The sequence below is a fragment of the Babylonia areolata genome, chromosome 9, assembly GCF_041734735.1.
Source record: "Babylonia areolata isolate BAREFJ2019XMU chromosome 9, ASM4173473v1, whole genome shotgun sequence".
In the NCBI taxonomy this organism is placed as follows: domain Eukaryota; kingdom Metazoa; phylum Mollusca; class Gastropoda; order Neogastropoda; family Buccinidae; genus Babylonia; species Babylonia areolata.
The window spans coordinates 41,667,717-41,731,453 of NC_134884.1; the positions used below are offsets into that span (position 1 = coordinate 41,667,717).

Genomic DNA, 63,737 nt, shown 5'->3' on the forward strand with positions numbered 1-63,737 from the left:
TGCCTCATGTCACTCTGGGCTCCCCATTCTACTTTCGGTTTTTTGTGGGAGGCTTTTAGAATCACTCAGAATTATGACATCTTTATATGAAGGCACACATGTGGCTGTCTAGTACGAATGTAAATGGACAGCGTGTGTCACTGCTTCAACTTCCATTGTCAGACTGGACGTTGTGACTTTGTACACGGCATTCTCTTCCCCCGTTTGTAGTCCTTGCATGGTGACTGAGCCATATGTACGTAAGATAACATCCACTTCCTTGCTGCTTTCATCATTATGTAGCTTCATCTCTGCCCTCAGGCCATTTCCAATAATACCTCGATCCCAGAGCGTGTGAAATGACTGTGCTGAAGAGGTGTTTGAGGTGTGCTGGGTGTTCTTCCCTTTCTCTGTTTCTTTCAGTTGAGGTCTCGTAGCTATCAAATATGTCGAATGTGTCTTTGCTTGTCCCATCCATGATCGTCCGTGTTCTAAACGGCTACCTATTGATTCCTTCACTGCATCGTGCAGTGGATTTTCAAGTGCCCTGAAAAAAGCCTTCACCTGTTCTAACTTGTGTCTGTCCTGCACTAAAGGAAGGTCAAGGAATGGTCTCAGGAGTATATTTCGTTATTCCCAGGATCAGTCTCATCGCTTCATTTTTGAATTCTTTCTAGCTTCAGGAGGCTGCTTTGAGAAAGTGTTTTTAGCCCTAGTCCACCGAAAACGAGTGATTGATAGAGATGGAAGAAGTAGAGTTGCACAATGCCTTTGGCTGCCAACACATTGCCTTTGACACTAAAGTATCCTTTTGTTTTCATTTCAGAACAGCGCTTTCTACGTGCTTCTGGGGTTCAGCATCCGTCAGATTGTATTTCTAAGTAGCGTACTGTAGACTCTCAGTTTTTTCAGTCTGTGTCCCATTGAATGAGACAGCTGGTAATGACTTGCTCGCAGTTTTGTTGTTGACAGCGCTTAGCAAAGTTTGCACTTTCTCTGGATTGATGGAAGATTCTGTGTCCTAGTACCATTAGGCGCCATTGGGCGATATTGTTCATTTGTTTATGGACAGCTGCAGCTCTTTTTCAATCACAGGACTGTCGCTTTGGAAAGTTGACCTCAAAGGTTTGTTGAATTCAGCTCTATTTCTGTATTGTCCCCATCCCCGCCTGTTCGAATGCTGGGGGCTCTCTCAGTAAAAACTGTATCCCCTCCGAAAGTCTCTGCAGGAAATTTCATCTTCGCTCTTTCTTTCTGGCCTTTCCCTTTTCTTTCGGTCATCTCGTCCATAGTTTCATGCTGGCTGGTCCTGTCACCTTTATTTGTCTGGAAAGCCTTTTTTCCCCATTATGATTACGCTCGTTGGCACTTTTTTGTTCAAGTTGTTGTTATGTATGCCAGTTATATGATGATGTGTGTTGTGTACATTGTCACGTTTTTGTCCAGTTTTTTTTTTTAATCCTTTGTCGAAACCATTGCCAGAATTGTCAACCTCAGAAGCATGTCCTAGGTTTATGTACATGTATAGTATTGTGCCTGTGCCTAATTTTGGGGCTGGGGGTAGGGAGGTGTGTGTGTGTGGGGGGGGGGGGGTCCTTATATAGGATCGCTGTTTACAATTTACAGTCCTGATATGTCCCTGCTTGGTCGGTTTGGCTGTAATAAGCATCAAAGATACAGTACTCGTGCCGATATATATTTCTTCTTTAGGTCTGACCAGCGTGGTTGGCTGATGACAAGGGCAGGCATTTGCTCATCCGCTGGCCGTGATCTGCGCCCCCCTCCCCCTTTTTTTTCTCCAAAAGCAGATGTGGTATAGCATATATGATAATATGGATCAATCTGCACATTTTGACATTACCTTGAAATCGAAACTGCTTTCTTGAACCTTGTTGTGTGTGTGTGTGTGTGTGTGTGTGTGTGTGTGTGCAGGCCGCTTCCTGGCTTCGTACACATTTGACTCCATGGTGATGTGCTGTCAGTACGTGGCTCACAACGACACCATCCTGGTGGGTCTGGCCTCGTGCCGCTACTATGTGGTCCTCAGCCTTTTCCACCACCAGTCTTCGAGCGTGGAGACCACCACCTCGACAACCATCCGCACACGCAAGTCCAGCGAGCAGCAGCCTCTGTGGCGACTTGCTCAGACTCATGTGAATGCCGAGTGAGGCCTTCTCCACGTTCTGCGTTTCACATGGCCCGAGAAACTGAAGTGAATGTTCACTGCCTCACCGAGATGGAAGTGCTAGAAAGAGAGGTGAGGGCAGTACCATGGTTGTGTTCAGTCACACCGCGTGTGTGTGGGCTTCTTCCCCTGGTGTGATTTTGATTCAGAAGCCAGTGATCATGCCTCTCTGAAACAGAACAAGAGATATGCACCCATGATTCTGGAGGGAAGCCGTGATGATATTTGTGCCAGCCATCACTACCTTACCAACTGTATAAGTAGCAGCGGAATGCTGGCAATGGCTGTGATGAATCAAGTTTCCACTCTTGTGCCAATGTGTTTAGTGTCTCTCTGATGTGCACGGACAGAAGGGGGCTACGGACGGCAGCAACAGTGGACGTGGTGTGCAGCACGTTTTACAGAGCAGTTGCATGTGCCAGTGTTCATGCTTCACTGATAATGACAAAAGAATATGCCAACAGCAGTGGTGATGTTCCACAAGCTGTACAATGTGAGCGTCTAGTCATTCATGAGCCGATAAACCTAGGTCCCGTGTGCAGCATGCACGCACTTGGCAAACTGAAAAAGAACCCATAGCAACAAAAGTGTTGTCCTCTGGCAAAATCCTTTTGAAGAAATCCACTGTGATCGGTACACAAATATGTATGTACGCACGTAATAATGTGTGACTAGTGTGGTTACACTGCTGTTAAGCATCTGCCAAGCAGATGTTATGAGGGATCTGTGGATTTGTCTGAACGCTGCGACGCCTCCTTGAGAAACTGAAAATGAAAACTGAAGCCATAGCAAGCGAGTTACTGATGCTGTTTCAACACCTGTTGCTCTCTTTCATCATGTTTTATTTATTTTATTATTAATCTATTACTATTCAAGATGCAGATAGGTCGTCTCTTGGTGGAAGTGTGAACATTCTTTGGTCAATTGTAAAACGATGTTGCTATGCTGACCTACAAAACAAACACAAAGAAAGATAGTGAGGAAAGATACCGGACATTGTGTGTAAGGGGTAAATGCATAGTGTACATCCACTTCTGCAGAAGTAATGTGCATGGCCATAGAATCTGCCCACATGGAGGAAAGGCTGTGCGTTTATGTATTGTTGTGACCATGCTGGCGGTTTCTCCTGACCTAATTGTGGAGTAGTCTCATCAAGAATTTCGGGATATGACGGTCAGGATTCTTTTGGCTGCAGGAAGTTCGACTTCATACAGTACCGTAGTTTTTATGTTGAACTTTTTTTTTTCTTTCTCTCTCTCTCTCTCCCCCCCCCCCCCCCCCCCCCCTTTCTTTTTTCTTTTATTATTGTTTCCTGGTTTGGGCCTCGCCACTTACGAGTGTGAAACTGAAATGGGACAAACTTGTAGATTTTTTTTTTTTTTTTTTAAGGGGAGGGGCTCCGTTGAACAAATATTTCTGTCTTCCAGCTTGTTAAAATTGCTTGAACTTGAAGCCACATTTAGACCATATTTTTGGTTTCCCTTTTTTTTTCTTCTTTTTTTGTAAAACAAGTCGATCAAAATAAAAGGAAGGTCGTGTGGATGCAGTGGCCACAAGAACAAAAGACGCCGTTTGCACTGTGTGGAAAGAACACCATCCTTTTGTTCAGAATGTAAGAAATTCATTTGAACAAAGGTGATGGAAGTCCTGTGCATCATAAAGACTGAACAGTTTGTTGCAGATAAGTTGTGAACTACGGTGTGATAAGATGTGGTTAATTTTAGATAATGACTACCAGACTCCCATGACTGGACGAGTTAGGTTTGTTGAAATAACTTTTCTTGCATTCAGTTTTCATGTTGTTACCATTCATTTCCTTCTTTTTTTTCCCATCTTTTAACTATTCTAGTATGTTTGTGCCGTTATGAAACATAAGATGATAGTTTTTGTGTTCCTTTGTCACCAACTATTCTAGTATGTTTGTGCCATTATGAAACATAAGATGATAGTTTTTGTGTTCCTTTGTCACCAAAGAGTTTGATGGGTGCTCAGAGAATGCGGTGTGGTGGTCTCACTGAGTGTGATTTCAGTCCGTTTCTCCAGTTAAACATCAGACTTCTGTGTGAACTCATCACTTTGAACTGTCAGGAGTCAGAGGCATGACTGTCCTTCCAGCAGTCAACACAAGCTAACTGTTCCAAGAGCCAGCTATCCACACGGAACGCCCTTATGGGGGCTACAGAGGGATGCTGGTGGTCTGGACGCTAGTCATTTGGATGAGATTATAAACCGAGGTCCCGTGTGCAGCGTGCACTTAGCGCAGGTAAAAGAACCCACGAACCAGATTTCAGACTCCAGCGTCTGCCCATGCAGAGTCTCCCCTAGGTCATTCAGAGGTCGGTGTGAGAACGAGTACTGCAAATAACCAAAGGTGTGAACTGTTGCACTACTGTGCAGAAGATGAAATTCTAATTTTTCGTTACTCTGTGAAATCTTCCAATGGTCTTTCCTGTGTTTTTATCACAGGTTTCAGTCTTGTAATTAGAGAATTTTACAATTTCATGTCTCCAAAACTTTAGTTTTGCACAAATTTAGGAGGATCTGGGGAGAGGTTACTAAAAAGAGCTAAGTTTTGTCCTAGTGCTTGGCCAGTATGCTTCAAATTACAAAATGACCATGATAGTTTTTGTTTCAGGAACATTCATCATAATGCAGCTCCTTCGAATGCTATAGTAACAGCCCTCCTGGTTTGCAGCAGTAGGCTTTTAGAAACAACCAATAAGATGCCACACTGTTGAAATGGATACTTTTATATTTGTATTTTTATTTCTTTTTATCACATATTTATCTGTGTGAAATTCAGGCTGCTCTCCCCAGGGAGAGCATGTTGTTACACTACAGCGCCATCCATATTTTTTTTGAATTTTGCCAGGAAGACCCCTTTTGTTACATGGGTTCTTTTACCTGCGCTAAGTGCATGCCGCACACGGGACCTCGGTTTATCATCTCATCCGAACGACTAGCGTCCAGACCACCACTCAGTGTCTAGTGGAGGGGGAGAAAATATCAGTGGCCGAGCCGTGATCAAACCAGCACGCCGATTCTCTTGCTTCCTACACGGATGCATTACCTCAAGGCCATCACTCCACTATCCCTGATCAGAGACCAAGGTCTGAGCACTTTACAAACGGGGGTTCATTAGCACAACAGGCTGCCTACCTGGGTACAGCAGACTGATGGCTGCCACTGGACACTCATCATTCTTTTCCTACGTCATTCAAATTTCAGGCACGCATACATCCACACTCCTTCACGAGTATAACCCTTTTGTTTATTTGCCACGCCTTGTAGGCAGCCATACGTTTTCAGGGGGTGTGCATGCTGGGTGTTCTTGTTTTCATAGCCGACTGAATGTCGGCAGGGATTACAGGATCTTTAATGAGCATATTTTATCTTCTGTGTGCGTATACACACTTTGGGTTCAGGCACAAGCAGGTCAGCACAGCACATATGTTGACCTGGGAAAATCTCCACCCTATACCCACCAGACACTGTCACTGAGATTGGAACCCTCAGACAAACCATTCGGCTATTGTGCCCGTCACACCCCCCCCCCTATATCCCCTCCATCCTTGGCTTTCTCAGAATCACACAAACCCAATTTTTCTTTTGGTGATTTTATTAACACAAAGTAGATACCATCATCATGATCCATACAGACTGAGACTGCATGTTTGCCATCATATTTGATCACAATGCATTTGCTCTGCTGTCTATTGGAGCTACCATAAACACCATTTCTAAAATTCTGCCCCATGCTATCCAAAGGCAGAAAACCTTGCAGAAATGGGTGGGTTTTTTTCTGTTTGCACTTAATGTTACAGAACCTTTGAAACCAATGGTGAAGGTGAGGTTAAGTCACTGGAATAACCCATATCCTGGTTAAATTTTCATTTTTTGTTCTTGTTGGAAAGATCTTGGCGGTGAACTGGTGGTGTCCATGGACTGGACTGCAAAACATCACACTGCCCTGTATCAAATGCTGGAAAATACCCACATAGGAAATAAAGCAAACCTACAATTCCTGCAATTTTTCTTCCCTCCCAACCTAAAGTCACACTATAAAACTGGAATAAGAAAACAATGCCCTAAAATGCCGACATTCGTCACTGTCAGCAGCTAACTAAACACAGCAGAACCATAATGGTTTAATTTCAATACCCCCATTACCTACCGCAAACATGACAGGTAGGGAAAGGATTTTATCATTTCAGAAACGGGAAGAACACATACAGGAGGAATACAAATTGGTGGTCCCCAAGACATTTTAGGGCCTGCGTTCTGTATGTTCCCAGAACTTATTTGAGAGTTACTATCCACAACCACCAAGAAGGAAAAAAGTCATTAAAAAAAAGCCAAAATAAAACAAACAACAAAAACTCCCCAACAAATTAACCTTACAACCAGGCTCTACCACCTGTGAACAGAATTTCCGAGTTCATGTTTAAATCCTTTCACATACATCATTGGTTCTTTAACTGTTATCAAAAAAAAAAAAAAAAGTACCCGTCATGTCTAACAGTTTGGCGCATGACTACCCGTCATGTGTTAAATATGTCAAATGGCTTCCACCAGCAAAAGCATAATCATTATTTACACAGTACCAAATAAATGATCATGCAATGCAGCCCCTAGCCTGCTGGTGATGTACAAGAGGTGTGATCAAATACAAACAAAGCAGCTTGGCTCACTGTGTGGTCCCGTATAATTGTTCCCAACTAAATGCCCAAGACCAAAAGAAAATCAGCATATTGTTGCAATATGAGAAGCATATAGGGTTATATTAAAGATACTTCACCTTTTCAACAAACCAATAACCACACAGGACAGTTTCACCAATCTTTGCAAGATTCTTAAGACTGCATTAACAAAAAGCATTGATATTTTAAATGAATAAAATAAAACAACATTGGGCAGGTCTTCACATAAACAACTCTAACTCATTAAAAAGCCTTGTCATACCCATTATACTGATGAGTAAAAGTGAGAAGCAATCCAAACTTGACAGTTCCAAAAATGTTCAGTATATGGAAAAGCATAAGCTAAATCCATTCATGCAATACCTGTGTGTGGACAGGAATACTGGACTGAACTTGTGAATCATAACATTTTTCTCCTGTGGGGGGAAAAAAAAAAAAAAAAAGCTCTTGAAAGCTTCAGCAATGACCCAGCTGACTGCAAGGGCACATCTTACAATTTCTGTTTTCTATCCCTAAAACAAAAAATGCCCCAACAGTCAACATCCTGAGGATTTCCCCTGCTTTACTGGCTCTGTCATTGTGTGGTGGTGGGGAGAAAGATGAAGAGGTGGTTATAAATAAATCGCTCTGCTTAAATGCCCCCGTTTTGGCCTCAAAAGAAAATCATTTATCCCTTTTTTTTTTTCAAGCAAAATCATGGAATAACATTAATACTGATGATCACATCCTTCAAACGACAACAGTGTGAACACCTGAAGAACAGGGAAGGGGAAGATCCATGCACACAAATACAAACTGAAACCCGTTATCAAGATTTCCAGAAAGCACAGCACTTCCACAGCTGAAAAGGCACTTTGCACAAGAACAATACATTTATTCAAATTTTATCACATCTGTTGGGGTGACAACTTTGTTCTGCAGATAATTTTGCCTTCTTGAGCAGAGTTCTCACTGGTATTGACCCTGTGTAAAATGCCCCATTAAAGACTTGGTGACAGGTCTACCAGATTTCCAAAATGTACGAGGTACACACAAAAATGGAAACGAAGGTCAAATGGATATATCATCTTTGCGGTCCAAAGCTGATTTTTTTTTTTTTTTTTTTCTAATCAAGATAAAGTTATGTCCAAAACAAATACACCAAAGAAAGGAAATAAAAATACAGGCATCCTGAAATCTGATCAGGTGCAAGCTGGAACAGACACTTGATAAACTGACCCTGAAATATGTGTACATTAACTGCCAATCTTGTACTCTTTTTAGCATATACCTCGGGACAAAAATGTACCATGCTAGTAAATTGTTACCCACACAAGCTGACAACCTTCTCAACTGAACTGATTCCCACCACTGACTGCACCACTTGTTGACAGCATTACCAGGTCAACTTACTGTCAATGTCTAACACTGGTGATCACCCCCCCCCCCCCACCCCCCCTAAAACTTTCAACCCAGCAGCTGTGTTCTGATCAGAGCAACTCACAGCAAATCAACTAGCCAGACACTGTGACTAACATTGGTGGTATATTGCATATACAGTCAACAACAAAGGGAGTATCACAGTTGATCTGAGGCCTGCCGAGATGAACTCAAGTGCTGCTATGTACACAGATGCCTCGAACCAGCGACGCCTGCAAACCAGGTCCCTATAAATAATTTTGTACATTATTTTTACACATCACCTTGGTTCATCACCTTTCTACAGTAAAACAGGACTTGGACATGGGGTGGGGCAACCAATCTGGTTAATTTTTTTAAGCGAATATAAACGAGCACAGCAATAATTCAGCTGAATTAACATGACACACCACAATGATAGGAAGACAAAAGTGGGGCAAGACGGCAGCAGCTTCAGAACCAACTGGTCCAACCACAGCAAGGGATCAGCCAGCCCCTCTGGTGACAGCATGTCACACCACACATCAATTACCCAATAAATGTGCTATTATATTCATTTTGTGTGAAAGAATGAGTACAATTACAAAGAGGGCACGGTGTTAGGTGGTTTAAAATGCAACATTCGCAGGTGAGAATACATGTTATGAAATTACGGGTGGCTAAATCAATTCTTAATTGAATATGGGGATTACAAAAATTTAACCTGATTTTGGATAATTGGAGAGCACTGATGCGCAACTGACATGACAACCCACCTACTTTGTTTTGAAAACCTGAACAATCATCTTTTTCAGGCAAACTAATTATGATCAACTGACATTTTCGTATGGGTGCACTTTGAAACTGTGAGAATTACCCCAGGTTTCAAAACGCTGACCCAAGAAAGAGGACTGAGTAGATCACAAAACAAAAGGAGACAAGGTGTTCCATGAGTTGATGTACAATGTGTAATTAAATGAAAATTTCAAACTCCCAAACGGTGCGCACAATAAACCAACCAGTGCATTCGGCAAACGAAAAGCTCAAAAGAATTTAATCCCTTTACTACACAAAAAGCTCCAAGAATCAAATCCCTTACGTTTCTTAAGAAAAAGCTCAAGGAAATAAACCCTTTCAAATACTGAACTCTTTTCCAACAAAATTAAAAACCAAGCAATACCCACTGTTCAGAACAATTTTAATGAACTGAAAAATAATAATTTTGCTGAATTCAGAACATTTTTGTGAATCGGAAAGAACATAATTTCAGGAAAAAATGGGCACTTATTAAATACCAGATTTTCCTTTTCCTAGGCTGCTCAGGGAATTGGCTGGTTGTAACTTATCAGTGCATCACTGGGAAATTTTGCCATTTGTTTTTAATCCAGCAGGATGTTTTTCAGTGGTGCCAATGCGTGATGGGATGCAGGCAGTGCTGTCACACTGCATCAACTTGACTTCATAAAGGAAATTTTCAATGTCCAGCACTACAGTCCCCCTTGCTTCTTTTGGAACAAGCTCCTAAAGCTGTGGGCTCTTGCAGAATGTATGTGGGGAGAAGGGGCACAACAAAACTTATCCAGCCTGGAAAGGGTTCCACAAACTTGAAACAACCCGACAGAATTGGCCAAAGGAATTATCTGTCAGCACTGAAGGGAAAGCAAGGAGACGCGCTGACTGGCCCAGCAGACAAATGTTCAGAGAAACGTCTTCATCCTGTGTTGGTTGTGTCTTAGTACAATGTTTGCTGTGAAATTTGGCCAACAGAACAAGTCCATAGGCCTAGTTTGCATCACTAATCCCGACATGGAACAGTATAACTGACACCTCACAGTACATTATTCAGCCAAGACAGGACACTCAACCCTAAGCTCTAACACAGCTCATGAACCAGTTGACAAACTACACACAGGAAATATCTTCCATGCAGCAGGCAACTGCAGGCAGCAAGAGGCCTAAAGACCAGCTAGCTGTTATGGATATTGATGGTCACCACCTTTGCCAACCCAGCTCTCCATTAACAGGGTCAGCAACTCCAGTTACCTGACGACAGCAGGTTCATTTCTTCTTCAGTCTGAATACAATTGTGACAAAATTACTTACTTTATCTAAATGTATTTGTGAATGACTGTCAAGTATGTCAAGAAGTGTTTACAGGTTGTTTTTTTCCCCCAATACATACAATAAGAAAAAAGAAGCTATTTTGTGTGTGTGACTGCATGTAGGTTTTGTGAGAAATACACAGCATGAACAAATGCCTTTTGTGTACACATATGCCGGACAGAAAAAACAAAAACAGAAGGCCTAGACACGCATAACAGAAATTTATATTCAACTACAAAAGCCATCAGAACAATAAACAGAAAAACAAAAGACAAGAGAAGTATCAGGGAACCACAACGGACATGTGGGGGTCGCAGAAAAATGGCACAGGGGGAAGTGAAGATGGTCAGAACATCAGAATTTCAGCTGTCCTCCCGATCTTTTGACTTATCAGATACACTAATGCAACTGGTATCGTTTTTACATCCGTCACTCCTCCCCTTCCCTGTGATTTGTCACCATCCGATTACGGTTTAGCCACAAACACGAGTGCATGGGTGATAATGCAATGCATTATCAGGATAGCATTTCAGCACTTGTTCCAAATGGTGCTAGCACACATTCAGAATGGAAGCAAAAGTGCATTCTGCAACCCCCCACCCCACCCTCCCTCCAAATTTGTGTATGCACAGCAGTAATATTGCCAATTCTCGATGGATGCACCCCACCCTGTCTGTATTCATCCTACTCAACAGTGATGCAGTGAAGAACTACCTCAACACCTGAACAACTAGCAAATTAAAGCTTCAAGCCTCACACAACCTGGCAGCAGCTAAGACACATGCACGCACACCATGCGTATCATCACAGCAGCTCTTTAATCGGACAGCAATACAGAAAAAGGTAAAATATCAAGTGACATCAGTACACAGAAGAAATGCAAAGCAAAGTAATTCATTGTTTTGTGGATAACAGAAAGGCAGATATCCCCTTCAAAAAACATTGCATAGTTGTATGCACTGGGCTGCACGCTGCCAACAAGCGACGTGTGCTCCAACAGGGTGCTTCTATCACATACAGGTGAAAGTTGTACACATGGCAAACATCATGCAATATGCTGATTATATTTCATCCAACTTAAACTGTTCCTAGATAAAATGTGATGCATCATAAACACAGACTAGTCTATTCCATAGAACATAGAATACAGATTCCCTCTTGAAAGCAGTTGTTATTATCAAGCAATATTCAACATTTTAGGTTGAATGATATATATTTGTAATTTTCCTCACTCCAATCAGTGAAGGGCTGACCAGTTCATGGTTAAGGACCACAGAGGAGAAGATGAAAAGACCAGGTTTTCTTAGCTGGCAAAGCTTTCAACCCATGTTACTAACAGTCCCCAAAATTAGAAACAAAATCCATCACTAGAACATTCCACGAAGTAAATGAACATATGCTGAACTAAGGTAATAAATGATGAAACAGGGACTGACCAACAAAGGAAACATAAACTGAACTGTTTGCTGGGAAAAAAACGGTTGTAAAAAAACCTGCTTTAACTGTGTATGTTATTAAATCCTGTTTCCCTTTTCCTGAAAACATAACCAAATCATCAACTTTACAAACACTGCAAGAATTTCTCTCGATATAAAAAAACTCAACATAAAATAGTGCATTTCCTGCTTTATTTCTACTTTTTTTTCTATCAGAACCTTACACTTATTTGTACCAACTACAATGACTGAATTTAGAAAGCCGCACAGCAACATTCAGTTCATAGAAAACCATCAACAATGTCAAACACTGACAATGTCAATGCACAAATCTATGAAAAATAAATCCACCATGAAACAATGGACACGGACGTTTCCATAACAAAGCATATATGTCTCTCTCATATCACATGTGAATGACCAGTAACTTTCACACACACACGACACAGCCAACAGATGTAAAAACTGCCGCATTATCGCACAGGTCTTGTGGATTTGTTTACTTTGCAATCGAACATCTGTCCAGCAATGCTGTACTGCTCAGCTATACAGGCACCTGCTGGAAAGAAACAGAAAATGATCTGTAACAATCACGTATCAACTTGTGAAAGTCAACACAGACAAGGAACTGTATGTATTGTATTACCACACACCATCTAAATAGATAAGGTACAAGGTATTTGGTTGTCTTTGACAAAGTATTAACCACTTGATACAGATTCTTTCTGTAATACTCAATATGCTCACAGATGTGCACCACACAATTAGGGAGAATGGACAAGTCATAAGTACTTTCCTCATAAAACAACAAAAAAACAAAAAAAAACAGTCACTGAAAAACCATCACATTCTTCCAACATATCGATGCTGTAACAGTTCTCAACAACCAAGAAGCAGTTAGAAAGGAAATTTTCTTCCTAAAATTACGTTTAAATAACATACTTAACATGACCCACTAGTGCAGACTCTAGCAGGAGTCTGACATTCCTGTCCTGTGCAAACTAATACCTGCCTATGCATGGAAAACGGAAGTAGCTTGGGCTGATAACCTCCCAGAAGTAGGTAACCTCCCCTTTTTTAAACTCCCAAATCAATCTATTCAGGTACTGTGACCAGCACAACAGCTGAGGAGTCATGGGTTTGAATCCCAGTTGTAGCATCTGAAACATTAAGGGTGGAGAGATTTTTCCAACTCCCAGGGTCCACTGATGTACAGACCTACTACTGCTTGAACTCCATGTGGAAACACATGGGGAAGATCAAATATGCATGATCATGATCCCATAATTCAGGTCAGTATTTGGTGGGTTATGGAAACACAAACATACCCAGCATATACAATCAATTAAAACTGAATTTTGCAGCCTATCTGGTGAGGTAAAATTGGTCACTCATTTCAGTCCACTGGCAGATATAAGTGAAGGTGGGAGAAGTAGCCTGCAAAAAAAGCAGGAGGAAGAGAAAGTGGCTACTGACTGTGTCGTAAGCGTGAGGGATGCCGGTGCAGATATCTGTGTCTGGCTGCTGACTGGAGAAGAAACGCACATCACGGTCCTTGTCTGTCTGCAGGGCCTGCAGCACACTGACCAGCTCCTCATGACACGGGTTTTGGGAAGATGTGAAGTAGTCTGTCCAAAAAAGCACCACTGAAAATCAAATTCTATCAAACCATGTTGCTAATACCCCAGATTACTCCCAAGGACAACACACCAGACTTCAACCTACAGAAGAACAAATCCTATCCAGTTTTGTTGCTTATAACCCAGATGAATGCAAAGGAATCACAAAGTCATGGCACATCTCCTTCAACGCATTAGATTAAAAATCTCTCTTACATGTCATTCACTGACATAAAGGATACTGTGGAAATCATACATAAGAGCGAATGCTGTCCAAGAACTACCCCATGCAGTGAGGGACTTCAATAAGTTTTTCTTCTAAATTTAGGGTCAGGCACAAAGAAAATTTTCTTCTAAAAATTACGCTTATGTAACATATTTACCGTGACCCACTAATGCAGACTCTGGCAGGAGTCTGATTCCTGTCCTGTGCAAACTACTACCCACCTATGCAGAGAAAACAATAACCTCCCGAAGTAGGTTACCTCCCCTTTGCATCCTTGAATTGCGTTGATTTATATCAGACTCAATCTCCTGTAAAATTCCATTCCCTTGAAAAGAGTGTATCCATATGGATAACCACCAGCTTCATGTCCCCAACAATGTCCCTAATGTCAACTAACAAGGACAGGTGAGCAAGGCTAAAGCTGTAAGGATACAATACCAGACAGCAATACAGTGTTGAGCAATACAATACCACCACCCTTCACGATTTACACCAATGTTTTTCGAATATCAAATAACATTAAAAAAGGGAGAAAAACACTACTATGGGAGAAAAACAACAACAAAATAAAGCCAAACTGACCAAACGGTATGATGCACTGTGCCAAGACCCTAGCCACAGCCAGGCGGACGTTAGGAATGCTGTCACGCCCCAGAGCCAGCACACTGGGCAGAAGGAGCTCTGCGAACACTGGGGGTGGTAAAGCGTTCTCCCTCAGCACCCCGTGACACAGCTGACAGAATCTGAAACACAGCAATCACTCTTTTCTGCCTGATATGGATAACTGATAAATAAGACCCCTGCCGGAGTCTGCACTAATGGGTCACGGTCAAGTACGTTTAATTAATAACGCTTAAAATCTGAGGCCTTTACAAACGTGGAACCATTTCCACAACAGCCAGGCTTCAGTCACACACGTGCACATTTGCAGTGACATTATACCAGGGACAAATCTTGAGTTCTTTTACGTGCATGAAAAGCATGCTACACATGGGACTTCAGTTCATCCACTCATCTGACAAGGTCACTAACTTCAACTTCTACCATTCTGCTCTGTATGCACCACACTGTTCACTGACAACCATCAATCGTCATCAGTGTTGCTTGTAGCCCAACCCACCACATAGGCCCAAAACTGGGATGAAAAGGTTTCAGTCAGAAATCAACCAATCAATTCAATGGGAAACACATCACTTAAATAAATGCATGCAAATTTTCAAACAGAATGATGTTTGATGGCAACACAAATAGCCAGTTTTTACAACTTGCGTTTCATTGTTAGGAAGGTAAACTGACAAAATTACTTTCAACAGCTAAGTTAGACTTGTGCTAGAGATACCCACTTCCGAACAATGTTAAGGACTTCATTCTGCTATCACCGCTTTCAAACACTGGAGTGATGAAATCAAAGTGACCATCAGAAAGTAACTGAACAGTGCAGCTGAACTGTACGTTAAAAATGATGAATTAAATAAGTAAGCCCACACTAAACTTCATGGTCATTAGCCCTGTTTTCATGCACTACGGGTAACTACCCCTGCCTTCCCACCCCTAACACACTTCTGCCTTCCCTGTGTTGCCACACTCACATCTGTCGGCCTGACCACTTGGCGCTCAGGGCAAACTGGTCAATCAGGTCACAGCAGATCATCTGCAGCAGCTTGTCTTCATTGTCATCATTCACCCTCCTCAGTACAGCACTCATCTGAACACAGACACAAACAGGGGAGTGAGCGAGTGAACAAGTGCGTGCGTGCATACGCACACGTGTTTGTGTATCTTCATCACTTGTAAGCATGTATCAAGGTGACCATACTAAAAACAGCATAAAACCAACATACAACAGTCATGACTTTCTATTTATGTCACTGGCACAGGAATTCTGACACATCCACATTACTTTCTATTTTTGGAACTGGCTCAAGAATTTGGACACACCAACATTTACAATTATGACTCCCCTTTAATTTTTCACCTGTTAGAATCAATGCTCAGATTTTAGATACTGCATTTGACAAAATGATAGAATAAGGTCACTGGGGCCAGTTTCTGTTTTGATACAATTCATTAGAAACTGAACTGATTTAACTTCACACAGTGCATTATTTATGGCCAACTGTCAAACGATGTTTTCAAACAATAAAAGCTTCTGCTGCAACTTTCACTAAGATTTGTGACATTTACTCATGTCTCCATGATGGCAGTAGCTAGACATCCAGGATGGATATTATTGTTATCAACATCTACCACACCACCTGACTTGGTTTCTCTTCCAGTTTTGCTTACCGAGAAAATGCCAGTGTGTAAGTTTACATGCATATGCAGACTAAAACAAATACATTTACATAGAAGTCAAGCAAGGGTTGCAAATGTTAAAGACTTCTTTTCCTTTTCCATCCAAATGTATACAATTCGGCTGTCCTCAGAAACAAAGTGGTGATGTCTGTCTCTCTTCATTGGAGGAGTCAGAGTGGTGCATGACAGTGTTTCATCACTGGACATGGTACTTTACACACCTCCCACTGTATATTCTTACATACATAATAAACTGGAATCATACCCATGCTAGTCTGCTGCACCTGTGGGTCAAGGTATAGTATGTGTAACTCTTTTGTGCGTGCGTGCGTGTGCGTGTGTGCTGCTTTTGGTTCTTTCCGTCTGAAACATTATCACTGTGATCCCAGTTGTCATATAAAAAAAATAAATAAATAAATAAAAATAAGTGCCTTAGATTTCAAGACACGTTCAAATTCTGACAAACTCCAAACTTTTACACACCGTGAACATTACATGGCTAGAAACATGATATGCCAAGCTAAGAAGAACCAATCAGAATCCTGTTGGCAAAGAGTCTAAGGAAATGGACTGGACTCCCATGCCCTTGGTAATCCTCCAAGGCAAACCCTTCAATGGAAACAAAAATGTTGACTGATCAAAGCAGACGAGGAGGTGGTGCAGAACACAATGGAAGTCAGCTGGATGGACATCAACCCAAATGGAGAGGACAGTCCAGAACAATCCAATGGGGATGTTTCGTTATGGCCCTACGCTCTTCAGACAGCGCACAGAACCAAGTGAAGCAAACCACAACACTTTCCAGTCAAAATGTACACAACTTGACTGTCCTCAGAAACATAAAGTGGTGATGTCTGTCTCTCCTCAGTGAAGGAGTCAGAGTGGTGCATGACAGTGTCTCATCATCGGACATAGTGCTTTATGTACCTCTCCCACCAACTAAGCTTGCTTCAAAACCACTCATACATATAGAGATTACATCTAGGTATTTGTTATTTCAGTTCTTTTATTTTCATAACCTATGCATTACCAAATATGCAATCACCGTGCCCACCATCATATGTAATTCTAAGAAAGTGTCAGACAAAAAAAAGAGCCAACATGGCATTTATGCGAACAAAGAACAAACTTACATCAAAGCAAACACATGGGTGGGACTGACTTATACTGATAGTTTCTGGCCAAGACTGAAGGGCAACTTCACTGAAGCGTATGTCTTAATACCAGAACAATGGTAAAATGACCATTCAGGAATCTGTGGAATACAAAATTATTTCCACTCACACACCAGCTAAATTGTAGAAGAATAAAAAATATACATAAAAACTCACCAAGACATAGGATTCCGTTCTGACTTCAGACACCTTGTCCATAGCCAGAGCCACAGCCAGTGGACATATGTGATGTATGATGGAATGTGCATCAAACAGTTCACACAGCAGGGTCAGTTGCCTGCAACACCAAACAGTCATCTGGTAAAGCCTGTTGCTCTCTGTGGACACCTGGAGGTGCATATTCAGTTGAATGCCTTAACCATTATACACCGAACCCACCCAATAGCGGCTTGCAGTGTAACACCCGAACCTGACCGGTACTGCCGGCTAAATACATGCTTACTAGGGGTGCAGCCATTGTTGTTTACATAAACAAGACTCTCGCGAGATTCACTGCACTTTTTCGGCACTTCCTGCCGTGCATTTTGCACTTTTCAGAGTCCTATTTGCTTGAATTTTGACAAAGCTGCGAATTTTTAAAGTTGCAAGACGAGTTCAATGATTGCCGAGAGCTTCTGTGTAATCTGAATGATGATTCTGAAGATGACTTTGAACCGTTTTAATGATTTTTGCATGAGAATCTTGTAAAAATCGATTGAACTCAGTGACCTAGATACTGACCGACCGAGGTTTGCTGACAATGAGAGTGAATTATTTTTAGCCCGATCACCAAATTGAGCTATATAATTATGTGACCTGGTTGAAGACATAATTTGACAAAAAAACAAGAACGCCAGAGAATCAACAGACAGAAAGAAAATACAAAAAAACTTAGCCGTATGAAGCTCAGGAACAGGAGTCAAGATGGCTGCCGGGAAAAAGAGGGTGCCAGTCAGGGGGGCAAAGGGGAGGTTACCTACTTCCAGGAGGTTATCAGCCGTAGCTACTTTCGTTTTCTCCGCATAAGTGGATAGTAGTTTACACCATTTATACTTCCAGTTTGTAGAAAAACAGACTCAAAATGGACCAATAACTACTTTGTGCTTTAGGGCAGGGACTTTGTGCAAATTGTCTAAACAAACATCTTACAATGGCAATGCATTGGCAGCAACAGCGGCAGTTTGACATGGTACAGAATAGATGCAATCTAATCCAAACAAGAGAATGGTACTTACTCTGCCAGTTCCTTCCTGAATCGCCAGTTGCGGTGATTGTCAGTCTTCATGAAGTCGCTCAGTTTGCCAAGGTACTGCTGTCTCACTCCCGGGCGAAGCAACTGTTAGTACATCCGTGAAAACATAAGAGATATATATAGAGAAAATGAGACATATAGGTTTGTATATGATCATATAAATGTACCACAACAGGACATGACAGATTCCAAGACAGAGGAACAATCAGTCACTCCAACACTATCGTCCACAACACATCTTATCATGGGTGATCACAGCCTGGCATCCAGAGGTAGTTGGATCAAAATTAGAGAATTAAATCCCAACACTGTGTTGAACAACCCCTCTTATCCATAACCTCCAAAAACTGGAGGAAAAAATACTAAAAAACAAATAAAAAAAACTATTTCACAATACTGTGTTACTATTATAGATCATTAAGTTTCAATGTAGAAAAACAAAATAGTGTGGAAATATACGCATAAATTTCTTTAAAATAAATTAACTTACACTATATCAAAAACAAATAAAACAACAAAATAGGTCAATCAAGGTCTTACCCTAAGAAAATCTGCTAGATGTTTCAAGACTCCGATCCGAACTTCATCCAGGTCTTTGATAAAGCCGTCGAAGACTGGCAGGAGGTCACGATGCGTTATCTCCTCTCCCTCAATCAGCGCCATTTCATGGATGGAGAAAGCCAGCGTCCGTCGTACTTTCCACTGGGCAAAATCACAAGTAACAAGGAGCAAATCTTTCCACACTGATACCTTCCTATTCAATGTGGTACATTACTTTTCTGCACTTTGGTAGAAATTTAAATAATACAATTGGATTCTGGTTTGATCAAATTATGTATTTAACTTTGTGCAATCCTATTTGCTTAAAAACCTAACCAGGGTATTACCTATCCTGTTCTTAAGACTCAAAACCAATGTACTTTCAGCTTACATCTGTCAGCCCTTTAATAATTATGGGTATAAAGCAGCAGTGTGTGAAAATGGAATGGCTGCCGGAAAAAGAGGGCGCTAGTCAGGGGTGGCAAAGGGGAGGTTACCTACTTCTGGGAGGTTATCGGCCGTAGCTACTTTCATTTTCTCCACATATGCGGATAGTAGTTTGCGCAGGACAGGAATGTCAGACCCCTGCCGGAGTCTGCACTAGTGGGTCACGGTTAAGTATGTGTGATTAAATGGATGTAAAGAATGGTAATTTTATTACTCAATGTTTGCAGTAACAATGATCTGTTATCAATAACACGTTAAAGCAGTCAGAGAAATACGAAAAAAAACTTAGCCGTATGAAGGGCACAGGATCAGGAGTCAAGATGGTTACTGGAAAAAGAGGAAGCTAGTCAGGGATACAAAGGGGAGGTAACCTACTTCCAGAAGGTTATCGACCATAGCTACTTTCGTTTTCTCCGCATAGGCGGATAGTAGTTTGCACAGGACAGGAATCGGACTCCCTGCCGGAGTCTGCACTAGTGGGTCATGGTAAAGTATGTGTAGTTAAAAACATGTTAAAGCAGAGTGGTAAATTGTACTCCAATATTACAGTAACAATGTTAATAACGTTAAACAACTGAACATTCATCTCAGGGTTCTGGGTTCCATCCCAGTCAAGACTCTTGATGGGTTTAGGGAATGGATATATCCAGTCTCCCAGGTCAGCATTTATGCAGACCTGTGAGTGCCTGAACCTCTTTCATGTGTATATCCATGCAGAATTCCTAATTATGGGTCCCATGGATTATAGAAACAAAAACAAACCCAGCAAGCACACCCCACAAAAAGCAAATTGAACACAACATGGCTGGGTTAAAAACTGTCATCCACGTAAAAGCTGACTTGTACATGTGAGAGTTGCAGCCCATATACACAAAACACATACACCACACACACAGCCAGGCCCCTGCAGCAGTGGCACATTCACTGATGACTGCAGTCCAACAGTTGAAAAAACAAAACAAAAAAAGCTTAGGACAGAATGAGAAAGAATGAACTTTCCACAAAAGCATCCAATCTATCATGTCTCAAGACAGAGAGAGAGAGAGAGAGAGAGAGGATTTTCAGTCCAAAAAGCATCCAATCTGTCATGATAGTCTCACCTGCATGGCCTGGGATAGGGTTTCGTACAGGTGCTTGATGCAGTGCCAGTTCTGCCGGCCCAGGGTGTAGGCCACAGCTGGCAGGTTGTAGGCACAGTGGCGGGTGATCTCTGTGTCCACAGTCTGGGCACGCGATGGCTCCACCATGCCCAGGTAGTTCTCCAGCAACGACTGTGGTATAATGTCCTGAGAACACAAAGACTTGGGGAATAATGGCCTGGCAACACAGCGACTGTGGTATAATGTGCTGACAACACAACTTGGGAATAATGGCCTGGCAACACAACTGGTATGATGTCCTGACAACACAACGACTGAGGAATAATGTCCTGACAACACAGCAACAACTAAGAGATAATATCCTAACACAGCAACAACTAAGGGATAATGACCTGACAACTCGGCAACAACTGTGGGATAATGTCCTGACATCACAGCAATGACTAGGGGGTAATGTCCTGACAACAATGACTGGAGGATAATGTCCTGACACCACAATAGGTCCAATCACACCCATGGCATTCACAGAATGTTTTCTAAGCTCATCTTAGTAAAGTAGTTCCCGTTAAAAAGCACAAGATTATTTGCAAATTTTTGTTCTTTCTCACAATCCATACTTAAAGAATGAAAAGAAGAAAAGTTGAAAAGAATACCCCTCCCAACCATGCGCCATAATTTTAGATCGATTGGCGAAATGAGCTAAGTGAGTTTGTGACCTGATACAAGTCTTCGTCAGATACAAAACATGCGTCAAAGAATCAATAGACAGAAATACATATGAGGAGCACAGGACCAGGAGTCAAGATGGCTGCTGGAAAAAGAGGAAGCCAGACAGGGATACAGAGGGGAGGTTACCTACTTCCAGGAGGTTACTGGCCGTAGCTACTTTCATTTTCTCCGCATAGGCGGATAGTAGTTTGCAAAGGACAGGAATCGGACTCACTGCTGGAGTCTGCACTAGTGGGTCATGGTAGAGTATGCGTAGTGAAAACTGACATGTAGGTTTTTCTTTTCTTTCTCAAAATACATGTTCAGATGAACGACTTCAAAGCATGAAAAGATTAACTGGCGGCATCCAATGTTTTGATCTAAACTTAGCTCCAACCAACACCACATAATACTCCATACTGTTAACGAAAGCACTTAACTCATGACCCCTGAACCTGCCTCTCGCCAACATCCCATTTCTTGTCAGGTATGAAACTCACCTGCTGCTGAGCCAGAACAGAATCATCCACATGGTGTGGAGCATCCATGTAGCCCATGCTGCTGTTTCCACTCAGGTCTGTAATACCACTCTTTTTGTTAATATATAAAAAAAATATATACATGTATAAAAACAAATTTTTAAGACAATATAGTCAAACAACTTCTACCAAAGCACACCAACCCAATCAAATCATGTTACAGCACACCTAAACCGAGAGTCCAGACAAACTGCAGAAACACTGACAGAAAAACATCAGAAATGAGTAACATCAGAAACCTGGGAAGACAAACATCAGAAACAAGCAAATAAACTTAACACTGGCAACCCTCAGAAACATTGACAGATAAGCGTTGGAAACATTGGCAGACAATCTTCAGAAACATGGACAAACAAAATATCAGAAACCATCAGTAGACCCTTCAGAAACACTGGCACACATGAGAAACAGGTAGACTGAACATTGGCAGACAACACTGGCACACAAATATTGGCATACAAACATGAGAAGCACTGGCACACAAACATTGGCATACAAACATGAGAAACACTGGCACACAAACATGAGAAACACTGGCAGACTAACATCAGAACCCTGGGAAGACAACCTTCAGAAAGATGGATTTACATGAGAACCCTGGGAAGACAACCTTCAGAAAGATGGACTAACATCAGAAACCTGGGCAGAAAAGCTTTGCAAACATGGGCAGACTGACATCAAAAACATGGGTAGACGAACATCAGAAAAAAGGGCAGACAACCCACCTTTGACAACCCCGTCCACCACAGCCAGCGTGCACTCCCCCATGCTGTCACCCAGAATGTTCGTACTGCCAATGTTGCGCACAGTTTCATCCGTGTCACTCACTGTGCTGACGCTGGCCGTATGAATCCGCACACCGTGCAAATCCATGTCTCGTCGAAGAGCACCCTCCGAAATCTGCGTAAACGATGAGGCACTAGCATCTTCGCTGTCTGATGACATCACCACATCCACATGTGTGGAGTACACCTTGTGTTTTTCCTCATCTTTCACCTGCACAAGCCATGCAACATAAATTCCATAAACTACAAGCGATATGAATGACATGTACATGATTCTTGCAAGCGATAAACAAACTAAGCGATATATGAATAACATGCAAGCATTTCTTTCAAGTGATATGAATGGCAAACATTCTCAGGAACTTCACACACATGACACTGCAGACTGGGAATCCTGTGAATTCCAGAATTTGAAATATCAAGGAAAACATTTCAGAACTTAGAATTTCAAAATTCAAAAGGAGTGTTATTTTCTTCAGATCCACTCTGTTCTCGTTAGCATTCTGTAGTCTTCAGTGACACTGAGAATCAAGATATATGCATAAAACATGGGTGTGGTTTTTGTTTTTTTTTAAATATAAAACACTGTTCTCTCTGAACTGCTGGATGAACATGCACCCCCCACTACCCGCATGCTGCCTGACAGGCCTTCTGCCCTATGGAACACACAAGACAATTGACTTGCAAAACGCAAACGTTGCCAGTTGGAAAGGTGATAGCAACAAAACTGATAGTCCACAATCAGATCTGAAAACAAAGTCAAACATATGATCTCATCAGCGAAGACAAACTTTTCTTCTTCTAAAGTTCTCGATGCCACATCCACCATATCGCTTTATTCCATGTCAAATCTCCTTGGTACTGCAAAAAAGACTCCTCTTCCTTCTGCCTACACTTTATCGGAACTCCACAATGTCTTCTCTTCCTTTTTCGACAAAGTCCAAAATATTTGTACGAGTTTGGACCAGATGCCTTTACAACCTGCTTATTCTGATCCTCAATTCAACGGCACTCCTCTCCATTCCTTCAGTCACTTGACTGAAACAGAAGTGAATGAAATCATGAAAGAAATGACAATAAAATCCTGTGAACTTGATCCTATACCTGCCTTTGTCTTTTCAAAGTGTGCATCACAGCTTCTCCCCAAAATCACCAATATTGTCAACTCATCCCTTCTTACTGGAACGTTTCCATCCTCTTTCAAAATTGCAATCGTCTGGCCTCTTCTGAAGAAACCCAACCCTGATGCAAATATTTTGAAAAATTATCAACCAGTTCCTTTCCTGTCCAAATTCCTTGAAAAATCTGTCCTGAAGCAGCTCAACAACCACCTTTGGTTCAACCATCTCCTTCACCCTTTTCAGTCTGCATATCATGCTGACCACAGCACCAAAACCACTCTCCTTCACATCCTGAACAATCTATTCTTAGCATCTGACTCAACTTTTCCTTCTCACTCTTCGACTTGTCAGCCACCTTTGACATGATAGACCATTCAATCCTCCTTTTCTGTCTTCGTTTTACATTTGGGATCAACAGCACTGTTCTGAACTGGTTCAAATCTTATCTCACTGAACTATTCCAGTCTGTCATCGTCGATAATTTCCAGTCTGAACCTGTTAAAATCAAACACAGAGTCCCACAGGAATCTGTTTTAGGCCCAGTTCTCTTCACAATGTACACTGCACCTCTCGCTGAAATTATCAACCACCACAATGTCAGTCATCATTCCTATGCTGATGACACTCACTTCAGAAGTGATACCCCTGAAAAATGGTCCTCGCTCTTGCAAGAAACATCTGAATGCTTCTTGGACATTCAAAACTGGATGACTCTAAATAAGTTACAAGTGAATGCAGACAAAATCGAAGCAATGATCATAGGAAGTAAACAAAAACTCTTCCATCACAGCTGACAAAATTGAACTTGGCAGTACATCCATCCCTCTTTCCAGCTCAGTCAGGAACCTTGGCATTGTCCTTGACAACACACTGTCCATGCAAAAATTTACCAGTCAGACATGTCAATCCTGCTACTGTCAACTGCGGCACATCAGTTCCATTCGGAAATATCTGTCCACCAACGCAACATCTTGACTTGTCATTTCTCTCATTCTCTCTCGTCTTGACTTCTTAACTCCATATCGTCTGGTTTGCCTGCTTCATCCATTCAGTCCCTTCAGTGCATACAAAACTCTGCTGTCTGACTTGTCCTCGGAAAGAAAAGATCTGAACACGTAACTCCTATTTTGCAACATCTCCACTGGCTCCCTGTCACACAGAATAAAGTATAAGATCAGCACTCTATGTAACAAATGTATTCACAAATCTGCCCCTTCCTATCTTTGTGGCTGCCTTCACCTCTACACTCCATCTCGCTCTCTATGATTGGCTTCGGATCCATTCTGTTTACGCATACCCAGATTCCAACTCCACTATTGGACGCCATTCTTTCTCTGTCTCTGGGCCTTGTAATTGGAATGAACTTCCTCTTTCACTTCGTCAGGTCTCCTCACTCATCTCTTTCAAGTCTGGCCTTAAAACCCACCTCTTCACAAGATAGCCTCCCTCCCCTACCTCTTCCTTGTCTTCAGTTTTAGAGTTATGCATGCATGTGAATGACTGGTGTGAAAGCGCTTAGATTTGTCTCTGCACAAGATTCAGTGCTATATAAATACGATCATTATTATTATTATTATAAAAAAATGAAATAAAATAATAAAAATAATTCACTGTCACAACTTCACATCCACCCTCCTACTCCCATGCACTCTTGATGATCCAAATGAATTCTCCAACTCTATGCAACTCCCATGCTAGTACTATATGATCTAAATGAATTCAACACTGGACTGGTACTGACCAGCCTAACAGGAACAAGACTGAAACCAGAGTGAAGTATTCTGCAAACTGAAACCTGAACCATCAGTGGTGAATTTTTTTTCCATTCTTCCTTCTCTCTCCCACCTGATCCAATTTCAATGCCTGTCGGCACTGTGGATAAGCGGGCTTCCCTGTCCGAATCAGTCACCACCGGATGAGAGACGGTTGAGGACATGCCACATGACGGAGCCGCCATCTGTGGCCGCGGACGTCATGTAACGTAGACAGTATGAGATGCTGTCAGTTGGGGCTTGTGTCTGAGCCACCACTGGTTGGGTAACAGCAGAGTGTAGTGGTGTGGCAGAGAGAACTGCCACCGCCAAGGTTGGAGGGACTGTGCATGCACCTGTGGTGTGGTCAAGGGGCAATGCCGGTGCAAGGGAGTAACCGCGGTGCTCACTGGCGGGGGTGCCGAAATGGTGGTTGCCTCCCTTCAATTTGAAATTCAGAGGGGAGGGTGCGCGCGCATGCATGTCCCCTAGTGGATTACCTTCACTTCCTACCTAGAGGGAGGGCTTCCCTACCCGAAACGATCGCTGTTGGATGGTAGGCCACGGCCTTCCTCAAGGACGTATGAGAAAAAGAAGCAGACCGAGTGTGCAAAGTAGAGGACGTTAAGTCTGTGTTGGATTCCCTGAGAAGGAGCACACTCGGAGCGCTCGTTCCTTGAAATTGTGGGCATGGGGAAAGAGACAGAGGAGGGTGACTCGCGCACTGCTGACTGGCAGGGCCGAGAAAACGCAGAGCGCGTTGAGACCGACAGCGGATCGATTGAATGAAGAGAAACACCACCAATGACCTGAATTTGATGAAACAAACCATGAGAAGCCGCCGGAGGAGGTGGTGGTGGAGGTATGGAGTCGACCGGAGGCACTGGAGGAGGTGGAGGGATAGCGTTATCTATTTGAAAGTAAGTGCCAACACGATTTATCTAAGTAATCACTGTGTCCACCAGTCGATTGTGATCGCACCTTAATGAGTTCGATCATCCAATCTGGCCAAGTAGTTTTGCGACCTGCTTTGATTCATCATCAGATATAAAACGAGAGCGCCAAAGAATCGATGGACAGAAAATATGAAAAGCCATATGCAGAACACAGGAGCAGTAATCAAGATGGCTGCCGGAAAAAGAGGGCGCCAGTCAGGGAAGCAAAGGAGAGGTAACCTACTTCGGGAGGTTATCGGCTGTACGATTACAAATATAATCACCTTTTGTTGCACATATTTATTTTTCCTGCATTCTACACATAATCAAGTTGCGAAAGAATTTTTGTTTCCAGGCTCGTTGCTTTGTATTTACACACACAAAAAATAAGTGTCAAATCTGATGGTCAACCTTGAAAATTTTCTTTTAATTACAGTATGATTTTCTTTGGAGTAAGTTTGATCTGCGGTGTCTTCTAACACATTTTTTTAAAATTTTTAAAAAAAATTCTAACACATTTTTTTAAATATTCTTTTCCTTGCTCAACTTGAATTGCAACAATGAACATGCTGATTTTTATGTTTTTTTCCATTTTGAGGGATGATGTGCAATCAACAACTGACAATCGATTCTGACGGTCTGGCAATCGATTCACAATACCAGACATCTGACAATTTCTCTAGTCGATTCGCAATTTTGGACATCCGGCGATCAATTCACACTCAAGTACTGACAACACTCAATATCAGTGAAACTCAGTCAGTGGATGTCTAGGTCACACTGTGTGATCGACATTTAAATTCTCACGCATAAATCATCTTCAGAATAGTCGTTTGGATTACACTACCACTCTCGACAGTCAAACTCATCCTGCAACTCTGAAACTTCAAAACTTTGGCAAAACTTCAGTAATATATTCCATTGAACTAGCACAATCAGGAAAACTGTGCAGAATACCAATAAATATCAGCGAAATCAAGACTGACTCAGTGACAGTATCGATTTCAGCAGTCCAGCGTTTGATTCACAATTTCAGAGGTCCAGCGATCAATTCACATTCAAGTTCCAACTTCACTCTCATTGTCAGCAAAACTCGGTCAATCAGTTCAATTTTTACAAGATTGTCACGCAAAAAGGATTCAAACGGTTCACAATCATCTTCAGAATTGTTCAGATAACGCTAAAGCTCTCGGCAATCACAAACTCGTCTTGCAACTTTAAAAATTGACAACTTTTTCATAATTCGAGCAAATCAAGACTCCGAAGAAGGCAAAATGCCTGACAGGAAGTGCTGAAAACGTGTCTGTGAATCTCGCGCGAGTTGTTTATGTAAACAATGGCTGCGCCCCTAGAAAGCACCTGTTAAGCTAGCGGTACTGGACACATTCGTGTATTATACTACAAGCCGCTAATGGATGTAAATGTTGAAAGAGGGTTAACATCCAAGCCTTACCTTGGCAACAACATGAATGTTGGCTGGAGCTCCGTTGATGACGTCAAAGTCAATATCGACTTCAGGCAGAGGGGATCGCCAGAACTGGAATGTGTTGAAGTTGGAATTGTCCAAATGCACATGCACTCGGTCACCCATATTGCCAGAGGCCGTGGTACTAACAGAGGAAGCATCACTATCACAGATTTGAGAAGGCACTGATGAACTCTGGGTCTGTGAGGAAGCAAGGGAAGCAACTGAGGCATTGTCAAGGTCACTGAGCATGGATTCAGGCTGGTCGCTATCTGTACATTTATCACATTTATCATCACTGGCTGCTGGTTCTGCTTTTGATTCTCCTTTAACCCATTCCTCCAACTCCCCTTCAGTCCTTGAGGGGTCACTTTCTGACTTAGCTGGATCATCTTTATCTTCCACAGACAGACTAGTCATTTGGTTTTCTAAACTCTCTCCTGATGGCCCCCCAGAAGGTTGGTCAGACTGTTCTGTGGGGCTAGACTCTAGTTTCCTATCCCCCCCTGCACACTGGTCCTGTATATGTCCTGCCCTTCGCTCCTCCACCGACAGGTCATCGTGGCCAGCCCCCATCACCAGCTTCCCTTCACTCAGCCCTTCCCCTGCAGCATCCTCTTCACAGTCCAGGACCACGTCCATCTCCTCACTCAGCAAGCTCTCTGTGACTGGTGATCCTCTCTCCTCAAACACTCTGTCATCCACCCCATCACCACCACCACTCAATGCTATGGACTCTCTGCAACACAGGGACATATCTCCACTTACACTAAAACCATTTATATACTAAAATCCGCAGCTGTGTCTACAGTTTATACATGTACACGTGTTTATCAGTGTGCATGCACTAGTGTCTGTGTACTGGAATGCACATGCCTGCATATTACCATACATTTCGTCTTTTCTTAAATTGTGACTCAAGCATGTATGACTTCAAGCTTGTATACCTATTATTATATATATATATATTCATATGTATACATACCAGACCTGCCTAGGCCCCCAAATACCTCTCAGTAGCAGAACCCCAGTTTTCAGTAGTTTTATGGTAGTTTTCAGTAGTGTGGACATGACGGCATTTCCACTTTAATACACTCTTCATGTCATCTTCCTTGTACTAACCAAGACAAGATTTAGGGTTAATTGTTAAACACAAGTGAAGTTTTCAGTAATCATATACACAGTCTGATACCAGTCTCCAATGACAAAAAAGGAGCACGCGACAAAATCACCAACACAAAATGGCTGACTTACAGTAACCGTCATTTATTTTATTCATGACACAGCTTTCCCTTCCTCTCTTAGTTTTTATCTGTTTGCAGAGATAAGATTCCAAAATTGTGAAATTTACCAAAACAGGCGAGGGAATCTTGGGGACTGCATTTGGAGAGGCAAAGCTTGTAATGTGTTGTATCCATAAACACAGAGACAGAGAGAGGGGGGGGGGGGGGGAGAGAGAGAGAGAGAGAGCATCTCTAAGCGCACACACACACACGTGCGTGCGTGTGTTCAATTCAAACCTTGTGTGTGTGTGGTGAAGAGGGGCGAGGATAGGGAGAAAGTGTGTGTGTGTGTGTGTGTGCCTGAGAGAGACAGAGAGAGCATATGCTTTGTATTTTGTTTTCAATGCAGGTCTGTGTGTGTGTGTGTGTGAGAGTGAGTGAGTGAGTGAGTGAGTGAGTGTGTGTGTGTGTGTGTGTGTGTCCGAGAGAGAGAGAGAGAGAGAGAGAGAGAGAGAGAGAGAGAGAGAGAGAGTGTGTGTGTGTGTGTATGCGTGTTTTCAATTCAGCTATGTGTGTGTGTGTGTTTGAGAGAGAGAGATAGTGTATAAGTGTATGCGCACGTGTATGTGTATATGCGCGCGCATGTGTGTGTGTATGAGAGAGAGAGTGTATGTGTGTGTTTTCAATTCAACTCTGTGTGTGTGTGTGTGTGTGTGTGTGTGTGCACAGCGCGCATGTGAGTATTACACATAATGTGTAAGTGCATGTGTAAATGCAATGTATTTTTTTCAATACAACTCTGTGTCAATGAGTGTGTGTGCGCATGTATGTGTGTGTGTGTGTATGTGTGCACGCATGCATGCGTGTGTGTGTACATGTGTGAGAGAGAGTGTGCATGTGTGTGTGTTTATGTGTCTGCACGCACATGTTCATGTGTTTTCAATTCAACTCCACGAAGACAACGAGTGAAATGTACCGGGCCAACCATATATAGATAGGCAGAGGTCGCAGGTGCATTTGAAGCCAACCATATTTCATGCATGTAATGGGGAAATGAATATCTAGATCCAGATCTAAATACTACTGCCGCCATGTCAGTGCACTGATTAAGTCTGGCTTAACACTGTTTGCAACAAAGTTTTTGTTCTGTGGCACTATGGTGCTTCAAAGTAATGACAGGGATGGAGATCCAGCACACAGTACTGTGGTAAATGTAGGCCGGTGGGTGGGTGGGTGTGGGTGTGGGTGTGTGTGTGGGTGTGTGGGTGTGTGTGCGCGCGCGCGTCTGTGTGTGTGCACGCGCATCTGTGTAGTGTATGTGAGCATGGAATATTGTGTTTGCACATTTCCCAGTGTGCGTTTGTCTGTGTGTCGATCTGTGTATCCGTGGTGTGTGTGTGTGTAGGCGCGTTTGAGTGTGTGTGTGCACACTCGCGTATTTGTATGTGCGCGCGCGTCTGTGTTGTATGTAAGCATGGTCAAATGTGTTTGTTCAGTATGCATTTGTGTGTCAATCTTTATATGTGGTTGGTGTGTGTGTGTATTCACGCGCGTGTGCGTAGGCGCGTTTTGTGTATGTGCGCACACGTCTGTGTTGTGTATGCAAGCATGGTAAAATGTGTCTGCACATCTGGCAGTGTGTGTCGACCTCTGTGTGTGTGTGTGTGTGTGTGCACGCGTGCGTGTGCGTAGGCACGTTTATGTGTGTGTGTGTGTGTGTGTGTGTATGTATGTGAACATGGTAAAATGTGTTTGCACATCTGCCAGTGTGCATTTGTGTATTGATCTTTGTATTCATGATATGTGTGTGTGTGTGTGCCAGCGCGCGCGTGATAAAAAAACACACAAAAAAACGGTGATTGTGAAATGTACCGACGTCCAATTGACAGGCCACACGCGCGTTTGGTAAAGAGGATCGACATATCTCAAACAAAGTGAGCCACACGAACGGCTGACGTAATCTCAGCAATACTGGATGGTGGTGGGGGAGGGGTAAGGGGGGAAGCTTTGACGTCAAATCAGTGCTCTGAAGGTTCGTTTTCAGTGACGAATTCTTCAGAGACGAATGTGTGCGGCGCTTCTTAGCATTTGCTGTGCGTGTGTGTTTCAGGTTTCGCGGTCGGCAAAAAAGGAAATTTTCTATCTAAAATTACGTTTAAATAACATACTTACCGTGACCCAGCTTGTGCAGACTCTGGCAGGGGTCTGACATTCCCGTCCTGTGCAAACTACTATCCGCCTATGCGGAGAAAACGAAACTACGGCTGATAACCTCCCGGAAGTAGATAACCTCCCGGAAGTAGGTAACCTCCCCTTTGTCCCGCTGGCTAGCGCCCTCTTTTTCCGGCAGCCATCATGACTCCTGTTCCTGTGCTCTTCATACGGCTAAGTTTTTTTCGTATTTTCTGCCTGTCTGTCGAAATAGGAGTAGAGGGCCCAGAGTGTCGGCGAATCGATTGCGATCGCGCCTTAATTTTAGCACGATTCCCCAATCGAGCTACATAATTATGTGACCTGGTTGGAGACATAATTTGACCACAAACAAGAACGCCAGAGAATCGACAGACAGACAGAAAATACGAAAAAAACAGCCGTATGAATTAAATCATAGTTTTTCTTTACTCTGCCATAGTGCCATAGTCAGGGGGTTTGAATAGTAGAAACTACGGATGAATCGTAGTACCAGGCAGGTCTGACATATCCACTTCTCTCTAAATATATAACACATATATATCATAATAATGCCAATACAGTGATCTGTATAATGCAGTGCCGGAGTCTGCACTAGTGGGTCACGGTTATGTGTAATTAAAACAGAAGGTCACGGTTAAGTATGTGTAATTAAAAGGAAATACTCTACCCACCCACCAAAATGAAAAAAAGGCATCTGCACCAGTGACCCTGCCCCCACCTACCCGGTGTCTTGCAGCACCACAGAGCCATCCTCGGCCACGTACAGCCCCGTCAAACGAGGGTCAGCAAAGGTGGAGATGAAGGGGCCAAGCTGCTGGAAGGCCGACATGCGCACCCAGCGGGACTGGTCCGCCAGCAGGTCCACAAACAGGTTGGCCAGGTACTGGCGCCGCGTCTCCAGGGAACAGGCGCACGAAATGGTCATGAAGCATTCGGCACACGCCTTGCGCACACCCCACACCCCGTCCCCACACAGGTTGTAGAACTTGGGCAGCTGCGATAACAATGGCAGTAAACATGGTCATCACAACTACAAATTGTAACATGGGCAACATTCAAATGTTCTCCCCACCCCCCACCTCTTTTCTTTTTTTTATAATAACTTCTTTTAATCATAACATCTTTTTTTAACGATTGCAGGGTGACGAAAGATTCGGTTGTCTTTTTTTTTTTAATTCAAGAATATATTTGGCTCAACACTCTTATCCTAATCATGTTGTCCATATAAAGCATTCACACACACAGAAACCACAATCTGTCTTGAACGACTGATCAGTTCACTATCTCTGGTTATAAAACTCCTGTGGAAATGAACAAAAACCTAACAGACAATAGTTTATATACAGGTGTGATGACTGGTTCTTTTCCAATCTTCACAACACATTTCTACATGATGTATAACTGCTCACATAAAACTGTGCACACAAGTCACATATGGGAAATCACACTGTAATTAAATCCCTTATAATTACAATAATCGAAAGTTTACTGTATTTTTACACAGATCTACCAGTCATAAAATCAAACCTGGTGATTATTCAATACTGTACATGAGAAAACCATAGGAGACGAAGAAACCAATCCTCACCAAAACTTCCTCACTGTTCTGCACACCCACAACACTGCATACTTCTCCAAAATTGGAAGCACAAACCTGTAAATAATATAGGAATATTACCAAAAAGAAACTGAAAAAAGGAAATTTTCTATCTAAAATTACGTTTAAATAACATACTTACTGTGACCCAACTAGTGCAGACTCCGGCAGGGGTCTGACATTCCTGTCCTGTGCAAACTACTATCCGCCTATGTGGAGAAAACAAAAGCAACTACGCCCGATAACCTCCTGGAAGTAGGTAACCTCCCCTTTGTCCCGCTAGCTAGCGCCCTCTTTTTCCGGCAGCCATCATGACTCCTGTTCCAAAAATAACTTCTTTTTTTTTAAAAAGGCACTCAAAAAATACTGGAGATTTGAACACAGCACCTCTGCCAAAAGCAAACTCAACCATACAAATGCGTTACACTGTTAAGCTTTAGGTTCACTGAATGAAGAAATCTCAACTCAGCCTTATTTTATATAAGATTTTGTATCAACCATACACGTGCACAGCACTGACAGCTCAAAATGGTTTCCTGTGTGTAAGTACCTCATGCTCCTGTTACCCGCATACGCGGGTAGTAGTTTGCACAGGACAGGAATCAGACCCCTGCCGGAGTCTGCACTAGTGGGTCACAGTTAAGTATGTGTAATTAAATCTCAATTAAATCTGCACCTTGAATTTGTCAGCACATTAAGTCACCTGGTCCATGTAAAAAGATTCAAAAATACCCCCACCCCTACCCCAACAACTATGCAAAATGGCTACCCATTAAACTGTATAAAGTGTCTCACCTTGCGCACATGGAACAAAGGGTCGGTCAGCATTTCACAGAAGCGAGGGAGAAACAGCCGCTCTGTGATGTCACGACCCAACAGAGGTGCCATCTTACTCATCAACTGCACAGTAGAAATGATCAATATGATCCTCACATGATCACACTGATGTTGGAAGAGAAAGGCAACAATTTAAAAAGAGTCCACATTTGTCAGTATATAATCCAAAGAACAACATATAAGAAAATCAGTCAACCCTCAGCACAATACAACAAAAACAGGGCAGAGGGGTCAAAATCCTCTGGAACTGGCAAACTTAAGGAATAAAGAAAAAGATAAATAACTCAAATTTTCCTAAAGGCATCCATCCACATTTAGCTTTCATCTCTACATCTGCCATTTATGACTCGGCTTCAAATTAACTTTCAAGTTAAACTGAAGACGGACAATCCACCTCTGAAAATATGTACAATGCCTGATCCTCCAAACCACACTCCCACACCATTCATGGTTTACTGCTTGTAGATTGTTATGACCGAAGTTCAGCTTGCAGCACTGAAAATGTTCGGTTGTGTGTTGTCTCTGCCTCTTGGCCAAGCTCACCAAAGCTGCTGTGATATGATCAAAACAACACATCCCAACAGTTTCGACGACTCAGTCCAGGGCATTTTCCACAGGAACAGACAGAATGAAGCCAATACACATCCTATTTGCAGTTCACAGCCACAAATTCACAAAGCATCAAAACTGCAGCTTCGAAACAAACACAAGGAAACTGTGTCAAAGGGAAGCAAAATGAACCCTATACACATCCACTTCAGAAACATGCAAGGGAAACTGAGTCAAAGGGAAGCAGAAAACGTAGCCATCCTGAAGCTCAGATGACAACGCTGGCTCATCCAAGCAGGCTGTGATATGTAGGTAATCACCACATCACAGTCACCTGGATGCACCAGCATTCCACACTTCTGTCTCTTTGGTAATATAGATCAATCCACAACAACTCAGAATAGCCAGAAACACATCTCACTACAGATGAATCTATATGCAAGTAGAGACACACAAACATCAGGGGAGACAGAACAGAACCCAGTCCATTTCTATGTTCAAATCCAAATTGAGGGAGCAGAAGTCAAGACAACAGGCTCACCAAAGCAGGCTGTGATTTGAGTTACTCCATAACAAAGTCACAACCACTTCAGCGCGTCTGTCCACCTTGTAATCAAGCCGATTTACAAGCCATGTGTACCTTTGGCGCTTACAGCTCACTGGTATCAACCTCCCAACTAACAATTCACCATGTAACCAACGTATCTCATACACTGCTACAAAAAATGCCCAGTTCTCCAGAGTGCGCTGCTGCAGGCATCATTCTCATCTCTTTTATTGATCCTCAGAAAAAAACTTTCTATGGCTTGGCTGAGGACGGTGCCCAGACATGTTGTATCTGACGACCAAGAACTCACCAAAGCAGGCTGTGATTTGAGCTTGAATGAACCAGATCACAGCCACTTTGGCTGGTCCCAAATCATCATTGTCACCAATCACCACTTCTGAACGTAAATGACTAATTTCAAAATATAACATACATGACTACTACTTTCAAAATATCTCTGTACTAACAAGTAAACTATAAGAAGTAGCCCTGACTGATGAGATCCATGGTTATTTTTATCACGATAAGGACAGAGATATGGATAAAATCCTATGCAAGCTTTTTTCAGAAATTTTCACTTCTCATGGCAATGTGCTGCATATTACCACTGGCATGTACTATATAAATCCTCTGAACATTCTTTAACAACAGTGAAAATCCCTCTAAATAAAACACATTCCCACCCACCCATCTTTCAAAAAACAACTAAAATATAATCTAATTCAATGAAGTACAGAATAAAAAATAAAAAATTTTTTTTTAAAACATGATTACAAAATACACAGAGTACTCCTGAGTTTAATAACACTGGGGAATGAAGCCGACAATGGGGTGGATAGAAAAAAAAAAAGGGGGCGGAAAGATATGATCCTTCAAAAATAATAAAATCCAATACAAAACTGTGTAGCACTATGACTGTGCATTAAGACACAACTTGAGCTGTATAAAATGAAGCAGCCACAAGACAAATGGAAGCAGCCCAGAAGCTTAGGACAGGAAGTGCAAGGAAGGTACCAACCCAATCCAGTCTGAACTGTCACACACACACACACACTCACTCTCACAAGCCCCACACAACTTTTACACTTAAAGGGTGCAGCATTGAAGAGATGGTGACATCAGAAGCAATATGCTGTTCATGAAATGACCGATGAGGATGGAAAGTCCAGCTGGCAGAAAACTCACCAAAGGAGGCTGTGATATGAGCCTGACCACATTTCACATGCCCCTTGATGACCTTTCTATCCACCGTGTTCTGTCCTCAGCATGCAGTCAACAGTGGTCAATACTTCACCACCCATCGCTAACTACTGAAGTTTTCCAGTCACTTTCCAGTCAAACATATCCATGTCATTTTGCCTCAAAAGTTTCTGATCCAGATGTCTGCCACATTGTCATGATTGGAATATAACAATCACTGACTGCTGCGTTTTGGAAAAAAATTTTCCGCTCCAAATCATGCAGTCCTGAGCAAGTCCATGTCAACGATACATGTGTTCCTGTGAAGCTGATGCATGGTGTAAATGGGAAGCAGAGAATGTAACACTGCAACAGAAAGCTCACCAAAAGGCTGTGATATGATCACAAACTCCACTTCACAAGCCCTTTGATGTGCTTTCTCTTCAGTGATGAGCGATGAAGATGACAGCAGTGATAAATAGGGTACCAAGAAAACATGGAAGTGCTTATGCCACTGGGTTACACCGTGAAAGCAGTAATGTTTACACAATACACATGTACATGGAACTGGTGAACGCAAGTTAAGCAAGGAAACCTTCAACTCCCATTTCACACAGACAAGCACCATCCCCAGGATAGTCTCATTTTTCTTTCCAGATTACGGTGAACACAAGCAAAATTCAACATAAAAAGTGAAGGAACAAATTCCATTCCTGGGTGAAAAAAACAACAACACATTACACTGAGTAATTTCAGATAAGTATAGACAAATCACAAAAGCTCATACCAAAAACAAAAAATTACCAAATACTGATTATACACAAAAACCTGACCCATGTCTAAATTGCATACATTCATCAACTTAGTGAATTAATGTGGTCTTTTTCAAGCATGTAGTTTCCTTTCCTTCACTTAACCATGCCTTCTCTCCTTGACATCACTTGATGGAAGCCCCAAGATGGGTCCGGGATCCAACTTGATATTGAAAGGCATCTACCGTAAAATTCAGTCGATAAGCCGCAACTTTTTCTCCCAGCTCCAACCTCTGTGGCTTATTTGAGGATTTTAACATGTCGAGTGGGAAACCTGGATGACAAGTGGTGAAAAGTCCTTCACCAAAACTGGCCGTTTACGACGACTGGATCCTGACAGCATGGGGAAAAGTAAAGCAGTCCACCATCATCAATGGATTTCGTAAGGCTGGACTGTGCTGCAGCAGACGACAATGCAAGCAACGAACCAGCAGCGACCTCCACCTTACGTTTATGTTCATCAAGTGAAAGTGAGGCTGAAGTCAGTGACAAGATGGCAGAGAAGCTGTGCTGGTTCTCTTCAACTCGGACACTGAAGACAAACATTTCAGTGGATTCAGTGAGCAGGACAACATTGAATGAGTACTGGTAATAAGTGCAGCCTATAAGCCAGTGCAACTTGTGTGTATGAAGTTCAATTTTCTTTAAAATTTAGTCGCAGCGGCTTATATACCAGTGCACTCTGAAGACCAAACTTTACAGTACTTCTGTAGAGAATGTTTCATAATCAGCATAGCCACAATGTCATCTCCCGACTTTGCAGTTCACAGCTACAAAGTAAAAAGCAAAGCATCAAAACTGCACACACAATAAAAGACAAAACTAGTCCAAACCCACAGTATGCGAAATAAGAATTCTGAGCCAGAAGCTTGGCAAAAGCAACCGCAATTCCAGACTGCAAGCTTCAAGTGGTGCTAGAGCTATAGAGAAAAGCTCATCAAAGCTGGCTGTGATATGAAACTGATCGACACATCCCAGCCACTTTGAGCGCTTCTCTCACACAGCTTTCATCTTCCTGAAGACACAGAAGGGACTGATCAGCCTCCAAAACCACCACTGATGCCATGCCAACTGCCATACATACAGGTCATCTATCTCCATACCATTCCACAAATACAGTTCTCACATTTTTTTCTTCCAGCAAGTAATAATCTTCCAATGACACTGTACAATCCCAAGTAAATAAGTTCACAAACACTGCCTGTTATCACATGCAGCCCACATGGTAATACCGTTGATGTGTGTGCAGAGGGCTCACCAAAGCTGGCTGTGATATGACCCTATGACCGCACACATCACACCACCTTTAATGAACTCTCCAACACGCTGGATACAGCCATCCAGACACCTGTCACATCTGTGTATTTGCCCAACTACTTCAGGTCAATGTTAACACATAAGATAAACTGCCCAATCAACCACAACAGGAACAGTATCTTACTATACTGTCCAAGTGAACATTCAACATATGAAACAGCAAAGCTATCTGCATGGAAAGAAAAATAAAATTGGGAGGAAATGGTATGAAGATACTCCTTTCCATTCAGAATGATGCCACCAGAAACAATACTGAACAACATGTAAATTCTGGATGAACGCAAAAGATTTTTTTTTTTTCAATCATGCTGTCTGGCAACCAATCAAAATTCGCACTGCAGCCCCTTGATGACCACAATGACAACCTTTCAGCAAAAATCCCACTGCAGCCCACAATGACAAAACCTTTTTATACTTGTACTAGTTTGCAGAAGGCAAAACGAAAAAACTGAAGTAGCAGAAGGCCAGTGTTGTCAATTCTGACGATTCTGAGACAGCTCAGTAATGATCCAAGCAGGCTGTGATATGATCAATCCCACACACATCACGGCCACTTGGTCACAACCAAACTCCTCCGATCATTGTGACGTACAAAATTAGCAACAGAAAAAAAAAACAACTATCGACACGCAACTGTTACCAATAAGCAGCACCTGATAGTACTTGTCAACCTGGGACTCAGCTGGTCATCATATCAATGAAATTACTACCAATTCAAAAAGGCATACACAAAGACTTGTCCCTGACCAGATCCCGAAGCATTCACTGGTGTAATGAAGTTTCGACTGAGGGGAATATTTCCCTCAGCAGCCTGAATAATGGAGCACAAAACATTCTCAAGATACAAATAGCACATTGTGTACCATTTTCTCTAACAAGCAGCCTGGCAGCACTTTTCAAAATTTACCATGCAATTTTAGTAACCTGAAAGCACCGACCAATAATATATATATATATATATATAAAAAGGAGCAGTAGTGACTTAAACCTAGCCAACATCACAGCATTAACATGCAGTCAATATGAACCAAGCCGGGGAAACCACTTCAGCAATGCAGACAAGAGCATGGAAATAACAGCTGTTCAGTCCAAACGACAAAACGCTGACAGCATCCCCCCCAAGGCGTTCAAGACAAAGCTCACCTCACCACATTTCAACATAGCCACAGCAGCAGACCACCCACCACAGCAGTCAGGGCTCAGACGTAGGTTCCTCACCAAGTAATGCAAAAGACAGAATAGTAAGATGGAATGGCCAACAACACATCTCACTACCCATGTCTTTCACACCAACAGGTGACCGCCGCCTTTGCAATCTACAACTGCCACCTACATCCACACCCACCAGTAAGTAAAGCCTGTTATATCCGAACCACCACATATCTCCAGTCATACCAATGGACTACATACATACCTTCCCCATCACCCCACCCCCCAAAATAGAAAAAAATATAAGATTTAAAAATTATGGGGTGGGAGCAATCCCACAGTTTATTTGGGAGGAAAAATATATACTGACTATTTTCCTTTATATGTAACCCAGCCTTTAAACCTTTGCTATAATGAAATCATTTTTCACTCCCTGTACTGAACCACTACCATTCACGCAAATACAGATAAACAGGCTACTGTACTGTATAGCCTGACACATACTGATACACGCACTATTCTCTGGTGTACAAGTCCAGCCCAAGCAGAAGCAGAGTACAAGCAGAGGAACAGTCAAATTACTTACTGCCACAGCCTCTGTGCGGTAGTCGTCATGGCTGCTGGGACTGGCCAACTCCAAAATGACACTGACCACTTGATGTTCAATGTCCTCTGCACAACAGTTACCATACCATACCGTATTAATTACCATAGTCAACAAGACAAATTATGTAAAGGTGTTGAGTTAGGTCATCTCGCAATAAATGCTCCAGAAAGGAAATTTAATCACTCTCCCAGGTTTCAAGTTCCACAAAAAAAATGTTACTGTACTATGAAAACAAATGATCCTTTGCCATCATCAGCTGCAGAAGCAGCTGTTCAATTGCTTGGACCTTTCTTCTGAAACAAGTTCTGTAAAGGATCAACCTTCCAGCACCCTAACTCCTCTTTCAAAACAATGTAGCATCTTCCTTATATTTCAACACAGTAGCTGCAGCCTCATATACCCAATATCAATTTCATTTAACTGGTTTCTAACAATAAAGAATATTTCCTTCACCTATCAAACTGCACCAGAATGTGGACAAAACATAACGCCATTCCTTCAATAATTTTCTTGTTCCTTTCAGTCTCCTCACCTTTCTCAACAAGTCCTTGTTCCAGCAGCACCAGTAAGGCAGCTTGACTTGTTTTACGAACCTGCCAATAGCAAAACACAGCACAGTGTTAACACAAGCTCAAGATGAGAGTCCAGTTCAATTTGAATACCGTACACTTTGTTGATATACCTTACACAAGTCAGAACCTATGAAGTGAAATGCAATTCTCTTCATTCTCCTCACAATTTTATCTTTTATATTATAAATCCAAGGTGGGGTTTACGAGATTTCAAACTAAACATTTATAACTTGAAAAGGGAAAAAAAATAGAGAGTGAGCATTTTATTTTTCGGTATTCAAAATTTTGCAGTTGTTCCTATACTTGGTCAGGGCCTTTCAAAGAATCAGTTTTCCAGACTCTGAAAAGTAGTTTGAAAGTCATCTGATTCTGGCAACATTGTGCAAAAGGTCCCAAACATCATTCCCAGACAGTGAAAACAACATATCTGTAAAACAATTTTAATCACCTGATTGTTAGCATCATTCAGGTAGCGCACCACCATGGGCAGTATATAGGTGGGCATGGCATCAGTGAAGAAGCTTTTGTTCTCCTGACAATAGACTGCTATATGAGGCACTTGTTCCATCAGCTCGGATCGTACAGATGGCTCTGAAAAACATAAAAATATATTCCACCATATATTTGATGTCCTTATCAAGGCCTCATAATCATGATAAATTGCGAGTAGATATCAAATGTCAGAAACACTCCCCCCCCCCAGCCCGCCCCATCTTGATGACCCCTTTTTTAACAGCTGCATTCCTGTTAAAACTCCCCTGAAAAGTATGGTGGTTCACTAAAACTGCGAAACTCTATGGAGAATCGATTTTAACAATCAAACATAGCTTCCTTCCTTTTGACATTTCCAGAATCCATAAACAGTTCAGTTTAGAACGCCAACCGTATCAAGCAAGATTAAACAAAATAAGTGATCTGGTACGAGAATACTCATCCCTGGTCCACAGGGGAAGTAATCATGGAACAAGTTTTTTTGGTTTTTTTTTGGGGGGGGGCTGTTTTTTTTTTCATCATGAAACAAGTTAGCTCGTAACTGGAGTGAATAAGTTATAAGAAAGCTCTGTTACTATACACAATCTAGTAATCAAAATGGTAACTGTGCACACCTGTATCGTGGGAGAGGCGAGCCATGCAGTCCAGCACAGCCCCGCATGTCTCCTGGTCGTCCCCAGAGGCACGCAACGTGTCCAGCATGGTACGTGCCACCATTTGTCTGTCATAGCATTCACACTGGGGTCAATCACATGTAGCAAACCAATGCTTGTCACTTTGAACCATTCCACCATGACAAAAGGAAATTTTCCACTCATAAAATAAGAATGACATTATCGTCACACAAACTGGTACTGTCAACTTTTGAGCAAAACCAGACACGGTTAAGTATGTGTAATTAAACCAGTTTCAACATACAAGTCAACAAGCAACACTAAATCAAGCTGTAGACATTCTGATTTGCCTTAGAACTTTTCAAAGTTTTAAAGAAGATAGTAACTATCAAAAATTAAAAGGATTTTCTTTTTTCTTAATTTAAACTGGAATACAATGAAATCATTCATCTAAATTTTTAGATACTAAATTTTTAGTTTCTAGTTACTTTGTTCATGTTCAGACCCTGAATGTTTCTACCTGTTGAAAATGTCGCTCTCCAAGTATTTTTCAAGACGCTGAAGTGGGGTGAGGCTTTCATCACTGTCTCCCATGCCATCTTCAAATCCATAGGCTGCACACAAAGTTCATGCATTTTTGTTACCTTTATCACTATCAGAATCCATAAATTTCATTCTAACACTTTCAGCTGCCTTTCATTAACAAACCATCATAAAAGCAACAGACAAGCTTGGTCCAAGCTCAGAATAAGAAATGACTAACATTTACACGAAAAAATGGTTTCCATCTATTTACTTTCCCAACATATGAAAAAAGTTGCCTGTACACTTTACAGGTCTTCAAGATCAGATCAAATTAAATTAAGGCCATCTCAAGGCTATCGCCACAACTACTGTAATGGTAAAAAATAAAAAACAAAACAAGTAACCCCTTTAAACTTTCCACTCAAAGTTTAAAAAACCTTCCATAGTTAAAACCTTCAAATGTGTAACTTGTAAATGCTATGCAATGCAATAAAAAAAATTAAAAAAATTTTTAGCTTGCCAATTCAGTAAGTCTAGTTTCGATCTACCCACAATGCTTAATGCTGTTCTGAACATTTGAATTTACCCCACACAATGAAGAACATGTTACTCGCACCTTTGATATATATGCACCAGTCTCTTCACATAAGTATAACTAAACTGGTACTAGTGGAAAAGGTGGTTATTCCTCCAGTCCAATACGATAAATAAATTAATTTCCGAAATATAAAATAAAATAAAACGCACGCAAGTTTACTGTCTTCACGAAATCTCGACACTGAATTCTCCGCCAAGAGTTCTAGTAGCGAGCGAATTGTTTGACCCAAATTCCTTACGAATTCTGAGCTTTGTGTTCAATGAATGTTCCTAAATTATTAGTCACTGCTGAGTCACCAGTTATGCACAATCGCGCTTATCCTCAATGACTGAATGCAAAAGAGAAAAAAACTTGAAACACCGACTCAAATACCTGCAACATGAGTTTCGATCACCTCACTTGTGCTGTGGCGGGAATCGCGCAAAGAGGCCAAGTTCAAAAGGTCGTCAGGAAACCCCTCTGGTCACATGACCACCCTCCATCACGGTGCCTTTTTCTCAGCTTTCGTCATTGTTATGTTTGAATTTCGAGCCAAAATTTCACGTGTAACAATGGCATTATACGTCTCTTGTTATATATAATGAGATTCAACATAAAATATAATTCCAACTTATGTGTATATGTATTTATGTGATCCTTTCATTAATGCTACGCATGTTACGGCGCGAAACGACATGAAATCCTTGAAACACATTTCCCCTAAGTCTCAAACCACGCCAAAGAGACGTGACACATAATCAATGGGAATAATTCGCAACACTCACCATCTTCAACGTTGTCATCTGGACCGTCTTGGAAGAAATCAATATCTGAAACAGAAAACGAATAAGTTGAACACAACGCAATACTTCTAATTTTCAAGAAACAAACGAAGCGATGTGTGGGTCCACTCACCCGCCATCTTGGAAAAACCACGAGGTATGTTTGGGGCACATTGATTGGTTGATTTCAGCGTCATCTCGAATGATGATTGGCTTGAATCGATTTGTTTTCTTCCAACTCACGGAGATAACCGAGAGGTTTTACGGAAAGGGTCGATGAGTCATGAAATTCTTGCCTTTGCGTAAAACCATTGGCATTGTCTGATTTAATGAATGAATACGCGTGATTAACATGCGTACAATCATCCGTAATTTTATGCATGGTCTTTTTGCGTCAGACTTACACATAAACCCAACCATTTCTTGCTGGAAGTGCTTGGAGTGAAGTGTAAAGGGGTCATGTTCTTTGTTACACTTGGCCAGGCTAGGCTACGATGCCGAGCTGGTCGCAGTAACAAAGAACCCTAAATCCCCGACCCCGCTACACGACTGATCGGAGAGGCTCGCGTGGAACGGAAAATTCGACAGCACAAAGGACATGACTGTTACTTGAACTCCTAGGCTGATGCCTGTTCAGGCTGCAGTGTGGAAGTCCTGACGTGGTCATGGCGGTATCTCACACACCGTTTTCTTGCAGGCCTCATCAGCCGAACTAGCAATGCCCATTTGTTTACTAACTTGAGCTTTTCTTCTTCTTCTTTTTTTTTAAGGTACGGGGTACACAAATGAACACCTGTCATCACAAATGACAACATGAAACACAAACATATGTTCTTTGTTTTCGTTGTTTTTCAGCTTCAAAATTCTACGTGGACATTAGTTGTTTTTTTAGCTTCAAAATTCTACGTGGGTTTATGTGTAATAAAGATGGTTCATTGTCCGAATCAGTTTTCCCATTTAATACTACTGTACGTACTGTTTCACCTCGTTGGTAAACCACCTGCCTCTCTCCCGCGTTCTCTCGAGCTTCCCGGCAGTCCCGCCGGCCATCAGCTAACTGCTAAGTCAGTCGACTGATCTAGCAGAGAACTGGGGTCAGGTACTGGTTTTACACAGAATCTACTGAAACCGACGCTGCCACAACCTGATCAAATGGTGACAACTGAACGCTGTCAGTGGTGAATAAATAAAATTTCAGTACAAAGTTTACCGGCGTCGTTTAGATTTTTGTAACACCCCCGCGGTTAATCTAACTTAGTGTGTCGCGCTCACCGATGTCACTGGCATCCGTCATTGATCAAAAAGCAGTCCAGTGAGCATCAGTTGGATGGTAACCCAATCTCGGGTGTGTGTTTCAGTAATCTTATCTCCCACAAACTCTCGATGCTTTTCTGCGGCGGTCCTTACCCCCCCCCCCCCCCCCCCCTCCCCCCCCCCCCTGATCGATTAAAGTCAGAATTACTGACATAACACCGTGAACATGGTCCCCACGAGCACTAACCGGACGATTTATTTCACACGATCACTCTGTAATTCTATCACCCCACAAACTTCCCCCACCCCATTCTACCCTACCTTGCACCCTCGGATTCCATGCACTCCTGATGCCCCCAACTCTGTCCATTCAAAGTTTTTTCTTCTTTTTCTTTTCCTCAAGTTGAACCGGCACCGGCTGTTCAGTGGATACCCCTAACCCCCTTACCAACTCCTTTCTTTTTTTTCTTTTTTTTCTTACCGGCGTCTTTGTTGTGTCCAGCTGTAGCCACGATTTATCTTCTCACACACAGAATGGTGACTGACCAGTTTCAATTTTCAAAAATATCAGCTGAGCTCTTTTCCGTTTTCTCTTATCTCTATTTTTTGTTTTTGTTTTTCAGTGGGGAGTGGGGGGGATGTTCAATATACCAACACATAACAAAATCATGAGTGGGGCAAGCTGGAGACTTTCTTCTTTTTTTTCTCCGCTTTTTTTCAGTTACAGGTTATCAGCTTTGTCACGGCTGAGAAATAAACGTCAACATTCCAAATACGTGGGCTCAGCACTGAACTTTGTCTTCATTCCACCCTGGCTCAGTCCACTGGACCGCCAGTGTGCTACAGATTGAAGTCAGTGTCTTCACTCACCACGATCCGCTGAGTCCACTGGTCGACTCGAGGTGCAGAGGCTCACAGCTGATGTCAACCCGTCTGTCTCTCTTCCCGGGCAACTGACAACTGAGAAAGAAGTATGTGGCTGGAAATGACTGAACGTTTCTCAGACTACCAAGTTTCCCAAGTCGAACGGTTGAAATGGAAGCACACAGTGAGACGGTCTCACTTATAAGCAGCTGTGGTCCAGTCTCGTGGTGCGGAAGTTAACTTGACCGTGCCGCAGCGTGGGAACGCTCTACCACTCACTGAAGTGGATCGTTAGGTAACAGTTTGACACCCCGGGGGCTTGTTCGAACTTTCCAGAAACTCTGGACTGTCTCAGTCGCCGACGGCTGAGGAGAACAAAGACTGACTGTCGGGTAAAACATGATAACTCTTTTTGACCTGTTTTCTTTTATGTGCAGTACTCGACATGGGGTAACTTGTAAATAAATGATCAATTTGACCATAAAAGTGATAAACATCATCAAAGAAAAAAAAGTATCAGAATCTTCATGGGAAAAATAGTTCAGTGTAAAGATAAGATGGACACCACCGATGGCGTGCTTCCGAAACCGGCCAAGTGGCTGCCTACATGGCGGGGCAAATAAACAAAAAACGGTTATACACGTAAAATGTTACATGTCTGCCTGAGTGTGTATGTGTGTGTGCCTGAAATCTGATTGAATGACAGGACTGAAACGAATGATGGCAGCCGTCAGTCGGCTCTACCCATGTATGCAACCTGTTGTGCAAATGACCTAATGTTTGTACACAGTAAAGCGCCGCTTAGAGATTGGTCTCCGACAGAGGATATGTGATACAGAAATATCCATATCATTCATTCATCATCAGAGTATGTCTTCAGTCCTTCCTTTGGGCTGCGGTCAGGAGCTAAAGTAAACACCGAGTATGCGGTTTTTGGTTTGTTCATCAGTATAGTTATCTTCAACTTTATCCGCAGAGTATACTATACACGGCGTGGTAAGATGAAAAGGATGTAAGCTGTGGAACACACACACACATTTCAGTGAAAAGGAAAACAAAGACAGCAGACAAAATGACTATCCTAAGTTAACTCATTTTTTTTCGTTTTTTTTAAACTTATTTTTCATTCATTATGTAGAACAAATATCAGGACAGAAGTTGTAAAAAGCGATTTAGTTTTTACTTCATTTTTATTGATAAAAATGATAATTTCGTTTAAGTGAGAACTGCACTTTACACGGCGTTTCAGACATGATGCTGGGCCCGGCACTGAGAAATAGATGAATATGACGGGCGCAATTGGCGAGTGGTTAAAGAGTTGGAGTTTCAATCTGAGGGTCCCGGGTTCGAATCTCGGTAACGGCCCCTGGTGGGTAAAGCTATAAAATGCCGACACTGAGACTGAGTTCGTTGACTGAAATCCCATAGAGCGCATGTCTTGCATTAGCAGTCAAGTGTCAATCGTTAACAGCTGGACAGGGATTATATATCCATCTGCGAGCTCCGACGACCGCCATGGTACGGGGCTGCGACTGGGGATGGAATTTAGATGCCTTACTGGACCTCATTCACTGCCGACACAACTTAGACTGGAATCCACACCTTGGACAGTAGGGGAACCTATCTCGATCAAACATGCCATGAACCCTTTCACTGCTACAGCCGGTGTTACTAATTTAGATAAACTGACCGCTGCAACAGCACAAGTTGAATCAATTTAGGCCGCCTCCTGGCCCTCTTGACCTCCCACTCCCCCAACTCCCCACAAACGCTCACACTGTTAACACCCACCCAACACTTCTCTTTGATGGACACATGAAAATAATTTTAAAGACTGTCTCTGCAGTGTCCCCCCCCTCCCCCCTCCACCCCCTCCCCAACCCTTAACCCATCCCAAATGATTTTTCTTGTCCTCCCCTCCACTCCACCTCCTTTCCCACCTCCATCCGAGTGAACAGCTGAGAACAAAATGATGTCATTTATGTTTAGATTCTCGTTGTTTTCCCACATCACTCTCTCCCCCACCTCATGTTCGTCAGTCCCCCGCCGCCCCGACACCACCCCCCCCCACTCCCCACCCCCGTGACTCCCCTCGATCCGGAGTCAGTCGTAAACTGTTTCAAGTAAAATGTAGTCGATATAAAAGTATCACGTGACAATTACCATTGTGATTTTGATAAGATTTTCGGGCATACAGTTTCAGTTTCAGTTTCAGTAGCTCAAGGAGGCGTCACTGCGTTCGGACAAATCCATCATTAGTATACGCTACACCACATCTGCCAAGCAGATGCCTGACCAGCAGCATAACCCAACGCGCTTAGTCAGGCCTTGAGAAAAAAAAAATATATATATATATAGATAAGCTTACATAAATAAATAAATAAATAATAATTATAATAAAAAAAAGGTAGTAGTAATGAAAATAATAATAAAATAATAATAATAATAATAAATAAATTAATAAATAAATAAGACAACAATGATGATAAATAAGCAATTAAATATAAAACATGAAGACACACATTCACACATACACCCACACATGCATAACAGATATGCACCAAACACGCAGTTTCACAGATATGAAAGCACAGTCAAATACATATAAACGTACATGAGCTCCAGCACACACACGCACGCACACACACACACACACACACACACACACACACACACACACATTACCCTGCACCTCCTGTACCCCCCTCCTCCACACACTCATTTCTAGTCTATGTATCGCAGCTTCCACGGCACACACACACACACACACACACACACACACACACACACACACACACTTCCCCATGGTTGATTTTTGTTAAAAAGATACTCGAAATTATAGGCCTTGATCACATTTGGAAAAATCAATTCACATTCAGCGTACATAGACTGAAATACGTCGTGTATAAAAAAAATAGAAAATGAATATATCAAATACTGGAAAGATAAAAGAGAAAAAATATTAAAGCTAAAATTTTACAATACGATTGTAGCAGAGTACAAAACTGAAACCTATGTTTTAAATATATCAGATACAAAACACAGACAAGCTTTAACAAAACTCAGAATAAGCGCGCATGACCTAAAGATTGAGAAAGTTAGATATTTAAATATTCCGCAAGAAGACAGATTGTGCAACAAGTGTAACATCCTGGAAGACGAAATCCATCTTCTTCATCATTGTATTAAACATAAAACCTTAAGGCAACAATTTTTAAAGGATATTCAAAATTCGAATAACACAGGACATATTCCCAGTCAGGTGATGCTACCAGATGATGAATATATGCAAACAAGATTGGGAAAATTTGTTTATGAATGCTGCTGCAATTTACTGCATTAACTGATTGATTAATTGTGTGTTTTTCATTCGTTCATTCATTTACCATTGCACTTGTGTCTTATAAACCTTACGGTTTCATGACAATAAAATATATTCTATTCTATTCTATTCACACACACACACATACACACACACACACACACACACAAACACGCACACACACACACACACACAGATGAACGCTTACTTGTACAAGCACACACACACACACACGCCCATATCTCCCACCCCCAACCCCACACACATATATACAAAGATATATATATAATATATATGTTCCAATATCCTGTTGCTCCCACAGTGTAGGCATGAATACACTCACATACCTCATCCTCTACCCCACCTCCTCCCTGCACCCCCACCTACCCCTCACACACACACACACACACACACACACACACACACACACACACACACACACACACACATGCACAGAACTCTCCTGACACTTGTGTACACTTACACTCTCACGCATGCACAAACGCACTCAAAAACACAGACCCACACATACACACAAACACACACGCACAGAGGCTGCCACTGATTGGCCGCAAGAGGGATGTGAAAAGATCTCTGATGCCAAGAACGTGGCGTCTAGTGTGTTGCATACAAAGACTTTGTACTTTCAACTCCACTGGCTTTCAGCCAATTGGATTGTGTGTTGCACTGTATTGCAATTTATTCTTCATTTAGATAGGATATTGGGACACACACACAGACATGTCCAAACCCACTGGCTGGAGATAATCATATTGTTAAGAGATAATGTGGTGGTATCGTCTTGTGTGTGTGTGTTGTGTCACGGTTGTTCTGCATAACATCACAATTATGAATCATCGGGCTGCATTTTTTTGGTTTGTTTATGTGGTGTGTGTGTGTGTGTGTGTGTGTGTGTGTGTGTGTGTGTGTGTGCGTGTGTGTGCGTGCGTGTGTGTGTGTGTGTGTGTGAGAGAGAGAGAGCTTGTAATGGGTATGTCAATTGTAGGGCATTGTGTTATTATTTTATAGCAGGACTATGAACGTAATTTTGATGTTTGCACCTACATACGTATGTGTACCGCCGGGTATACAAAGACGTCAGTGTCCACATGGACTTGCTGGTGATTGTTGTATTGCATCATCGCCTCGCCTCGCATTTTATTGTATTGTAATGTATTGTATTGTATTGTATCACGTCTTACAATGGTAATCGGCTTGACTGATCAGTATAAACTCGGGCTGCACTTCCCTCCCGTCCTCACCCCACTGATGATGGTGGAGAGCCTCCGTTAGTTGATCTGTCCTACCGCTACGATACAGCCAGCGCCACCCATTTCAGTCTCCCCCCACCCCCTCCGCATCCCACCCAAGGACCCACCCTCCCCTCCTCCCACTTCTTTTCTATCGTCTGCATGGATGTTTGTTCCCCCAATGACCTCGAGAAAAAAAAAATCGATTCTCAGACTGTGGGAAAGTGGCGGAAGACGAGGCTGTCTTGCCATGACATGAAGAGATCAGCTGACTGCCAGACGTGTGTAGTACGCTACAAACGCTGTCAGCTGGTACACTGACGTGACGACTCAGCCTGAGCTTTCACACACTCGTCCCCCCCCCCTTCCCCCTCCGCCCTCTACCCTACACCCCCACACCCCGCGCCCGCGAGCCACAACTCATGTTACGTCACTCTCACGCGAGCTGACTGTTGGTGGAACTCCTTCTTCCCTGGGAACGAGTATTCTCTTATTCACAGCTGCCACAGAAGCTGCCTTCGGCTCCCTGCAGGCATCTGTCGTTGTACAGCCAGCTTTCTTTTCCAACAAGACTCTCCTTTCTGTTCCAGCTAATGTGACATCAGTGGGGTACACGTTTCTCATGGGATGATACACACATGTCGTTCGGTACACACATATTGTACGAACACGAATGCTTTTTGCAAGAAACCAAGCGAGCAAGGAAGCAAGCATACAAGTGCACGCGCACACACACAAACACACGCAATCACGCACACACACACACACACACACACACACACACTCAGAGACACATACGGTGCGCAGACACACTGATCAGCATGAACACAGGACACACTTGACACACATGCAAACACAAAGGCTTACGTTAATTCAATCAAGAAAAGATATGAGTTTGTCATTTTTGAGGATGATTGCAAAATCATCAAAAACATACGTACTCCCATACCGTGCAATCCACTGACCTAAAACTACTTTTAGATCAGTTGGTTTCTCCTACCACCGCCACCCACATACAAAGAAACAGCATTTGTTATAAATTGCTGACCACATTTTATGATGGTAATTATGCATGGTACAATCCAGACACTTCATTGATTTTGTTAGTGAGCCTCACTGATTTTGACCGCTAGAACTGAAGGTTCCATCCATACATGCTCGATGAAATTCGTAAAAGGATGATCAAAAAGTTTATAAAATAATGAGTGTAAACCCCAAACCGGTTTCTCCCAGCCATGACCTTGAATGAAGCCAAAATGCAAAGTCAATCAAATAGGTCTGAAACTGAAATAATAAGAGCAAACCCCAAACTTGATCTTTCAGTTTATGACCTTGAACAAGTGTAAAATTCAAATGGTCAGTTGTTTTCAACAGACTGGTATTGCGAAGGCTGAAGACGTTATTCCCACCGGAGATGAAGACGCTTCCCAAGCCGGGTCAGACGCATACAGTGGCCGCACTATGGGCAGGCCATAGCAGATGGTATGTCTCGCCTCCTCTCTTTGCGGGATTGACGCGTCTCAGTGTTTGACAGAGATTCCCATGACGCCTCAGACGTAAAAACTCCCTTGTGGACAGCCAGTCACCAGGCGCTTCGGTCAGTGGCGAAGTTTTCCCTCAGCACTAGATTGGAATGCTGCAGGCCCCGAGGGAAGTTTCAGTTTCAGTAGCTCAAGGAGGCGTCATTGCGTTCGGACAAATCCATATACGCTACACCACATCTGCCAAGCAGATGCCTGACCAGCAGCGTAACCCAACGCGCTTAGTCAGGCCTTGAGAAAGAAAAAAAAAGAAAGAAAAAAAAGGAAGCTTTCGGGCAGTCCTTGAAATGTTTCATGCAGGGGTCTTGCATGGAAGTTCACTGCGCCAGCAGCTAACTTAGAGAAGAAAATATTTGGCATCGCTTGTATTCCATTCAGACTGTATGTCCAACCCACAAATTAGCAGCTGGAATTTCACGATGAGTGCCCCAGTTATCTTTGCTCTGCGATCTGTTTCATGTTTTGTACAGCGTCCATGTCTCACAGCCGAGGTTTTCATAACCCCGGTGCAGATCGCATCCTAATGGGTTCAGTGTTTGCGAGACTAGATGTCCATGCAAATCGAACAAAATTATAATGCCTGCTGAGATTTTGACCTTCCCATTTCAAGGTCACCTGTCATGGTCCAAGCTATGGAGACTGAGTTGTTAACGGGGAATCTGCTGTCAACTTTTATGATGAAAAAAAAATGTAAGGAAAACATTATCAAAATTCTAAAACCTTTATTTGGTCCATGTGTGTGTCAAGTGTCCAGGGCCATTGCTACGTTCTGTCGGTCTTGTGGCATCAGCAAAGGTAGCCAATAGGTGTCAGTATGATATTAGCTTTGGACGGTTTCCAGTTTTTCACCGTTGACTCTGTTATCGGTGCTGATGCCGTCGGAGTTGTTGGTCATCAGTTTGGTCTTCGTTTAGGACGAAGGATCCAAACCAGAAATACTCTCCAGGATGGCTTAGACAACAGTGCTGACAAAACTGAGGAACCATCTGGAATGACAGCAACATCACGCTCAGCACAAACATCAGACTGAGGCGCTCTATTGTCATTTCTATATATCTATATCCTGCGAGACATGGACCTTTAAACTGAGCTGAACTAGAGAATAAGATGCAATCCTTAGAGATGAGATGCTTCCGTAAGACCCTTGGCATCACATACAGGACTGCATCATAAACGGCGAAGTCCGCAGAAGAGTCAAACAAGCTATTCGGCCACATGATGATCTACTGACCACTGTAAAGAACAGGAAAATGAAGTGGTATGGCCACGTCTCGCGTTCATCAGGACTGGCCAAGACCATCCTGCGGGGAACAGTGCACGAAGCAAGGAGAAGAGGCAGGCAGAAGAAGAGATCGGAGGACACCATCTCAGAGTGGACAGGTCGAACCCTGAGTGAGACAGCAAGTTAGAAGGATAGAGAACCGCGATGGATGGAGGAGGCTGGTTGCCAAATATGTGGTGCCCCCCGCCCTCCTCCCACTGTTTAGGAGACTACGGGATAGATGTTATTAGATATCCCCTTCCCCCCGGAAACAGAGTACGACTGCCTACAAAGTGGGGGGGAAAAACGGTCATACACGTAAAAGCCCACTCATGTATACGAGTGAACGTGGGAGGCGCAGTCCACGAACGAAGAAGATATCCCCCATTATCCTCTCAACTACCCCTACACCCCTTTCCTGAGATGGTTAATCACGTCACTGAACCATTAGCGTCAGACTGTGGTGGGTGGAAAACCCGAGTGTACCAGTAAAAGAGAAGAGCTGAAAAGGGGAGAGGGCGCGGGGCATGGAGAGGGCGCGGGACTCAAAAGTAACACTGACGCCCAACTCAAGACATTACAAGCAGACATAGATTTTATTATATAAAAAAATAATTTACAAAAAAAAGCTGATTGCGAGAATCCCTTTTCTCAACCCCCACAGTCCCTCCACCCTACCCCCATCAACCACCTCCCTCTCCAAAACCACCTCCCTCCTCAAACAAAATGTGCGCCTGAAAATATGAGGGTACCAAATCAAATCAATCATCCCCGAAAACGGAGTATGGCTGCCTACATGGTGGGGGCAAAAAACGATCATGCACGTAGAAGTCCACTCGTGCACATTCGAGTGAACGTGGGAGCTGCAGCCCATGAACGAAGAAGAATTGGTCGCAGCGACATGAGTGGACAGACCCTTACCCTTGAATAATAAGTTTGCCAAGTCTGGCGGATTATATTACCTACCTACAGCGACTACTACCGTTGAGCCACGATACAAGCCCTGAACTGCAGCCGTGTCTTCACTTCTAATTGTGGCCATGTAAGGAAACCATTATCGTGTGTATTGTGATGTACCTTTGACACCAAACGTGTGCATGCTTTCCAACAGTTTGGCCGTCCGTCTGCCTGTCTGTCTGGCTGTGTACGTGTCTGTCTGTCTGGCTTCCGGCGTCTCCGGTGAGGGTGTGGGGGCTTGGGGGGGGGGGGGGGGGGGGGGGGATAGTGGCGCGAGCAAAAAGTAGGTCGCATGCAGTGTGAACTGCTGAGCAAAGTCTTCTTGGGTTAGCAGCTGGGTTTGGTACACCAGATAGCGAGCGAGATGTGTTGGTTTTTCTTCGCTGCTGATTCTTTGATTTTTCCGCTTGTTTTGCCCGTTTAAGGAGAATCGTCTTTTTTTTTTTTTGTCGACTATCGATGGGGCTTGGATTTTCGTGTGTGTGTGTGTGTGAGCGTGTGTGTGTGTGTGACTGAGACTCAGACTCATGTCATTTGTTGTAAAACCCGTCAAAGGAATTGTGTGTGTGTGTGTGTGCGCGCGCGAGCGGTTTGTGCATGTGTGTGAAACAGCGGGAACAAGGACACACTGTCAAGGATTATTAGTTAGACCGCACCCCGACGGATGTGTGTGTGTGTGTGTGCCCTGTGTGTGTGTGATCTGAACCGAACAAAAGAGAATCTTGTCAGTAGAGTCTCGTGTGTGTGTGTGTGTGTGTGTGTCATTGCCGTGGGCTGTTGTCCGATGAAGGTGGTGCCCTTGAGGGGTCAGCAGTGACTGTGACAAGAGCCCCTGGGGCCGGATTGGTGTCAGTGATGGGGAATCGGAATGCCTGTGTCGTAAAGTTTCTTTGTGCTCTTCTAGGTCGCGTGAACATGTGTGTGTGTGTGTGTGTGTGTGTGTGTGTGCTTTCAGGCGTGTCTGTATGTCAGTAAGCGGGTATCATGTATCAGTCAGTGAGAGTGGGTATGCTTCTGTACTGACATCAGTAACATGGATGAGACAGGGAAGTATCAGCCGCAAACACTACAAAACGCACGGGCCGGGAACTCACAAGTGACCTATTCGCCCAACCACACCTTTTTTTTAATTTCATTTTATAAAAATTTTAAAAACATTTTTTATGCGGCAGGCATTTGCTCCTTACACGGCAGCGCGAATAGAGTTGACTGACCCTTGGACGTCAGTTTGAGAGCGTCAGTACTGTGTCTCGTGCGCTCTGAAGCCGCCCCCCCCCCTCCCCCTCTCGCCCCACCCCACTCCCCATCTCTTCCCCCATACACCCTTCTCCCCATCCCACACCTCGCCCTGTCAAACCAACCCACCACTCCAAGCTGAATTGGATTCAGCTCAATGCCCCAACCCCACGCGCGCTATCACAGACACCCCCCACCCCTAAACCCCCACCCAGACGCCACTGTTATGTGTTTCCTTTTTCTGGGTCAGCCGACGTGTACACTGACAGTGTGTGTGTGTGTGTGGGTGGGGGGAGGGGGGAGGGGCGAGGGAGGGAAAGGAGGGGATGTGTACTTTTCCTCTGGCCCTCTTCCGTCTGTCTGTCTGGGTCAAAGACGACACGGACCGTTTTGCTCAGTGTGGTGCGTGTGTGTATGTGTGTCTGAGGGGGGATGGGAGGGGGGGGGGAGTACACACGCGTACGGTCAGTCTTCTTTGCCTCTGTACCACTGCCCACATCCACCACACCACACCCAGACTCACGCACACACACGTCTTTTCTTTCCCCTGTCTTTGTTGCCACTGGCCCTGTCTCTCTGTGTGGTAGCTGTCACACCCTCTGCACTACCATTCGTAGTTCGCTGAATGGCACACCAACAGGCAGGCGGCCCCCTGTCGCGTGAAAAACAGGTCACTTGGAACGGCCAGCCACTCTCACACGGTGTTCCCTCCCCCCCCCCCTCCCCCCGTGCCCCCTCCGCACCCACCCCCCCCCCCGCCCCCCCCACCTCACCCCTCTGCAAAACAATGAAGGGCTTCTGTCGTGGTTGCTGACTCAGCTTCACACATTCCTTGCGTTCTTTTCGCTATCCTCAGTGTTTGACTCGTATGTTTCAGAACAGTTATAAGTTGCGATCGTAGCACCCCCACCCCTACCCCACCCCACCCCACCCCACCCTTTTTTTTTTCTTTCTTTTTTTCTTTTTTTGTTGTTGTTGTGGGCTCCAACTCATACATTCACTTGTGTACATATACATACGTTCTTTACACGACTGGCGTCTCACAGTTTCGACCCCGATCATATACACAGTCATCGACCTCCGATTTCTGGGGTAAGCCACAATATATCATTTTGTCCATGGGAGTAACCCCACCCATAGAATGCTGTGACAGAAAGGAGTGGGGACAGTCAGATTCAGACTGACATGTCACTGAAAAGAATCTCGTAAAATCAAAACTAGGCATACTCTTTTCAAGTACTGTATAAACGTAAGCCCCACTTGAGACCTCTTAGGGTTGTCAGTTGAATCAACTTGACACCAATGAGTGCAAAGAAAGCTCATTGAACAACCCGATGTTATCGTATATCCTGTGATAAAGTAATATTGAGACCTCGAGTGGTTGGGTGATAAAAAAATAAAAAATAAAAAAAGAAGAGTACATCAGTTATCTTTCCTTGAGACACCGGAACGAGATAAACCGACTGAACTTGTGATAACCCAGAAAGGGACTGCTTGACTCACTGACCAACTGATTTTCTTCTTTATGTTGGTGACTGAGCTGCCGACAACTGGTGTTTTGTTGTTGTTGTTTTTGTTTAAATGATTATATCAGTTTATGAGTATGACCGTGACAGTTTTTACCATCCATCATTTTAGCAGCGATGCTACGTTTTCGGGGGAATGGGTGTCATTGTATGTTTGAAGCTCCCTATGATAGCCGTCCGTCTAAAAGTGACATGGATTACCCTGAATCTTTAGCATGCGTAGATGATCTTCTGTATATACATATGCGGATGAAGAGGGTTAAGTCGTATTAGATCAAACATTTGAGACGATGTTGACCTCCGCAGAAGGTTGGCCGACCCAAATTTCTACATCAAAACCACCACACACTGCCATGATTCCTATGACGGACCTTCCAGATTCACAGAACAGACATCCATCGGCTTATCGTGGACACACAGACACACTCCCACACCTCCCCCCATCCTACACGGCACACACACCCTCCCACAAACACACGACACCCTCCCCCCCCCCTCTCCCCACACCGGATATACTTAATCATACAGGCCATGATAATCCCACACAGAGGGGTGCAGTGTACAATATTATTATCAACAAACGCTCAAGTTGGAAAACAATCAGCAAAAGAATTATGATCTCAGCTAAAACCGATGATCCATGATGGTGAATTGGCCAAAGCTTCCTCCATCCGATGCCATCAGCAAACGTCAGTGTACTTTTTCAATGTGATGTCAAGTTCTCCAGCATCAATTAAGGCCCCAAAGTTCTGCACATACTGGAGAGAAAGAGAGAGAGAAACAGTGTTGGAAAAGAAAGACACATTATTAGGGAAAATGCAGCTACTGATCAATCCCAGTCTCACACTCTCTTTTATGCCTGTACTTGCATTACTTTTCCACTCTTGATTGGGTCCCTCTGGTCACCCATGGCAACCACTGCTCTATATCCACAATCTTCCTCTGCGTTCATTTGTATTTATATTTCTTTTTATCACAACAGCTTTCTCGGTGTGAAATTCGGGCTGCTCCGTCCCCATGGAGAGCGCGTCGCTATACTACAGCGCCACCCATTTTTTTGTATTTTTTCCTGCGTGCTGTTTTATTTCTTTTTCCTATCGAAGTGGATTTTTCTTCAGAATTTTGGAAGGAACAACCCTTTTGTTGCCGTGGGTTCTTTTACGTGCGCTAAATGCATGCTGCACACGGGACCTCGGTTTATCGTCTCATTCAAATGACTAGCGTCCAGACCATCACTCAAGGTCTAGTGGAGGGGGAGAAAATATCGGCGGCTGAGCCGTGATTCGAACCAGCGTGCTCAGATTCTCTCGCTTCCTAAGCGGACCTCTAGGCCACCACTCCACTTCATGGGCTGCAGCTGACTCCAGACATTCATTCGTATTCTTGTATGAGTGGGCTTTTACCTCCATGCTCGTTTTTACCCGCCATGTAAGCAAGCACCCATCTACGTTTTCGGGTGCCAGTGTGCATACTGGATTTATGTATGTGTCCTTGCTTCCATAACCCACCTGACGTTGACATTACGCTGCTGGTCAGGCATATGCTTGGCAGATGTGGTGTAGCGTATATGGATTTGTCCGAACGCAGTGACGCCTCCTTGAGCTACTGAAACTGAAACTGACATGGGTTACGGCGGGGATCTTTAACTTGAAGTGCGTACGCGTTTGATCTTCCCCTTGAACATACACCTGAAAGGGGTTCATGCACTAGGACTGCACATCTCTACTGCTGACCTGGTATGGAAAAAATTCCCCACCTTTTAAGCCATCATGTAGCCGGCCGTGACGGGTACCGGGAGTCGAACCCATGTAGGACGGGCGCAATAGCCGAATGGTTAAAGCGTTGGACTTTCAATCTGAGGGTCTCGGGTTCGAATCATGGTGACGGCGCCTGGTGGGTAAAGGGTGGAGAATTTTACGATCTCCCAGGTCAACATACTGTATGTGCAGACCTACTAGTGCCTGAACTCCCTTCGTGTGTATACGCAAGCAGAAGATCAAATACGCACGTTAAAGATCCTGTAATCCATGTCAGCGTTCGGTGGGTTATGGAAACAAGAACATACCCAGCATGCACACCCCCGAAAGCGGAGTATGGCTGCCTACATGGCGGGTTAAAAACTGTCATACACGTAAAAGCCCACTCGCGTATATACGAGTGAACGTTGGAGTTGCAGCCCACGAACGCAGAAGAAGAAGAAGAACCCATGTAGGACCCTCAGATGAACGTCCAATACTTTAACTACTCGGATATTGTACCCGCCAAAGATCAAACAAACAGCCTCCTGGTACTTATGTCTGCTGGGGCGCCGGGTTGCATGAGCGAACTTAGCAACGCTAAGTTTGCTTATTGTTAAGAATGTTCCTAACTCCACAGTAAATTCCATACACTTAGGAACATTCTTAACTCTGAGCATACTCAGTGCTGCAAAGATGGCATCATGCAACCTGACACTGGCTCTTTGATAAACATCCTCCATCCCTGTCACAGAGATAAGATCTATGCCCCTGTGTCTGTGTGGTTGAAGGAAACAGCCCAGAACACGGTCTGAGCTGGTGGACTGGCTCTCTGAGCATGGTGGTGGGTGAACAGGAACAGGAACAAGGTGTGTGGCAAAATAAAATTCTGTCCCTGTACTCTATCAACCCCTAACTCCTCCCACTCACTCGTTACACCCCCGCGCCTGCCACCTGTCTTTGCACCAAGGAAGGCAGTCTCCCGCACCCATCTTCCGTCCGCCTGCACTCTTACCTGCACGAACCTTGCCCAATGCGCGTATTCACTGCCTTCCTGAACACACACACACACACACACACACACACACACACACACACGTGCGTACAGGAACATATATACGCGCGCGCGTAGAGTGTTAGTACACACACACACACACACACACACACACACACACACACACACTGACACACACACACACACGGCAGTCACACACACACACACACACACACACACACACACACACACACACACGCAGTCAGACTCACATATCATTCATGAGAGAGGAGAGCCGTATCGACTGAGTCCCCACAAACACGCCACTAACTACACGGCATTAAGAGGGGGGCAGGGAACGGTTGAAAATTAAACTGAAATTAAACTGATCCAAAATAGAAAAAAAAAAAGACAGAAAAAAATAAGCTGATATACGACGTATTTAAAGTTGCCACCCCCACTCTCGACATATCACAATGATATATATACTCCCCGCCGCAATATCTTTTACCTTTTTTTGTTGTTGCTTTACTGCCACAGGCAAGTTCATCTGCACACCCAACAACACTGTCAGTCCCGTTTGGTATCGGGTCAAGCTATTCCTGGCAGACTAGCTCTCTCGCCCACTGGCTGAAAATAGAATGCAGGTCAGCTTAAAACCGATTCTGGAAATAAAACACCGTGCGTGTCACTGGGGGGACAGACAGACAGAGAGAGAGGAAGAGAGTCAGGGATTGAACAGAGAGAGAGAGAGAGACAGGGATTGAACAGAGAGAGAGAGAGAGAGAGAGAGAGAGAGAGAGAGAGACAGGCATAGAACAGACAGAGAGAGAGAACTGCTGAAGGGATGGGGGTGCTGACTATTTTGAGGCATCGAATTGACGTCATCGGCAGGTTTCTCTGGAGACGGGACGGGAGGATGGGGGAGTAATGTTCTCCGGCGCTGGATTTGCGTCATCAGCGTTCAGCGCATAAACAATAACAATGGCTGCTCTCTTTTTTTTTTTTTCTTTTTTTTTTCATTGATCGTTATCTATGAACCACACAGACAACAACAACCAACAAAATGAGGTGTGTGTGTGGGGGGGTGGGGGGTGGGGGGGCTGGGGGGGAGCATAATCATAGATTATAAAATGTTGAAAACACTGAAAACAAAAGACAATGTTTTAATGCGGGGGATGGTCTTCGATGCACAAATCAGAATAAGATGGGGTGTGGAAGGAATATGATAAGGGTTGGTGATTTGGTAATTGTGGCATACTGAAGGGTTGGTAGTTATCATGTGAAGATTAGGGCCTTTTATTAATTGTGGGAGCGATTTTTTTTTGGGGGGTGGGGAGAGGCGCGGGGGGGAGGGGGGGTGCTGGGGTTGTTTTTTAGGTCATTTAATTGTGGGAGCGATTGTTGTTGTTGTCTTTTGTTTTTTTTAGGTCAGTTTATTGCCACATCCATTATGAGAGGACTCAACACCACAGACATATCAACACAACAAGTGACAATTCCCTCAGCAAGCATTTCACTTCCGTCATTCATTACTGAATTCACTGGAAAACATCGCAACTCCGTCATGATGCGGACACATACCGTACCTCGTTTTCCACACACACACACACACACACACACACTGGAGTGCGCATCTCGACTGAATTGATGGTTGTTCTGTTGGAGAGCATGACTATCCACTTCAGCTGTTGATAAGTGCGGCTAAAGAAGCAACTGAAGCATATTCTAAATATATTTCTGTTTAATAATTACGATGTAATAATTAATTGCAATGTTTTTAAAAGCGAATATGTGAAATGCTTTTATTTGAGAACATATGTTTATTACTCTTGTTTGATCAAGTTATCTGCGTGTGTGGGGTGGGGTGGGGTGGGGGTGGGGGGTGGGGGGTGCGGTGCGGGTGTGTGCTGATTATCTGGTTGTGGTTTTCCGCAATTCATCTTTATTCTTATCTTATCTGTCTATTATAATCAATGTGCAGTATAGTAGGCTATGTTTATAATTATATTCAAATAATGTTTCTTAATTCTTTCTGTTTTTACATTAAGAATACTAGTTATTACCTGCAGTGTGTGGATGTATGTATGAAACGATGTATGTGATATTTTTTACATTTGTATCTTCGTAATATTTGTTGGGGCTGTTGTTGGCTTTTACAGTTATGGTCCCCATGTTGTTTACTTGTCTATGTTGTGATAATGCACCTGACCAAATTTCTCCAGTTGGAGATAATAAAGTTATTCTTATCTTATCTTATCTTATCTTATCTTTTGAGCGACGCGTTTAGTTTCACACGGTATTTTTTCCAGGCCAGACGGAGTCATGTCTAAACCAAATGCTGTGGTTATAGTTGTTACAGTGATCAATAGACCGCGGGACAGTTTCGTGCTTTAATGACTCAGTTGTGGAGGAACATCACGTCACCTGCGCTCTCGGAGTTGATTGGTTCTCCGAAATTTCGAGCAATAGAGGCGATCAAGAGAGGTAGAACGTGCGAAACAGCAGACTTCTTTTTTTTTTTTTTTTTTTTTTCGAATTTTTGCTCTTTTTTGTGTGTGCATACAATGGCACTTAATTGACCAGAGTTTGGTTGCAGCAATGACGGAAGGCTATCAACTGAAAAAACGGAGGACAGCACATGTTTCCTGCTTTTCGGCCTATGTCGATCGCTTTTGGTATTGCTCGAATTTCGAGTAAAAAAACGACTGCGCTAGCACAAGATCCAAAATGGCCGTGGAACTCTCCAGCGGTCTATTGTCGCTTTTCGTTTGTAGGACTCGAGTCTGCACAGTTGTCTTTCATGGAATATTCTTTCACCAGAGCGTCACCTCAGTGATCTAGTGTCACGTCACTTTTCTTGGAAGTCGGATGTAAAACCGGCAAACTGATTTTGCCTACCGCTTCAGTTATGGGCTGATGCTTCAATAATCCATGGGCATTTCTTCGTAGAATTAGCATGATTACATTGGTCTTTCCTCGGAATTGTCAAAGGCCTTCCATGATCGTGAGCGACCGTACTAAAGTGTGTGAGCGAAGTACGAACCTGTCACAAAGGCGGTCCGAGTACTTCCGTTTTCTTGACCCGCGATGCTTGCAGCCAGTATTGTCGCCGTATGTTATTCACGGAACGCTGGTACTACAAATTGCTGGTCCTTCCGCCGTGCACATCACCATCGTCTGCGTCTGTTAACATGTTCACACGAAGGGAGATCACTGAGGTACAGACAGGCCGGCAGTACAGAGTCAATATATGTTGATCGAGCTTTACTTGGAAATCGAAAATGCCTTCAAATCTGATATTCGTGGTTTTGCGAAGATGCAGGTTATCAGAATGGCGGAGTAGACAGGCGCAATAGCCGAGTGGTTCAAGCATTGGACTTTCAATCTGAGGGTCCCGGGTTCGAATCACGGTGACGGCGCCTGGTGGATAAAGGGTGGAGATTTTTACGATCTCCCAGGTCAACATATGTGCAGACCTGCCAGTGCCTGAACCCCCTTCGTGTGTATACTGCAAGCAGAAGATCAAATACGCACGTGAAAGATCCTGTTATCCATGTCAGCGTTCGGTGTGTTATGGAAACAAGAACATACCCAGCATGCATGCCCCCGAAAGCGGAGTATGGCTGCCTACATGGCGGGTTAAAAACGGCCATACACGTAAAAGCCCACTCGCGTATATACGAGTGAACGTAGGAGATACAGCCACGAATGCAAAAGAAGAATGGCAGAGTGCATGGATTTTTCCATGTGTATGTATGTATGTATGCAGGCCTACTTATGTTTGTATGAATACATGTATTTCCTTGTCATATTTCTGGACCAAAAAACCTGATGAATTAAAAGACATGGGATAGCCACAATTTACTTTTATGACGTAAATTGTAGGCATCACACATACACACACACACACACGCGCACACACACACACACACACAATGCATCACTGACATAGTGTCTCCATTTAGTAGTATGAGAGAGAGAGAGATAGGGGGTCAGTGGGACTCAGGGAGAGAGAGATCGAAAGCTTTCTCATTCGACCAACCCACAGTCCCACTGATAGCTCTGCATTGTCGGTTTCAATTACTGTTGAACAATACAGCCCCTGTCACAAGCCAATGTATAATGTGCATGTTCTCGGAAATTTTGCGGACCATATGCAGCCACACTGAGGTTCAAAGAATTACCAGCTCAACAAAACCTTCCCCGACGGACCCACCCGTAGTCCCACGGAGGCTATAAATTGACACTAACGCTGTCTGAAGTACAAGCCAATGTATTTCCGCAACCATTCTCGAAAGATTTGAACATGTGTTCAAAGATTTGCCAATTATACCGAGGCTGTAAATCCGGCTTCCTCGAACCACTTGTAGCCAAGGATTTGTGAACAGGTGTTTGACCGAAAGACGTCATGTCTGGTAAAAGTTAACGGTCGTATTTGACCAGAAGGTGGCGTTTCACATGTGAACAGTCGTCGTGGGATGCAACTCCCACGTTCACTCGTATG

General features: G+C 43.3%; 2 protein-coding genes across 3 annotated transcripts in view; one reads left to right on the forward strand and one right to left on the reverse strand.

Moving 5' to 3' along the window:
• Positions 1–3,405, forward strand: part of LOC143285878 (NACHT and WD repeat domain-containing protein 2-like) — a 24,574-nt gene extending 21,169 nt beyond the window's left edge. The window contains exon 8 of the mRNA XM_076593321.1: positions 1,912–3,405. Coding sequence (XP_076449436.1) covers positions 1,912–2,147 — 236 coding nt within the window. The 3' untranslated portion in view covers positions 2,148–3,405. The remainder of the gene's footprint in view (positions 1–1,911) is intronic.
• Positions 3,406–5,765: 2,360 nt separating this feature from the next.
• Positions 5,766–59,272, reverse strand: LOC143285456 (serine/threonine-protein phosphatase 4 regulatory subunit 1-like). 2 transcript variants are annotated; one of them, XM_076592752.1, is made up of 21 exons: positions 59,252–59,272; positions 43,293–43,337; positions 41,926–42,019; positions 41,406–41,512; positions 40,748–40,890; positions 40,260–40,320; positions 39,707–39,792; positions 33,526–33,630; positions 32,722–32,787; positions 31,856–32,127; positions 27,706–28,456; positions 22,386–22,656; positions 21,622–21,698; positions 20,414–20,599; positions 18,867–19,028; positions 18,310–18,410; positions 17,252–17,372; positions 15,215–15,330; positions 14,208–14,368; positions 13,257–13,408; positions 5,766–12,336 (listed from the first exon to the last, which is right to left on the reverse strand). In XM_076592752.1, exons 3-21 carry the CDS (start codon positions 41,997–41,999, stop codon positions 12,325–12,327), a joined length of 3,024 nt encoding a protein of 1,007 aa, XP_076448867.1. In that variant the 5' UTR covers positions 42,000–42,019; positions 43,293–43,337; positions 59,252–59,272; the 3' UTR covers positions 5,766–12,324. The 2 variants fall into 2 exon arrangements, with proteins under 2 accessions (XP_076448867.1, XP_076448866.1); XM_076592751.1 differs by having other exon boundaries at positions 5,766–12,339.
• Between the last annotated feature and the right edge of the window lie 4,465 nt (positions 59,273–63,737).

Excerpts from the sequence above, each read along its gene's own strand:
- LOC143285456 (XM_076592751.1), bottom strand. The coding sequence starts at position 41,999 with ATGGGAGACAGTGATGAAAGCCTCACCCCACTTCAGCGTCTTGAAAAA. Across the intron at positions 40,891-41,405 it reads TCGCCTCTCCCACGATACAG|AGCCATCTGTACGATCCGAG; the intron begins GTGTGCACAGTT and ends TATGTTTTTCAG. Across the intron at positions 13,409-14,207 it reads ACAGTGCATCATACCGTTTG|ACTACTTCACATCTTCCCAA; the intron begins GTCAGTTTGGCT and ends TTTTTTGGACAG.